We start from the raw sequence: 71,195 nt of genomic DNA on the forward strand, positions 1-71,195 counted from the left end.
GAGAAAAAGTTAACTTGTCATAAATATACATGTGATAGAGGTGAATTCTCGGGTGGGCAAGAACCTCCAAACAAACCCCAAATTCGCAGCTGACATCTGCTAATAATGTAGAAAATCTCGGGGGATTCTTTTTTTAATTTTCATTTTTTGTAAGGACAGGGTCTCGCTACGTTGCTCAGGCTGGTCTCGAACTCCTAGTCTCAAACGATCCTCCGCCTCGGCCTCCCAAAGTGCTGGGATTACAAGCGTGAGCCACCACGTCCAGCAACTCAAGCCATTTTTGCATCAATTACCAGCAAAAGTCTATTCTGAAATAGGACTCTCTCAGGCCAGAACGGAGTCAAGACGAGCCTTGGAGCTGTGCCAGCAGTAAGATCGGCCAGAAGCACTCCAGCTCCAAGGCAGAGAGCCTGAGCTTTACAGCCGCTAGGTCGGCGTAGATTCTACCACCGCATTCCCCCAGAGTCTCAGCGGTCTCTGAAGGAGAAAACTAAAACTCCCATAAGACAACGCGAGTTCAGGTGGGCGGCCACTTGCCGCGCGTGGGCGGCTCTGACCAATAACGATTGTCGTTACAGCGAACAGTTTGGCCCCGTTTGTAAAAGGCCGCGGCAGGCGAAGAGAGAAGAGGTGAGGGCGGTCGTCAGCGAAGGGCCCCGGGGCTCGCGGGGGGGGCGCAGGGCAGGTAAGGGGGTCGTGTTGAGCGAGAACCGAGGCGGTGGTGGGGCAGGGGTGTAGAGCTGGGGTTCCCAACGGAGAGCATGTCCAAGGAACGGCTGCCGGCGAGGTGATGCTTTTTCCTGGGCCTACTTGGGACCGGAAGTGAGCGCTAGCGCGGGGAGGATGCCGGGAGGCAGGTCCCAGGGGATATGTGTGTGTCGCTGAAGACCCATCCCGGAAGCCGGCCGGGAAGTGAGCGTCCCGGAGTCGGGCGGCCGCTCCATTGACTGCAGGGCCCCGGCGGCCTTCCTCCGCTGTTCCGAGGCCGTTGAGGGCTGATGTGCCCCAGCCTCCCACTTGTGGTTTGGCAAGCCATCCAGCCGACTACAAACCCACGTTTGTGAGTTACCTGCTGGCTGTGACACTTCCGTCAAATCTGAGTAACAGTTTCCTCATCTCTAAGATGGGTAACATGGTATCTACCTCACAGGATCGTGTGGGCAGTACACGAGTAAATGCATAGAAAGGATTTAACACGCAGTGTACTCAGCTAGTTTTATTATTTATCCGTGATGATCATTTGTTCTCTTCCCCTAACTGTGCCTCACAAGCATGAAACAGCATCCATCAAACATTTAGGTCTGGGTAGTGGTTGGATGGAAACCCACCGCGGGTTAACGCTTCCAACACCAGTCCCTTGACACTCTCCCGCCGAGGAGGCTGATTTGTAAACTTGCTGAGAAGAGACTACCCAGCAGATCTTTCAGGTTTCAAATCCAAGTTCTTTACAAGTTGTGTTAATTGTTTGTATATGCTTTCGATATAGAGTCTCTAGGAAGTAATACTAGTACATATTTTAAAATTCAAATACTGCCAGTGAAATGTAAGTCTCCCTCCTAACTTCTGTTTCCCAACTCCCATGTCGTTTCTTCTGAGGCAATAGACATTGTATGTATGTGTGTATGGATAGATACATAAGTGTATCTCTGGTCTTTTTTTTTTTTTTCTTTTAAAAGAGTAAAACCAAGAATAGCATATTACAAAGTGCTGCACTTTTTTCACTCCACAGTGTATCTTTTTTTTTTTTTTTTTTTTTTAAGAGACAGGGTCTCACTATGTTGCCCAGGCTGGTCTTGAACTCCTGAGCTCAGTGATCCTCCCGCCTCAGCCTCCCAAAGTGCTGGGATTACAGGCGTGAGCCACCACGCCCAGCTACTCAGGCCATTTTTTTTTTTTTTGAGACGGAGTCTCGCTGTCGCCCAGGCTGGAGTGCAGTGGCACGATCTCAGCTCACTGCAGGCTCCGCCCCCCGGGGTTCACGCCATTCTCCTGCCTCAGCCTCCCGAGTAGCTGGGACTACAGGCGCCCGCCACCTCACCCTGCTAATTTTTTGTATTTTTAGTAGAGACTGGGTTTCACTGTGTTAGCCAGGATGGTCTTGATCTCCTGACCTCATGATCCGCCCGCCTCGGCCTCCCAAAGTGCTGGGATTACAGGCGTGAGCCACCACGCCCGGCCCATTTTTTTTTTTTTTTTTTTTTTTGAGATGGAGTTTCTCTCTTGGTGCCCGGGCTGGAGTGCAATGGCACGATCTTGGCTCACCGCAACCTTTGGCTCCTGGGTTCAAGCGATCCTCCTGCCTCAGCCTCCGGAGTAGCTGGGATTACAGGCATACGCCACCACGCCCGGCTAATTTTGTATTTTTAGTAGAGACAGGGTTTCTCCATGTTGGTCAGGCTGGTCAGGAACTCCCGACCTCAGGTGATCTGCGTGCCTCGGCGTCCCAAAGTGCTGGGATTACAGGTGTGAGCCACCGTGCCCGGCCATGCCATTTTTTTTTTTTTAAACAGCTGTAAAAATATTTTATTTTCTGGAAAGTATTCCATTTTATAGGTATGCCATAATTAATTACACCAGTATCTTCTTGAGGGACATCAGGTTGTTTCTTATATTTTGCTGCTACAAAGATGCTTCATTGAGTTGCCTTATAATTTCCCTCATTTCACACATGTGGGAGTCAGTCTGTAAAATAAATTCTTAGTAGCATAATTGCTGGGTCAGAATATCAGATCAAAATATACTGATTCCAAATATGCAAGGAAGATATCAAACAAGCTCAAATTGAGGGACATTTTGTAAAATATTCGACTCTTCAAAACTGTCAAGATTAGGAAAAAGAAAGACAAACTCACGGACTCGAGGAGACTAAGGAGACATGATGACTAAATGCAATGTGGTATCTTGGATTGGATCCAGAAACAGAAAAAAGGGGCAAAGTCTAGAGTTTAGTTAATAATAATGTGGCAATGTTGATCCCTTGGTTTTGACAAATGTCCCATGTTAATATATGATGTTAACATCGGGAAACTGGGTGAGGGATGTTTGGGAACTGTGTTCTATCTGCCACTTTTCTGAAAATCTAAAATTAGTCTAAAAGGTTTATTCTTTTTTAAAAGGGAGATTGAGGCCAGGCGTGGCGGCTCATGCCTGTAATCCCAGCACTTTGGGAGGCCTAGACAGGCAGATCACTTGAGGTCAGGAGTTCGAGACCAGCCTGGCCAACATGGAGAAACCCTGTCTCAACTAAAAATACAAAAAAATTAGCCAGGCTTGGTGGTGGACGTCTGTAATCCCAGATACTCAGGAGGCTGAGGCAGGAGAATTGCTTGAACCCGGGAGGCGGAGGTTGCAGTGAGCCAAGATCACGCCACTGCACCCCAGCCTGGGCGACAGAGCAAGACTCCGTCTCAAAAAAATAAAAAAATAAAAAGGGGCATTAGTGGACAACTGGTAAAATCTGAATAAATCCTGTAGTAGAGTTAATAGTATTGTACCAATGTTAAGACCTTATTTTTGACAAATGCCCCATAGTTATGTGAGATGTTAACATTTGGGGAATCTGTGTGAAAGGTAGGTAGGAAGTCTCTGTACTGTCTTTAGCTTTCCTATAAAAGCCAAAATGTAGTCGGGGGCATGGTGGCTCATGCCTGTAATCCCAGAGCTTTGGGAGGCCGAGGTGGGTGGATCATCTGAGGTCAGGAGTTCGAGATCAGCTTGGCCAACATGGTGAAACCCCGTCTCTACTAAAAATACAAAAATTAGCCGGGCATGGTGGCACGCGCCTGTAGTCTCACTTAATTGGGAGGCTGAGGCAGGAGAATTGCTTGAACCCGGGAGGCAGAGGTTGCAGTGAGCTGAGATCACGCCACTGCACTCCAGCCTGGGTGACAAAGTAAGACTCCGTCTCAATTTAAAAAAAACTAAAATGTAATAAATGTGTTGAAATAAATTTTCTAAAATTATTCCAAAATTGAAAGCATTTTTAATAAAGAAATATGCATTTATAATGTTAAAGATACTCACAAATCGCCCGCTGGAGGGCATAATCAAAAAGTAAAAGAAAAGACTGGGCGCGGTGGCTCACGCCTGTAATCCCAGCACTTGAGAGACTGAGGCAGGCGGATCACTTGAGGTCGGGAGTTTGAGACCAGCCTGGCCAACATGGTGAAACCCTGTCTCTACTAAAAATACAAAAAAGTTAGCTGGGCATGGTAGCAGGTGCCTGTAATCCCTGCTACTCCGGAGGCTGAGGCAGGAGAATTGCTTGAACCCGGGAAGCGGAGGTTGCAGTGAGCTGAGATCGCGTCATTGCACTCCAGCCTGGGCAACAAGAGCGAAACTCCGTGTCAACAACAACAACAAAAGTAAAAGAAAAGATAAAAGAGTGGAACTCCACTGTTGATGCTACAGCTATTCCTATGCTAAAGCTACAGCACCAACAGCTGGCAAACCACCTCCTCCCTTAATGACAGAAAGTTTTTTTTCCACTTTGATGATATGTTAAATCATCATTAGCAACATAATTTTTAAATTAAATTTTTCTAAGCTCTTTCATATATATAAATTGTATATATATGTGTGTGCGTATATATATATACATATACATATATGTATGTCATATTGTAATTTTGCAGATGAAAAAACCCTGAAGCTCAGAAGTTAAAGGACTTGGTCACAGAGATCATTCATGGTAAAGAGCAAACTGATCCTTCATGTTTTGACTTTGTAACAATATTCTAAGAATCCATGTGGGACTGAATGAGAATACCTACTAAAGAAGTTCATTGAGCTGGGAAGGAATGCTGTGTGAACAGGCTAATGACTCTACATCAGTGGCTTTTAACTGGGGCAGTTTTGCCTCCGGAGGACATTTGGCATTATCTGGAGACTTTTTTTTTTTTTTTTTTTTTTTACAATTAGGGATGGGGCTTGCTACCAGGATCTAGTGGGTAGAAACCAGGGATACTGTTAAACATTCTGCAATGCATAGGATAGCCCCCACAACAAAGAATTATCCAGCCCTAAATGTCAGCAGTGCCAAGGTGGAGAAACCCTGCTATGCATCTTATTTCACAAAGCACTTGTTTTCCTTAAAAAATATATATGTGTGTGTGTGTGTGTGTGTGTGTGTGTGTGTGTGTGTGTGTGTGTATATATATATTATTTTTTATTTTTATTTTTTTTGTGACAAAGTCTCACTCTGTTGCCCAGGCTGGAGTGCAGTGGTGTGATCTGTGGTGTGATCTTGGCTCACTGCAACCTCTGCCTCCTGTGTTCAAGCAATTCTCATGCCTCAGCCTCCTGAGTAGCTGGGGTTATAGACATGTGCCACCATGCCTGCCTAATTTTTGTATTTTTAGTAGACACAGGTTTTCATCATGTTGGCTAGGCTGGTCTCGAACTCCTGGCCTCAAGTGACCCTCCCGCCTCAGCCTCCCAAAGTGCTGGCAATTACAGGTGTGAGCCACTGTGCCTAGTCTTCTTTTTAAAACTTTTTTTTTGACACGGAGTTTCACTCTTGTCACCCACGCTGGAGTGCAATGGCGTGATCTCAGCTCACTGCAACCTCTGCCTCCCAGGTTCAAGCGATTCCCCTGCCTCAGCCTCCAGAGTAGCTGGGATTACAGACGTGCACCACCACGCCCAGATAATTTTTTTTTTTTTTTGTATTATTAGTAGAGACAGGGTTTTACCATGTTGGCCAGACTAGTCTTGAACTCCTGCCCTCAGGTGTTCCACCCGCTTCGGCCTCCCAAAGTGGTGGGATTACAGGCATGAGCCACTGCGCCCAGCCCAAAACTTTTTTTTTTTTTGAGACGGAGTCTCGTTCTGTCACCCAGGCTGGAGTGCAGTGGCGTGATCTCAGTTCACTGCAAGCTCTGTCTCCTGGCTTCACGCCATTCTCCTGCATCAGCCTCCCAAGTAGCTGGGACTATAGATGCCCGCCACCACGCCTGGCTAATTTTTTATATTTTTAGTAGAGACAGGGTTTCACCATGTTAGCCAGGATGGTCTCGATCTCCTGACCTTGTGATCCACCCACCTCTGCCTCCCAAAGTGCTGGGATTACAGGCGTGAGCCACTGCGCCCGGCCTAAAACATTTTTTAAGAAGAATAGAGACCACTGGGCATGGTGGCTCACACCTGTAATCCCAGAACTTTGGGAGGCCGAGGCAGGAGGATTGCTTGAGCCCAGGAGTTCAAAGCCAGCCTGGGCAACATAGTGAGACCCCATCTCTATAAAAAATTTATAATTAGCTGAGTGTAGTGGCACATACTTGTGGTCTTAGCTATTTGAGAGTCTGAGGCAGGAGGATTGCTTGACCTTGGGAGGTCAAGGCTGCAGTGAGCCATGATCTGCACTCCATCTTTGACAACAGAGTGAGACTCTGTCTCAAAAAAAAAAAAAAAAAAAGAATAGGGCCAGGCACAGTGGTTCATGCCTGTAATCCCAGCACTTTGGGAGGCCAAGGCGGGCAGATCACTGGAGGTCAGGAGTTCAAAACCAGCCTGGCCAACATGGTGAAACCGCATCTCTACTAAAAATACAAAAATTAGCCAGAGAATTGCTTGAGCCCAGGAGGCGGAGGTTGCCGTGAGTCGAGATCACGTCACTGCACTCCATTCCGAGTGACAGAGCAAGACTGTCTCAAAACAATTTTTTTCTCTCTACATCTTCTATAGTCCACTGATTAACAAATTGGAAAGTACAAATAAGAATAGTTTCAACATGTCCACCTTTTCATTGGTGCTATGAACTAGTCCCCGACTGTAATTTTTACTGAGTAAATGAAGCTTTGTGGCTCACACCTATAATCCCAGCACTTTAAGAGGACAAGGCAGGAGAAGCGCTTGAGGCCAGGAGTTCGAGACCAGCCTGAGCAACAAAGTGAGACCCCTGTCTCTACCAAAAAATTTTTTAAAAATTAGCCAGGCATGGCAGCATGTACCTATAGTTTCAGCTACTTGGGAGGCTGAGGCAGGAATATTACTTGAGCCCAGAAGGTTGAGTCTGCAGTAAGCCGTGATCACACCACTGTACTCCAGCCTGGGTAACAGAGCAGAAAAATGCATAAAGCACTCAAAATGTAATGTATTACTATTAGGAAGGATGAGTTATTGACCAATTATGTAACATGGCTCTAGGTGTGTTCTTTTTTTTATTTTTTAAAGAGATGGGGTCGGCCGGGCGCATTGGCTCATGCCTGTAATCCCAGCACTTTGGGAGTCTGAAGCGGGCAGATCACGAGGTCAGGAGATCGAAACACAGTGAAACCCCATCTCTACTAAAAATACAAAAAATTAGCCGGGCGTGGTGGCATGTGCCTGTAGTCCCAGCTACTGGGGAGGCTGAGGCAGGAGAATCGCTTGAATCTGGGAGGTGGAGGTTACAGTGAGCTGAGATTGCGCCACTGCACTCCAGCCTGGGTGAGCAGAGTGAGACTCTGTCTCAAAAAAAAAAAAGAGATGGGGTCCTGCTCTGTCACCAAGGCTGGGGTATAATGCAGCCTTGCTCTCCTGGACTCAGTTTGCAGCCTTGCTCTCCTGGACTCAGGTGATCCTCCCACCTCTGCCTCCAACGTAGCTGGGACTACAGGTGCACACCACCATGCCCAGCTAATTTTTAAATTTTTTTTATAGAGATGAGGTCTCACTATGTTGTCCAGGCTGGTCTCAAATTCCTGGGCTCAAGTGATCCTCCACCTCAGCCTCCCAAATCTCTGGGATTACAGGAGTGAGCCACCATGCCAGACCTCTAAAGTGTTCTTGACAACCCCCTTTGTAATGACATTAGCACCTTTTTGCCTTCTTGCAATTGGAAGTACAAAACACTTAACCATTTCCATAATCATTTCTGTCAAATATTTCTCAAGTAATTGTGAAAGACTTTGATTCCTATTCTGTTTGATTTCTAAGGAAAGAATCATCCTGTCTTTGTATAACTTTGATATTTTTTCTTGTTTTACTGCAGACTATCAAGATCTCCACTTAGGGAAGTGGGAATCTTATTTGCGGAACATTGGGCAGAAGCTTTGCCATTGGCTGGTGAAGAAGGAGGAGGCAGAATGTCTGCATTGTTACACCATACAGCTCAAACTTCAGAAGACTTTGGGTTAAGCAGTTATCATTAGTCTGCAATGATCATGTTTTCACCTGATCATTAGAAACTAATGAAACACCTTTTAGGTCTTATGAATTCAGGTTACACTGTTTTCCAGATGCCTTGGCAGCTGGTACAGGTAGGATTGGGCTGGGTTTTGTGGGGAATGATGGAAGGGAAAAAACTCATCTTTCATGTCCTCTAATTCTTGCTGAAGTTAAACATCTGGGCATGTAAAGATTAGGTTAACTTCCGTTGTTATATAGACCAGAGTTAAATCTGGAGAAATGCTTTGATTATTAGGATTTAAAAAAATAGGTATGAAAGGCAGTTTCCTCCACTTTCATTTAGTTTGTGGGTTTAAATTTATGTTGTTTTGTGGTACAGTTTAAAAATAGTGGATAGCAGCCAGGCGCAGTGGCTCACACCTGTAATCCCAGCACTTTGGGAAGCTGAGGCAGGCGGATCACAAGGTCAGGAGTTCGAGGCCAGCCTGACCAACATGGTCAAACCCTGTCTCTACTAAAAATACAAAAATTAGCTGGGCGTGGTGGTGGGTGCCTATAGTCCCAGCTATTCGGGAGGTTGAGGGAGGAGAATCACTTGAACCCACGAGGCGGAGGTTGCAGTGAGCCGAGATCATGCCGCTGCACTCCAGCCTGGGCGACAGAGCAAGACTCCGTCTAAAAAAAAAAAAAAATAGTAGATAGTTTTTTTATATTTTGCTTTCTGTACTAAATATCATAAGTGATTTTAACTTTTTGTGTGTGAAGGTATACTCATACTGTTGGGTGTATTATCTTTTGTAGGGCCTGTGAAAAATGGAACCAAATTCTCTGAGGACTAAAGTCCCAGCTTTCTTATCTGATTTGGGGAAGGCCACATTGAGGGGAATCAGAAAGTGTCCCCGATGTGGCACATACAATGGAACCCGGGGACTGAGCTGTAAGAACAAGACATGTGGAACCATATTCCACTACGGTGCACGCAAGCAGCCTAGTGTTGAAGCTGTCAAAATCATTACAGGCTCTGATCTTCAGGTCTACTCAGTGCGGCAAAGAGACCGGGGCCCTGATTACCGATGCTTTGTGGAGCTCGGGGTTTCAGAGACGACAATCCAGACAGTGGATGGGACGATCATCACTCAGCTGAGCTCTGGACGGTGTTATGTCCCCTCATGCCTGAAAGCTGCCACTCAAGGCGTTGTGGAAAACCAGTGCCAGCACATCAAGCTGGCGGTGAACTGCCAGGCAGAGGCCACCCCTCTGACCCTGAAGAGCTCAGTCCTGAATGCAATGCAGGCCTCCCCAGAAACCAAACAGACCATCTGGCAGTTGGCCACGGAACCCACAGGTCCTCTGGTGCAGAGAATTACTAAAAACATCTTGGTGGTGAAATGCAAGGCAAGCCAGAAGCACAGTTTGGGGTATTTACATACATCTTTTGTGCAGAAAATCAGTGCCAAAAGCTTGCCAGAGCGCCGCTTCTTCTGCTCCTGTCAGACTCTGAAATCGCACAAGTCAAATGCCTCCAAGGATGAGACAGCCCAGAGATGCATTCATTTCTTTGCTTGCATCTGTGCCTTTGCCAGTGACGAGACACTGGCTCAGGAATTCTCAGACTTCCTAAATTTTGATTCCAGCGGTAGGTGGTATGGTTGACATGGTTATTATGTTTTTCTAAAGTTGCAATGAAAGAGTTCCACTGATGCATTTGGAGATTGTCTTAGCAACCTTCAGAAACAGTTGCTAGATAATTCAAATGAAAAGTCTTCCTTCTTTTTTTTTTTGAGACAAGGTCTCACTTTGTTGCCCAGGCTAGAGTGCAGTGGCATGATCACAGCTCACAGCAGCCTTGACCTCCCAGGCTCGAGATCCTCCCACCTCAGTCCCCGCAGATAGCTAGGACCACAGGCACATGCCACCATGCCTGGCTAATTTTTTTAATTTTTTGCAGAGATAGGGGTCTTACTTTGTTGCCCAGGCTGGTCTTAAACTCCTGGGCTGAAGCAGTCCTCCTGCCTCAACCTCCCAAAATGCTGGGATTACAGATGTGAGCCGCCACACCTGGTTGCATTCCTTCTTTCAGTCCCAGTCAGCACACTTGCATAAAGGTTGGTTGGTTAATTGAAATTAATGATCAAGAGACAGAATCTCTTGTTTTTTTTTTTTTGAGACAGAATCTTGCTCCATCACCCATGCTGGAGTGCAGTAGCACAACCTTGGCTCACTGCAACCTCTGCCTCCCGGGTTCAAGGAATACTCATGCCTCAGTCTCCCAGATAGCTGAGATTACAGGCGCCTGCCACCATGCCTGACCAATTTAGTAGAGATGGGGTTTCTCCATGTTGGCCAGGCTGGTCTCAAACTCCTGGCCTCAGGTGATCTGCCTGCCTCAGCCTCCCAAAGTGCTGGGATTACAGGCGTGAGCCACTGCACCCAGCCTAAAGGAACTTATTTATTTATTTATTTATTGAGATGGAGTCTCACTCTGTCGCCCAGGCTGGAGTGCAATGGCGCAATCTCAGCTCACTGCAATCTCCACCTCCTGGGTTCAAGTGCTTCTCCTGCCTCAGCCTCTTGGGTAGATGGGACTACAGGCATGTGCCACCATGCCTGGCTAATTTCTGTATTTTTAGTAGAGATGGGGTTTCACCATGTTGGCCAGGCTGGTCTCAAACTCCTGACCTCAGATGATCCACCTGCCTCGGCCTCCCAAAGTGCTGGGATTACAGACGTGAGCCACCGCACCCGGCCCAAGGAACTTATTTAAAAGCAAGCAATCACTCCATAATTTTGTTTTTGTTTTTGGTTTTGGTTTGTTTTTTGAGACAGGGTTTGGCTCTGTCGCCCAGGCTGGCATGCAGTGACATAATCATGGCTCATTACAGCCTTGACCCTCCTGGGCTCAAGTGATCCTCCCACTTCAGCCTCTCGAGTAGCTGGGACCACAGGCGTGCTAATTTTTTATTTTTTGTAGAGATGGGGTCTGCCTATGTTGCCCAGACTAGGACAATTTGTTTGGGGGATTTTTAAAAACAAATTAACTTTTTGCTACATAGAGGCCCATACTCATACTTACCCTTGGATAGGATTAATAATTCAGAAATCTTATATTTTTTAGGTGTTAAAGAGATTATTGTACCCCAGTTAGGTTGCCATTCAGAATCAACAATATCAGCTTGTGAGTCTACTGCCTCTAAGTCAAAGAAGAGGAGAAAGGATGAAGTATCTGGTAAGAGTCTGGTTGGTTGGTTTGGTGGTATTGTCTTTAGAGATTGTTTACTGCATTTTATGTCTTTGACTGAACCTCAGCAATTATAAGAAAATACTATATTTTATTTTATTTTTATTAAAATAAAGAGACAGGGGTCTTACCATCTTGCCCAGGCTGGCCTCTAACTCCAGGTCTTAAGTGATTCTCCCATCTTGGCCTCCCAGAGTGCTGGAATTATAGGTGTGAGCTACCACACCTGTCCAAGAAATATTATGTTTTTGTTGTTATGGGTTTTTTTCCTGAGAAAAGTTTTACTCTCCATTGCTGATTCTTTTCCAAGTTAAGCTAAAAGTTTGATCCCTTAGCCAAAAATAAGATCCAACCAAATTCTGCTTTTACTGTATATGTTTGTACATCCCTTAAACAGATTAATCTTATACCTTAATCTGCCTTAGGATAGTATTATGAAGTTTTCATCCATAGAGTGTTTAAAAAAATTTTGTGACAATGGTTATATTCCCCCCACTAATTTAGAAATATAGGTTATTGTCTTCATTTTCAGTATATGGAGAAACACACACATACACACACCCGCACACACATTTTTTTCTTTTTTTTTTTTTTTTTGAGATGGAGTCGTGCTCTGTCACCCAGGCTGGAGTGCAGTGGCGCGATCTCGGCTCACTGCAACCTCTGCCTCCTGGGTTCAAGCAATTCTCATATCAGCCTCCTGAGTAGCTGGGACTACAGGTGCACACCCAGTTAATTTTTACATTTTTAGTAGAGATGGAGTTTCACCATATTGGTCAGGCTGGTCTCGAACTCCTGACCTCAGGTGATCCACCCGCTGTGGCTTCCCAAAGTGCTGGGATTATAGGCCTGAGCCTGTAATAAATAAGGTGTGAGCCGCTGCACCCAGCCTTGTTTATTTATTTATTTATTTAGAGATGGAGTCTTGCTCTGTTGCCCGGGCTGGAGTGCACTGATGCGATCTCGGCTCACCGCAACCTCCACTGCCCAGGTTCAAGCAATTTTCCTGCCTCAGCCTCTTGAGTAGCTGGGATTACAGGCGCCCACCACCATGCCCGGCTAATTTTTGTATTTTTAGTAGAGACAGGGTTTCGCCATGTTGGCCAGGCTGGTCTTGAACTCCTGACCTCAGGTGATCCACTCGCCTCGGCCTCCCAAAGTGCTGGGATTACAGGCGTGAGCCACCATGCCCGGCCAGGTCACATTTTTAAATTCAAATGCTTAATACTAGTGTCAGTTAAGGACTCTAATAAATCAATATGAAAATGGTGAAGTATCCTAGTAGGTAAGCATCAAGAGACCTAGAGTCTAAACAAAATGAAAATATTACTTGGTCCACAGCTGTGGACCAAACTCCAAACTTACTAGTAAACAGAGAAATGCAAACATTTTAGAAATGCAAAATTAAAACAAGATACCTTTTGCTAGCAAATTAGCAAAGTTTTACGTGTTTTGTTTGTTTGTTTTTTAAGAGATGAGTTCTCACTCTGTTGCCCAAGCTGGAGTGCAGGGGCACAATCATGGCTCACTGAAGCCTGGACCTCCTAGGCTCAAGAAATCCTCCTGCCTCAGCTTCCCAAGTAGCTGGGACTACAGGCACGAGCCACCATGCCTGGCTAATTTTTTGGTTTGTTTTTTGTAGAGACAGGGTCTCACTGTGTTGACCAGGCCGGTCTCAAACTCCTGACCTCAAGTGATCCTCCTGCCTCAGCCTCCCAAAGTGTTGGAATTACAGGTGTGAGCCACCAGGCCCAGCTGGCAAAGTTTTTTAAAATGATGAGATCACAGGCAAAGGTAAAATCTAGGCTCTCTGGCATGGCTAGTGTAGTATACATTGCTATAATCATTGGTATATAGCTTGTAGTATCTGTTAAGATCCTTAAAATGGTCCTCCTGCCTATAAGGGAATATTGCTAGGGATGGATCAGGTGGTCATGCACAAGAGTTTTGGTGCTGGGAAGTTGAAGAAAGATGGAGAAACAAAGTGACATGGTCATTTGTGCATTTTAGAGAGGCAATTCTGGCAGGACTATAGAGCAGAAATTGTTGTTAAATGTTTACTTATTAGTCTTTCCCCTTTTTTTGGAAATGGAGTCTTGCTCTGGATCGTGCAATGGCGTGATCTCGGCTCACTGCAACCTCCGCCTCCTGGGTTCAAGCAATTCTCCTGCCTTAGCCTCCCGAGTAGCTGGGATTACAGGCTGCTGCTACCACACTTGGCTACTTTTTTGTTTGTTTGTTTTTTGAGATGGAGTTTGGCTCTTGTCGCCCACGCTGGAGCATGATGGCGTGATCTCAGCTCACTGCAGCCTCCACCTCCCGGGTTCAGGTGATTCTCCTGCCTCGGTCTCCAAGTAGCTGGGATTACAGGTGCTCGCCACCACACCCAGCTAATTTTTGTATTTTTAGTAGAGATGAGGTTTCACCACGGGTTGGCCAGACTGGTCTCAAACTCCTGACTTCAGGTGATCCACCCGTCTCAGCCTCCCAAAGTGCTGGGATTACAGGTGTGAGCCACCATGCCTGGCCCTACTTCTAAATAATCTTTTTTAAGGAAATAATTATTGGTATAGGAAAAACATTTTGTCTGGAGATGTTGATTTTATGATTATTTAGAATATTAAAAAATTAGAAACAACTAAGGGTTAACCACTGGGGATAGTTAAATGAACCATGGTAAAGCCACTTTACCATAGAATATCAGGCAGGCATAAAAATGATTATAGCCTGGGTGCAGTGGTGCATGCCTATAGTCCAAGCTACTCAGGAAGCTGAGGCAGGAGGATCCCTTGAGCTCAGGAGCTCAAGGCTGTAGCACACTGTGATTGGACCTGTGAATAGCTACTGCATTCCAGCCTGGGCAACACAGCAAGACCTCATCTCTAAAAAATAAAAATAAAAAAAAAGTTATAATAAAGAATTTGGGAAAATGCTCAGATCACTTGGGTAGCCAGATAAAGTATAGAATACTCAGGTAAACTTGAATTTCAGTTAACAAATAATTTTTTTTTTTTTTTTTGAGACAGAGTCTCGCTCTGTCACCCAGGCTGGAGTGCAGTGGCGCAATCTCAGCTCACTGCAAGCTCCACCTCCCGGGTTCAGGCGATTCTCCTGCCTCAGCCTCCTGAGTAGCTGAGACTACAGGCACCCGCCACCACGCCTGGCTAATTTTTTATATTTTTAGTAGAGACGGGGTTTCACCATGTTAGCCAGGATGGTCTCAATCTCCTGACTTCATGATCAGCCCACCTGGGGCTCCCAAAGTGCTGGGATTACAGAACCAATAACTTTTAGTATAAGTATCTCCATGCAATATTTGTGACATACTTTGATACTAAGAAATTATTTGTTGTTTATCTGAAATTTAAAAGAACATTTTCTTTTTGCTAAATTTGGCAACTCTGGTAAAATCACAACTACTTAAAAATCACAAAACCAGCAACATATTCACAGAGAAGAAAATGGAAGACAGTTCACTAGAAAATTCATCGTAATTGTCTGACAGGTGGGAGCAATGAGTGAATTTTTTTCTTCCTTTCATTTTTGTTTATTCACCCCATTTCCTATAAAGAGCATAAGAAAGCTACAATTTTATGTGTAAAGGCTAATGCTAACTCCTTCTAGAAACTGTGAAGCTAACCTAGAAATTAGCAAAGACTGTTTATATGTTTTAGACTCTAAAAATTAACATCAAATCAATTTATATTTAGCAGATACATTGTTAAACCTGTAATGATTTGTGGTTTAGGTGCACAGATGAACAGTTCACTACTGCCTCAAGATGCAGTGAGCAGTAATCTAAGGAAAAGTGGCCTGAAAAAGCCTGTGGTTGCTTCCTCGTTAAAAAGGCAGGGTAAGTTTCCCTTCCCTAGAATAGGCTACAGTGGTGGAAAGTCATTCTAAAGAAGCCAGAAGCAGTATAATCAAAAGAAATGTTGCACATTGTCACCCAAAGAGTCCCAGCATAAACACTAACAGAAGCACTGAGGCTGAGGTCTTTCCTGTCCCACCAGTTTCAAATCATGCTCAAAGCTAAATTATGCTGGAGGCCATTATCCTTAGCAAACTAATGCAGGAACAGAAAACCAAATACAGCATGTTCTCACTTATAAATGGGAGCTAAATGATGAGAACACATGGACACATAGAGTGGAGCAACACACACTGGGGCTTATTGGAGGGTGAAACGTGGGAGGAGGGAGGAAAGGTGGAAGAGGGTGAGAGGATCAGGAAAAATAACTAATGGATACTAGGCTTAATAACCTGGGTGATGCGGCTGGGTGTGATGGCACATGCCTGTAATCCCAGCTTTTTGGGAGGCCAAGCCAGGTGGATTACTTGAGGCCAGCAGTTTGAGGCCAGCCTGGCCAACTTGGCAAACCCCCGTCTCTACTTAAAAAAACAAACAAACAAAACATATGTATAATTAAATTTAAAAAATACCTGGGTGATGAAATAATCTTTTTAATTAAAAAAATAATTTTTTAAAAAAGCTAAATTATGTCTAAAACCATAAAGATGGAGAACAGATTAGTAGTTGCCAGGATTTAAAGAGGGGGTTGGGGCTGGGCACGGTGCTCACGCCTGTAATCCCAGCACTTTGGGAGACTGAGGCAGGCAGATCACCTGAGGTCAGGAGTTTGAGACCAGTCTCGCCAACATGGTGAAACCCTGTCTCTACTAAAAATAGAAAAAATTAGCCAGATGTGGTGGCAGACGTCTGTAATCCCAGCTACTCAAGAGGCTGAGGCAGGAGAATCACTTGAACCCGGGAGGCGGAGGTTGCAGTGAGCCAAGATCGCACCATTGTCCTCCATCCTGGGCAATAAGAGCAAGACTTAGTCTCAAAAAAAAAAAGAAAGAGGGGGTTGGGAGGGTTGTAACAGCAGCAATAAAAGAGTAGCACAGGGAGTCTTGTGACAGACTGTTTTATGTCTTGACTGTGGTGTTGGTCACACAAGTCTACACATGCCCTAAAATTGCGTGTAACTATATGCATGCATACCACACACAAGTACATAAAGCTGGTGAGATTTGAATAAGGTCACTAGATTGTAACCATGTCATTTTCCTGACTGTGATGTACTATAGTTTTACAAAATGTTACTCTTGGGTGAATCCGGATGAAGGGTATAGAAGCCTTATATTTCTTACAACTGCGTGTGAATGTACAATTATCTGAAAAAGTAATTTATGTATTTATTTTTTTTTATTTATTTATTTTTTGGAGATGGAGTCTCACTCTGTTGCCCAAGCTGGAGTACAATGACATGATCTCGGTCACTGCAACCTCCGCCTCTGGGTTCAAGCGATTCTCCTGTTTCAGCCTCCCAAGTAGCTGGAATTACAGGTGCACGCCACCATGCCCGGCTAATTTTTGTATTTTTAGTAGAGATGGGGTTTCACCATGTTGTCCAGGCTGGTCTCAAACTCCCGACCCCAAGTGATCTGCTCACCTCAGCCTCACAAAGTACTGAGATTACAGGTGTGAGCCACCACGCCTGGCCTAAATTATGTCTTTAAACAAAAAAATTCTGACATGTTTAGCAGCAGGTGTCTTGCAGGATGTGTTCATCTTATTGCTTATTACTCATGTGCAATTGGTATAGAGATTCAAAGCTGAAGGAAAAGGGCGTTTTATGTGACTGGGTGTGGTGGCTCACACCTATAATCCCAGCACTTTGGGAGGCTGAGGTGGGAGTAGTGAGACTCCATCTCTACCAAAAAAAAAAAAAAAAAAAAAAATTAGCTGGGTGTGGTGTCACATGCCTGTAGACCCAGCTACTTAGGAGGCTGAGGTGGGAAGACTGCTTGACCCTGGGATGTCGAGGCTGCAGTGAGTCATGATTGCACCACTGCACGGGTAACAGGATGAGATCTTGTCTAAAATAGAGAAAAAAATAATAATATAAAACAATACTAATTAACTAATTCATTAAGAACTTATGACCAGGCGTGGTGGTTCACGCCTGTGATCCCAGCCCTTTGGGAAGCTGAGGTGGGCGGATCACTTGAGGTCAGGAGTTCAAGACCAGCCTGGCCAACATGGTGAAACCCTGTCTCTACTAAAAAGTATAAAAAACGTAGCTGAGTGTGGTGGCGTGTGCCTGTAATCCCAGCTACTTGGGAGGCTGAGGCAGGAGAATCGCTTAAACCTGAGAGGCAAAGGTTGCAGTGAGCCGAGATCATGCTACTAGACTCCAGCCTGAGCAACAGAGTGAGACTCCGTCTCAAAAAAAAAAAAAAAAAAGAACTTATGCATTCTAGGCATATAAGTGTTTAAGGAAAGTCACAAAGTAAGCAGATCAACGGTATCAAATAAGTTTTTTTATTATTTATATACATATATTTTTTCAAGACAGAGTCTTGCTTTGTCACCCAGGCTGGAGTGCTATGGCGCAATCTCAGCTCACTGCAACCTTTGCCTCCCAGGTTCATCTCGTGCCTCAGCCTCCCTAGTAGCTGGGATCACAAGCATTTGCCACTATGCCCTTCTAATTTTTCTATTTTTGGTAGAGATGGGGTTTTGCTGTGTTGGCCAGGCTGCTCTCGAACTCCTGGCCTCAAGTGATCTGCCACCTTAGCCTCCCAAAGTGCTGGGATTATAGCTGATTTTTAATAATTTTTTGTCACTTCCTTTGGTGCAAAGAAAAAGGAAGATAGCTTCAATCTAAATTATCACTGTATGCCTTTACCTCTGATAATCTTAGTTTTAAATGAATAGTCATTGAGGCATTATCTCTACAAAAGGTGATACTGTACTTCAGACATGTGAAGTTATTTTGTTGGTGGTGGTATTTTTTTGTTGTGTTTTTCTTTGACACAAGGTCTTGCTCTGTCACTCAGGCTGGAGTGCAGTGGCGATGATACAGCTCACTGCAGCCTCCTGGGCTCAAGTTATCCTCCCACCTCAGCCTCCCAAGTAGCTGGGACTACAGGCATATGCCACCACACTTGGTTATTTATTTGTATTTTTAGTAGAGACGGAGTTTCGTCATGTTGCCCAATCTGGTCTCAAACTCCTGGGCTCAAGAGATCCACCCACCTCGGCCTCCCAAAGTGCTAGGATTACAGGCATGAGCCACTGTGCCCGGAATAAAGATATTTTAAGAGAAGAAATAGAATGATAGATCTGTGGAAGGCTCTTGAATTTGGAGATCATCCAGATGCATATCTTCATCTTAGAGGAGAGGAACTTGAGATAGATATGGACCCTGGTCACTCAGTGGGTGGGGATCCTAGGTCCCATAGCCTTTTTTTTTTTTTTTGAAACAGAGTCTCACTCTGTCGCCCAGGCTGGAGTACAGTGGCACAATCTCAGCTCACTGCAACCTCCGCCTCCTGGGCTGAAGCGATTCTCCTGCCTCAGCCTCCCGAGTAGCTGAGATTACAGGCGCACACCACTACACCTGGCTAATTTTTTGTATTTTTAGTAGAGACGGGGTTTCACCATGTTGGCCAGGCTGGTCTCGAACTCCTGACCTCAGGTGATCCACCCGCCTTGGCCTCCCAAAGTGCTGGGATTACAGGTGTGAGCCACTGCACCCAGCTTCCCATAGCCTTTTGACTCCTAACTCTAAACTCTGGCTCCATTAAATTCCATCACTCGTTACTGTTTTTTCCAGTTATTTACTCCAGGGCTGCAAGATTTCACTCTTTCACTTATATTTAAAAGTGAATTTGGCCGGGTGCGGTGGCTCATGCCTGTAATGCCAGCACTTTGGGAGGCCGAGGTGGTTGGATCACGAGGTCAGGAGTTCAAGACCAGCCTGACCAAGATGTTAAAACCCCATCTCTACTAAAAATACAAAAATTAGCCAGGCACAGTAGCAGGCGCCTGTAATCCCAGCTACTCAGGAGGCTGAGGCAGGAGAATCGCTTGAACCCGGGAGGCAGGGGTTGCAGTGAGCCGAGATCATGCCACTGCACTCTAGCCTGGGCAACAGAGCAAGACTCGGTCTCAAAAAAAAGTGAATTCATTCATTTTACATTTCTGAATACAAGGTTTTAGATTTTAAGTCTAAAGATATTATCATTGCAGCCCACAGTGCGTGCATCACTCAGTCATCTATTTGTGCTCAACCTTGGCATGAAACAATATGTTCATTATTGAGAGGGTCTGGGGCATATGGATACATATTCATCAGGAATAAAACTAATTTATAAACCTCTAAAACAGCCATTATTTTTATTTATTTACTTATTTATTTTTACTTGAGGTGGGGTCTCACTCTACACCCAGCCTGGAGTGCAGAGGCGTGATCTCGGCTCACTGCAGCCTCTGCCTCCTGAGCTCAAGCAATCCTCTCACTTCAGCCTCCTGAGTAGTTGGGACCACAGTCATGCACCACCATGCCTGGTTAATTTTTTTTTTTTGAGATGGAGTCTCTCTCTGTCACCCAGGCTGGAGTGCAGTGGCACAATCTCTGCTCACTGCAAGCTCCGCCTCCCAGGTTCATGCCATTCTCCTGCCTCAGCCTCCTGAGTAGCTGGGACTACAGGTGCCTGCCACTTTGCCTGGCTAATTTTTTGTATTTTTAGTAGAGACGGGGTTTCACTGTATTAGCCAGGATGGTCTCGATCTCCTGACCTCGTGATCCGCCCACCTCGGCCTCCCAAAGTGCTGGGATTACAGGTGTGAGCCACCGCGCCTGGACTTGCCTGGTAATTTTTTGTATTTTTGGTGGAGACAGGGTTTCGCCATGTTACCCAGGCTGGTCTCAAACTTCAGAGCTCAAGTGATCCTCCTGCCTCAGCCTCTCAAAGTGCTGGGATTACAGGTGTGAGCCACCAAGCCCAGCCTAAAACAGTCATTATATAGGACCATTCTTTCATATGCAGTTTAGTGTTGCTTCTCATTTTGTATTTTCTTTTTCTTTTTTGAGACAGTGTCTCACTCTTGCCCAGGCTGGAGTGCTGTGGCACGATCTCAGTTCACTGCAACCTCCACCTCCCAGGTTCAAGCAATTCTCCCACCTCAGCCTCCAGAGTAGCTGTGATTACAGGCGCATGACACCACACCCAGCTAATTTTTGTATTTTTAGTAGAGACGGGCGTTTCACCATGTTGGCCATGCTGGTCTTGAATTCCTGACCTCAGGTGGCTCACGCCTGTAATCCAGCACTTTGGGAGGCCAAGGCGTGCAGATCACTTGAGGCCAGGAGTTTGAGACCAGCCTGGGCAACATGGCAAAAACCCTGTCTCTATTAAAAAGAAAACAAAATTGGCTGGGCATGGTGACGCATCTGTAGTCCCAGCTACTCAGGAGGGTGAGGCATGAGAATCGCTTAAACCTGGGAGGCGGAGGTTGCAGTGAGCTGAGATCATGCCACTTCACCCCAGCCAGGGCGACAGAGTGAGACTCTGAAAAAAAAAAAAAAAAAAAATCCCAGAATATCTTATTTTATTTAGTTTATTTGCTTTCTTTGAAGTTCAGCTTCAAGTTTTTTTTTTTTTCTGGACAAACTTATTAACACTTCTCCCGGGACTTCAGGAGGCTGAGGCAGGTGGATTGCTTGAGCCTAGGAGTTCGAAGCCAACTGGGCAACATGACAAAGTCTTGTCAATAAATAAAAAACAGGCCGGGCGCGGTGGCTCACGCCTGTAATCCCTACACTTTGGGAGGCTGAGGCGGGTGGATCACCTGAGGTCAGGAGTTGGAGACCAGCCTGGCCAACATGATGAAACCCCATCTCTACTAAAAATACAACAATTAGCCAGGTGTGGTGGCGGTTGCCTGTAATCCCAGCTACTCAGGAGGCTGAGGCAGGAGAATCGCTTGAACGCAGGAGGCAGAGATTGCAGTGAGCTGAGATTGTGCACTGCACTCCAGCCTGGGCAACAAGGGTGAACCTCTGTCTCAAAAAAAATAAAATAAAAATAAAAAAATTCTTAACTTTTTCAAACTTCAATTAGCTGTTTATTTTGTAAGAAAAGTTACTAAAGGAGTGTGTATGTGTGGTTTTTTTTTTCCCTAGCCTGTGGTCAGCTGTTAGATGAGGCACAAGTGACTTTATCCTTCCAAGACTGGCTGGCCAGTGTCACAGAACGCATCCATCAAACCATGCACTATCAGTTTGATGGTAAGTATTGTTCATCTAACTGGGCTCTTGCTGAAAGTAGGAGAAATTAAGGTAATTGTGCTGTAATTCTCCTCTGATAGGAAAAGTAATCGGACTTCAGTCCAGAGAGCACTGGGCCACAAGAAAGTAGAAATCTAATTGAAAGAAAAGAACAATCACATAGTTAAAATTCAGGAACAGCAAAATTATTATAATTTAGAGACAGAAGACAAAAACCATAGCAAATAATAAGTAAAGGCAGATAGTCTGATTGCTTGCATAAGTTCGTGTGCACGTGTGTGTGTGTGCATGTGTGTGTGTGTGTGTGTTTGGTGAGGGAGATACTGAAGCTTTATGAGACTATTCTAACTCTCAAACTTAAAGCAAGGGGAAAAAAAGATTAGAGAAAATCTAAGCCTGCACAACATAGTGAACCCCATCTCTACAAAAAATAGAGCCACTACACTCCAGCCAGGGTAACAAAGTGAGACCCTGTATGGAAAAAAGAAAAATTGAAAATCTAAACACATGAGACTAAGATAGTTATATAGAATTACTAAACATACTGGCCGGGCACAGTGGCTCTCACCTGTAATCCGACACTTTGGGAGGTCGAGGCGGGCGGATCACTTGAGGTCAGGAGTTCAAGACCAGCCTGGCCAACATGGTGAAACCCCGTCTCTACTAAAAATACAAAACAATTAGCCAGGCATTATAGTGGGTGCCTGTAGTCCCAACTACCTGGGAGGCTGAGGTGGGAGAATTGCTTGAACCCGGGAGGTGGAGGTTGCAGTGAGCCAAGATTGCACCATTGCAATCCAGCCTGGGCAACAGGGCGAGACTCCATCTAAAAAAAAAAGGACATAAACATGCTGAGGAAGATTGGAGAACACAGGCTGGATTTGGGTGTTATTTGTTATAGTATCATGGAATGTCAGCAGTTTCAGATCTAGCCAGTCTCTACTTGTTGCCTTAAAAGTATCCTATTAGCAGCGCGCGGTGGCTCACGCCTGTAATCTCAGCACTTTGGGAGGCTGAGGCGGGCGGATCACGAGGTCAGGAGATCCAGACCATCCTGGCTAACACAGTGAAACCCCGTCTCTACTAAAAATACAAAAAAATTAGCCAGGCATGGTGGCGGGCGCCTGTAGTCCCAGCTACTCGGGAGGCTGAGGCAGGAGAATGGTGTGAACCCAGGAGGTGGAGCTTGCAGTGAGCCGAGATTGCACCACTGCACTCCAGCCTGGGTGACAAAGTGAGACTCCATCTCAAAAAAAAAAAAAAAGTATCCTATTAGCTGGGCATGGTGGCGCAGGCCTGTAGTCGCAACTACTCAGGAGGCTGAGGTAGGTGAATCACTTGTTGCCCAGGCTGGAGTGCAGTGGCGTGATCTTGGCTCACTGTAATCTCCACCTCCCGGGTTCAAGCGATTCTCCTGCCTCAGCCTCCCAAGTAGCTGGGATTACAGGCATGCACCACCATCCCTGGCCAATTTTTTGTATTTTTAGTAGAGATGGGGTTTCGCCATGTTAACCAGGCTGGTCTTGAACTCCTGACCTCAGGTGATCCACCTACCTCAGCCTCCCAAAGTGCTGGGATTACAGGCGTGAACCACCGTGCCCAGCCCAGAAAACAGAATATTGATAATACTATAAGCTAAACACTTGTAGTCCTCTTCCATCCCATCCCATTCTCTCTTCCATCCCATTCCTGTACCACCCTCTACTCCATCTTACCATCTCCATTACTACCACCTTTGTCCAAGTTTCCATCAGCTCGCTCCTGGACTATGAGTATGTGTGTTTTATGAAGCCTTCTTGAAGTTAATTATTTTTTATTTTTTGAGACAGTCTTGCTCTGTCACACAGGCTGGAGTGCAGTGACACAATCTCAGCTCACTACAACCTCCACCTCCCAGGCTCAAGAGATTCTAGTGTTTCAGCCTCCTGAGTAGCTGGGATTATAGGCATGCATCACCACTCCTGGCTAATTTTTGTATTTTTAGTAGAGACAGGGTTTCACCATGTTGGCCAGGCTGGTCTCGAACTTCTGACCTCAAGTGATCCGCCCGCCTAGGCCTCCCAAAGTGTTGGAATTACAGGTGTGAGCCACCGCACCTGGTCTGGACAGAATTTTTAAGAAAGACTCTGAACTCACTTGACCCCCTCCCCTTAACTCTCTTTTTGTTGACCTAATGTCTGACAAGTTTCTTTTCTTTTTTTTTTTGAGACAGAGTCTCACTCTGTCACCCAGGCTGGAGTGCAGTGGCGTGATCTTGGCTCACTGCAACCTCCACCTCCCAGGTTCAGGCGATTCTCCTGCCTCAGCCTCCCAAGTAGCTGGGACTACAGGCGCATGCCACCATGCCCGGCTAATTTTTTGTATTTTTAGTAGAGATGGGGTTTCACCATGTTAGCCAAGATGGTCTTAATTTCCTGACCTGGTGATCCACCCGCCTCATCCTCCCAAAGGGCTGGGATTACAGGTGTGAGCCACCGTGCCTGGCCACAAGTTTCTTTAAGATATTTGTTAAGTACTTTCAAGTATTTTACCTGCCTTGAGGTCATATTCAGAGAGAAAGACAGATGCTTGCTGGGTAAGCAGTGTCCTAACTTGTAGTCCCTCAGCATTCATTCATAGTCCCTCAGCATTCACCATCAGGTGAGAGAGCATGTCATTAGTTTGCTTAGACATGAATGCAAATAGCAAGAACCTGGGGTTAGCGAGCAAAAGGGAATCAAGTGGAGGCAGCCATCTCGGCTTCATTGTTCTCATCCCATCTTACTTCGCATACCCTTTAGGGGGGAAAGTCTGTGCTGTGTTGGTCTTTTTAAAATTGCAGATTTGAAATGTTATACTTGGTGGATGACAAGGGTCTACTGTGTTGGTTTGTTTTTTCATTTTCTTTTTTCTTTTTTTTCAGTGCAGTCTCGCTCTATTGTCCAAGCTAGAGTGCAGTGGCATGATCTCAGCTCACTGCAACCTCTGCCTCCTGGGTTCAAGCGATTCTCCTGCCTCAGCTTCCTAAGTAGCTGGAATTACAGGCATGCACCACCATGCCCAGCTAATTTTTTTTTTTTTTTTTTTTTAGTAGAGATGGAGTTTCACCATGTTGGCCAAGCTGGTCTCGAACTCCTGACCTCAGGTAATCCACCCACCTCGGCCTCCCAAAGTGCTGGGATTACAGGTGTGAGTCACCAAGCCTGGCCTCCCTTTTCTTTTTTTTTCCTTTTTGAGGGAGGGTCTCACTCTGTTTCCCAGGCTGGAGTGCAGTGGCGTGATCATGGCTTACTGCAGCCTCAACCTCTTCGACTCGGTTGGTCCTCCCACCTCAGCCTCCCAAGTAGCTGGGATAGCAGGTGCATGCCACCACACCTGGCTAATTTAAAAAAAATTTTGGCCAGGCACGGTAGCTCACGCCTGTAATCCCAGCACTTTGGGAAGCCAAGGTGAGTGGATCACGAGGTCAGGAGTTTGAGACCAGCCTGGCCAACATGGTGAAACCCCATCTCTACTAAAAATAAAAAAATTAGCCAGGCGTGGTGGCGCACGCCTGTAGTCACAGCTACTCAGGAGGCTGAGGCAGGAGGATTGCTTGAACCTGGGAGGCAGAGGTTGCACTCCAGCCTCGGAAACAGAGTGAGACTCTATCTCAAAAAAAAATTATTTTTTTTGTAGACACTGGGTCTTTCTTTGTTGCCCAGACTACACTGTGTTTTTTATGTTTGCAAGGAATCAACAGTAGGACTAGTGACAGTTCTTGGCCCAGAAAGGTCAAAGCCTTCTTTTTGCCTCTGTGTAAGGAAATCTCAGTGGTATTTTTAGTTATTAAGTCCCTTGATTCCTTTTCTTCCACCTCTCCCTTTACATCAGAAAGTCCACTGAGTTTCTTTAAATGAGTTGTTTCTTCTTGTTTCCCATAGGCAAACCAGAACCATTGGTGTTCCACATTCCTCAGTCATTTTTTGATGCCCTGCAACAGAGAATATCTATAGGAAGTGCAAAAAAACGGCTCCCCAATTCCACCACAGGTACAGGATTTCCCTTTGGTATAGTGATGGATGTCTTGAACATAGAGAATTATGTTTGGAAAAAATCTGTGTGGAATACTCACCATGAGTATTCAGAGTGAGGACTTCTACTCACATGTCTGGAGCACAAAGCCTTCAATGATCAACATATCAATTATCTACATCAACTGATTTGTCACATTTCTGCCAAAACCTTTTATATATTTGCCTCTAGAATTTCTTTTTAAAAGTCCTGAGAATCTATAAGGAAATAATAGTACTGTATTAGAAATTAGGTGACAAATAAAAGAAAATGTTATTTTTTGGTAATCTAATTTTGTCCTTTTTTCACGTTGAAGCTTTTGTTCGGAAAGATGCCTTGCCACTGGGAACCTTTTCCAAGTATACTTGGCATATCACTAATATCCTGCAAGTTAAACAAATCTTAGATACCCCAGAGGTGAGAGTTTATTTCTATAACAGTGGGAGGGTTGTGAAGGGAAGAGAGGGAGGCAAGTACAGGGAGTGTATTTGCACTGGTTCCTTGAGTTACAGACACCAGAGTTTCTTTTTTTCATGCTAAGAGATTATTCAGAAATATCCCTGGCTTTATAGTTCTGACTCCAATTTTAATGTGTGTTCCCTATGGCTTGAAAAAAGTATCTTAAATTGGAATATACTTTTCCTTTGCCTTTGGGATTAAAAAAACAAAAAAACATAATTTTTCTTATAAATTAAATAATGATCCCATAATACTTATGATGAGTCCTAGATTTGACTGGCAGGCAGCTAGAAAGTATATAAATAATTTGAGATGATATAATATTTGTGAAGTCAGTGGCACCAGCACAGTTAAACCCTCCTGCCCAAACTACAGCTTTGTTCTCATTAGAGAAATGACCCTTTTTATTTTATTTTATTTTTGGGATGGAGTCTTGCTCTGTCACCCAGGCTGGAGTGCAGTGGCGCAATCTTGGCTTACTGCAACCTCTGCCTCCCGGGTTCAAGCAATTCCCTTGCCTCAGCCCCCCGGCTAGCTGGGATTACAGGCACGTGCCGCCACCATACCCGGCTAATTTTTGTATTTTTAGTAGAGACAGGGTTTGACCATGTAGGCCAGGCTAGTCTCGAATTCCTGACCTCATGATCCTCCCAAACTGCTGGGATTACAGGCATGAGCCACTGTGCCCGCCTGAGAAATTACCCTTTAAAAAAAATTTTTTTTGGTCTTTTTGGTTCGTATTTTGTTTTTTTTGGGACAGGGTCTTACTCTGTTGCCTAGTCTGGAGTACAGTGGTGCAGTCACAGCTCACTCTACCTCCACCTCTTGGGATCAAGTGATCCTCCCACCTCAGCCTCCTGAGTAGCTTGGACTACAGGCACATGCCACCATGCCCAGCTAATTTTTGTAGAGATGGGGTTTCCCCATGTTGCCCAGGCTGTTCTCAAATTCCTGGACTCGAGCAATCTGTCTGCTGCAGTCTCCCAAAGTGCTGGGATTACAGGCATGAGCCACCAGGCCCACTCTATTAATTAAAAAAAAAAAAAAAAAAAATTTAAGATAGGGTCTTGCTATGTTGCCCAGGCTGGTCTCAAATTCCTGGGTTCAAGCAGTCCTCCCATCTTGGCCTCCCAAAGTACTGTGATTACAGGTGTAATCTGCCACATCCAGCCACACTAGACATTTTATGTTTTTATTTTATTTTTTTTTGGAGACAGAGTCTCTTGCTCTGTTGCCCAGGCTGCAGTGCAGCGGCACAATCTCGGCTCACTGTAACTTCCACCTCCCAGGTTCAAGCAGTTCTCATGCCTCAGCCTCCTGAGTAGCTGGGACTACAGGCACGCACCACCACGCCTGGCTAATTTTTGTATTTTTAGTAGAGGCAGGGTTTTGCCATGTTGGCCAGGCTGGTCTCAAACTCCTGATCTCAAGTGATCAGCCCGACTTGGCTTCCCAAAGTGCATGGATTACAGGCATGAGCCCCTGTGCCCGTCTTACACATTTTAAAATGTTTTTCGGGCCGGGTGCGGGGGCTCACACCTGTAATCCCAGCACTTTGGGTGGCCGAGGCGGGCGGATCACGAGGTCAGGAGATCGAGACCATCCTGGCTAACACAGTGAAACCCCGTCTCTACTAAAAATACAAAAAAATTAGCCGGGCATAGTGGCAGGCGCCTGTAGTCCCAGCTACTCGGGAGGCTGAGTCAGAAGAATGGTGTGAACCCAGGAGGCGGAGCTTGCAGTGAGCCGAGATTGCACCACTGCACTCTAGCCTGGGCGACAGAGCAAGACGCTGTCTCAAAAAAAAAAAAAAAAAAAAAAAATATGTTTTTCAGGTAGATCCTGAAAATTTGAGATGGAGTTTTTTTTCCTACAGTAATAGAATTATGTAGAAAATTCAGCATAGACTGGGCACGGTGGCTCACACCTGTAATCCCAGCACTTCGGGAGGCTAAGGCAGGCGGATCACCTGAGGTCAGGCATTTGACACCAGCCTGGCCAACATGGTGAAACCCTGTCACAACTAAAAATACAAAAATTACCCATAATCCCAGCTACTCGGGAGGCTGAGGCAGGAGAATCGCTTGAACCCAGGAGGCGGAGGTTGCAGTGAGCTGAGGTCGCGCCATTGCATTCCAGCCTGGGGGACAAGATCAAGACTTCGTCTCAAAAAAAGTAGAAAATTCAGCATAATGTGATTTGATACATTAAGAGTAGCTTAATTGCAAGGCATTCTTCTGTTCAGGAAAAAAAAAATAAGTTGTTTGGTAGCTACAGAATTTACATGTGAGGCAGGCATGGTGGCTATAATACCAGCGATTTAGAAGCCTGAGATGAAGGATTGCTTGAGGCCAGGAGTTCAAGACCAGTCTAGGCAACACAGCGAGGCCCCTACTATTTTTTTTTGTTTGAGACAGAGTCTCACTCTGTTGTCTAGGCTAGAATGCAGTGGCGCAATCTTGGCTCACTGCAGCCTCTGCCTCCCAGGTTCAAGCAATTCTCCCACCTCAGCCTCCCGAGTAGCTGGGATTACAAGCGCACCACCCTGCCAGGCTAATTTTTGTATTTGTAGTAGAGACAGGGTTTCACCATGTTGACCAGGCTGGTCCCAAGCTCCTGACCTCAGGTGATCCACCTTCCTCGGCTTCCCAAAGTGCTGGGATTACAGGCGTGAGCCACTGCGCCCGGCCAGCAAAGGCCCCTACTCTTAAAAAAAAAGCAAGCAAGCAAGCAAAAGAGGCTGGTGAGGTGGCTCATGCCTGTAGTCCCAGCACTTTGGGAGGCCAAGGTGGGCGGATCACCTGAGGTCAGGAGTTTGAGACCAGCTTGGCCAACATGGTGAAAACCCGTCTCTACTAAAATACAAAAATTAGCCGGGCATGGTGGCTTGCTCCTGTAATCCCAGCTACTCGGGAGGCTGAGGCAGGAGAATCACTTGAACCCGGGAGGCGGAGGTTGCAGTGAACCAAGATCGTGCCACTGCATTCCAGCCTGGGTGACAGAGCTAGACTCCATCTCCAAAAAAAAAAGAAAAAAAAGAAAAAGTGAGGCCTGGTGGTGTGTACCTATAGTCCCAACCACTAAGGAAGCTGAAGCAAGAGGATCACTTGAGCCTGGGAGTTGGAGGCTGCAGTGAGCCATGATTGTGCCACTGTATTCCAGCAGGGGCAACCAAGTGAGACCTTGACTCTTTTTTTTTTTTTTTTTGACACGGACTTTCGCTCTTGTGGCCCAGTCTGGAGTGCAATCGTGTGATCTTGGCTCACCTCAACCTCCACCTCCCAGGTTCAAGCGATTCTCCTGCCTCAGCCTCCCGAGTAGCTGGGATTACAGGCGTCCGCCACCACACCTGGCTAATTTTGTATTTTTAGTAGAGATGAGGTTTCTCCATGTTGGTCAGGCTGGTTTCAAACTCCCGACCGCAGGTGATCCACCTACCTCAGCCTCCCAAAGTTCTGGGATTACAGGCGTGAGCCACCACTCCTAGTGACCTTGCCTCTTAAAAAAAAAAATACATGTGAACCCTAGAAAAGGGCTGTGTTGGCATTAAAGACACTTGAGGAACTCTGCACGTCACAGAGGCAGCTTTTAGCCTGGAATGGATGACATTTAGGGAGACACTGAAGCAACCCAGGGTGCAGGCATGTGGGAGAAGAGAGCTAACCATCATGGAGCTTCTCACTGTCGGGCGTTACTTACCTCCGTCACCTCATTTGACCTCTCAGCCATGCCCTGGCATTAACTGCATTTTGCCCATGAGAAAACAGGCTCTGAGAAGTTTGTAATTTGCTCTGGGTCACCACAGCATCCAGTTCCAGTTCTGCTTGGCTCAGTCCCAATGACAGTATGAAGCATCCTCACAGGATGTGAGGTGAGCTGTAGGTGCTATGAACAAAGGAATTTAAGAGAAGAATGCTGCTAGCAGAGCAGTACAGGAAGAAATAAAACTGATTTTAGAGCAGGTCTGTGCCAGCAGCAGTCATGTACCCATGAAGATGTTAGAGGTTCAATTGGTATATAGTTTGGCTGGGGTGGAAATTTAAGATTTTAGAGAAAAAAGGAAAGCCATGAATGATGTAAGGGAGAAAAGGCAGATTTGTTGACAGGATTTTCTTGAAAAACAGGGAAGTTGTAATTCATTTGAATATACTTAACAAGAAGGAAGGAATAATAAAAGATTTGTTGTCATCCAGGTATTTGTCTATTTTGAAAGTTTTCTCTCTCACCTTTTTTTGGTATTGCCTTGGTGTCCAGATGCCCTTGGAAATCACCCGTAGCTTTATCCAAAACCGAGATGGGACTTATGAACTATTTAAATGCCCTAAAGTGGAAGTAGAAAGCATAGCAGAAACCTACGGTCGTATAGAAAAACAACCAGTGCTGCGACCCTTGGAACTAAAAACTTTTCTTAAAGTTGGTAAGTGAACTTCAAAAGTGCATCTTCCTTTGAGTGTCAGCTGGTGAACAGTACAGTACACTGTCCAAAGCTTTGGATCTTGACCTTAAACAAAGAAGACACATTCATTCACCTTGTAAAGGCAATCATGGGATAAGGTATTTTGTTTCATTTGAACCAGTGTTTCCAAAAATAAAATTACAGGCCAGGTGCTGTGGCTCACACCTATAATCCCAGCACTTTGGGAGGCCAAGACAGGTGGATTGCTTGACGTTAGGAGTTTTGAGACCAGCCTGGCCAACATGGTGAAACCCCGTCTCTACTACAAAAATACAAAACTTACCCAGGCGTAGTGGCGCGTGCCTGTAGTCCCAGCTACTCGAGAGGCTGAGGCACAAGAATCGCTTGAACCCAGGAGGCAGAGGTTGCAGTGAGCCGAGATCTCACCACTGCACTCCAGCCTGGGCGACAGAGTGAGACTCAGCCTCAAAAAAAAAAAAAAAAAAAAAAAAGACTTGCTGAATGAATAAATGCATGCCAGCCATAGTTTTAACTAATTTAGCTTTGTGATCTATGTGGTGGCCCCCCTTTGTTTCTTCAGTTTTGTATTTAGTCTTCCAGAAGAAATTTAGAATTTATAATTATTCTGTAAAATTCTTGTGAATATTATATTTTTTGCTGCTCTTGTGAATGAAATATCTATCCTGATTCTAACTTGTTATTGCCAGTTATGGAAATCTCTTAGTTTTAGTATACTTAATATTAAATTGGTACCCTTGATGAAGTCCCAGTAGTGATAATAGTAAATGAAGGCTGGGCACAGTGGCTCATGCCTGTAATCCCAGAGCTTTGGGGGCTGAGGCAGCAGGATCACTTGAGGCCAAGAATTCAAGACCAGCCTGGGCAATATAGCAAGACCCCCACTTTACTAAAAGAACAAAAATTGGCCGGGCATGGTGGCTCACGCCTGTAATCCCAGCACTTTGGGAGGCCGAGGCGGGCAGATCACAAGGTCAGGAGATCGAGACCATCCTGGCTAACACAGTGAAACCCCGTCTCTACTAAAAAATACAAAAAATTAGCCAGGCATGGTGGCGGGTGCCTGTAATCCCAGCTACTTGGGAGGCTGAGGCAGGAGAATGGCATGAACCTGGGAGGCAGAGCTTGCAGTGAGCCGAGATCGCGCCACTGCACTCCAGCCTGGGCGACAGAGCAAGACTCCGTCTCAAAAAAAAAAAAAAAAAAACCCCAAAAACTTCATGATGATCAATAAATCTGATATCCCAATCACCACTGAATTTATAAACCTCATTCGGCCTTCTGATTATCAAAGCTGAACAGACTGCTCCAATTCCGGACACTTTTTTTGCAATTAGGAACACCCATTAGAGTCAGGTGGAATTGTACTAATACTCCTTTTTTCTCTTTAGGCAACACTTCCCCAGATCAAAAGGAGCCAACACCTTTCATCATCGAGTGGATCCCAGATATCCTTCCCCAATCTAAGATTGGCGAGCTGCGGATCAAGTTTGAGTATGGCCACCACCGGAATGGGCATGTGGCGGAGTACCAAGACCAGCGGCCCCCCTTGGACCAGCCCTTGGAACTGGCCCCTCTGACCACTATTACTTTCCCTTAAGGCAAAACAAGAGAATAATCTTTTGCTGCTTAATTTGCACATCCCCACCCCTTGACAACTTTAAATGCTAGTTAGGCACTTAGATGGCCCTGTTCCTTGGTGAACTGCTCTTAGCTAAGATGAAAATTCTCAGTGCTTTCAAGTGGATTCTGTTGAAGAAAATTTCTTGTAAATAGCCTTTTTGGTGCTGCTGTGTACAGTCTTCATTATGCATTGGGCAGTATTTCTGGCTAGAGTTTTAAAAGGAACAGAAAGAAAACCAGCTTATTTTCCTTCTTACAGACTCATCTTTAGCATTTATTTCAACCTTTTGCTAATTCTCTGAGAAATCTGCAGCACTCAGCCATACACCAACAGTGTTGGAAAGTTAACACCCTGGTTAGGGCAGAATGTTAAAGACCATCTTGGCAGAGTTCCAGCCATGCTCTTTATTTCTGTTCTCAAATAAAGCACAGTGTCACTAGTTTTTCCAAATTATATCTCATGGTCGCCTGTTTATAAAATTATAAATGTTGGTGGGGGAGGTGGGATTTAACTGATAGTGATACAGGTCAATAGTGATTCAGGAAAGAGATCCAGGTGTCAAGGGAATATTGCTATTTAAAACTAATGCTTGTAATAGCTCGTTCACTTCATACTTGTATCTTTATATATTCTCCAAACAGTAAAATTCAATTGCTGTTTCTGATTGAATGATCACAGAATAGAGATATGGAAAGACCCAGAAGTATAAGCCTATCTTTAAGGAGGAAAGAAGGGAATGAACATTTCTTGCATGCCTACTATGTGCCAGGTACTTTCTTTGTTTTTGTTTGTTTTTTGAGATGGAGTCTCACTGTGTCACCAGGCTGGAGTGTAGTGGCACGATCTCGGCTCACTGCAACCTCCGCCTCCCAGGTTCAAGCGATTCTCCTGCCTCTCAGCCTCCCAAGTAGCTGAGACTACAGGCACCTGCCACTATGCCCAGCTAATTTGTGTGTGTGTGTGTATTTTTAGTAGAGACGGGGTTTCACTATGTTGGCCAGGCTGGTCTTGAACTCCTGACCTCATGATCTGCCCACCTCGACCTCCCAAAGTGCTGGGATTACAGGCGTGAGCCACCACACTCGGCCATACCAGGTACTTTGAATTGCAAGTGACAGAAAGCCAGTTAACCAGCTTGGGCAAAATAGGCATGAATGACTGGCTCGTGGACACTAAAGTAGAGCTAGACAACCACACTGTGCTGGAGCTGATGTGGCTGGGCCTCAGGACCTGTGGAGCTAGGGTCCATCTGACCCATTTCTGCCTCTCTCTGGGGCTTCATTTGATCTCAGCACAGAGCAGCTCCTCCTAGTAGGAATTCTGGCTCCTGAAGTACCTGAATGTATGGCTTCCTCACTGGAGCAGGACTGACTGCTCCACCTTCTGATCCAAAAGGCAGAACCCCTCCCACCCCCCAAAAAGGCACTGATTGGCCTAACAGAGGGGGAGACATTTTTGGTAAGAGAGGTGCTATGCCCCTAAAAGAAGGAATAATCACATTGTGTTGTCTACCCTCTGTGATTGAGAGGCTGGTTTGTGTCAGCAACTAAGTGCGTCAGACAATAGGGGAAATTGTTGAGAATCCAGGGAGGTGCACAGAGACCTAGAACTTGAATTGGGCTTCAAAGGAGAGGAAGGGTTTGGATAGGTGTGGAGAAGATAAAACTAGATGAGGCACTAGATTACATGCTCACGCCTGTAATCCCAGCACTTTGGGAGTCTGAGGTGGGCAGATCACAAGGTCAAGAGATTGAGACCATCCTGGCCAACATGGTGAAACCCCCGTCTCTGCTAAAAATACAAAAATTAGCTAGGCGTGTTGGCACGTGCCTGTAGTCCCAGCTACTCAGGAGGCTGAGGCAGGAGAATCGCTTGAACCTGGGAGGCAGAGGTTGCAGTGAGCCAAGATCGCACCACTGCACTCCACCCTGGCCACAGGGCGAGACTCTCAAAAAAAAACAAACAAAAACAAGATAAGGCAGAGGCTTGCCTGAAGAGCAGGAACACCCCAGGAAAGACCGTGGTTGGCCATTCTGAGAAATCCTTCAACCTGAGAACTTGGAGAACATCAGTCACAGCTTTTTGACAAAACACACCTGTGGGTGACAGGCAGATGCCTGGTCTAGTAATACCTGACTGACTCAGAAGAACCACAGGGGCCAGAAAACACATGGGTGGAGCAAATCATCCACCCAAAGAGGACTCTACTCAAGCAGTCAGATCTTCCCCCCAGCACCACTCCAGGACACTATCACAGCCCATCACAATCTGGAATGGAGTTCAGAGTCACCCCTTTTTTTCTAACTTGACACCCCCTCTACCAAGTCAAGCACGGGCCTAGGAGGACCAGCAGAACTGCTGCACCCACTCCCAGCCTCCAGACACCTCTGGGACAACATCAGTGTTGATCTCATTTCGGGCCTGCCCCACTCTCTTCCAGAGTGGTCCTGGATACTCCCACAACAGCAGTCCTCAAACCCCGCATCCACCTATCCACCTACCTCCCCACCCATACACATTCCCACATGTACTGTCCATTGCACCCCTCCTCCATCAGTCAATGGGATCTCTAAGGACTGCCCAGCTGCTGCCTCTCCAAGCTAAGCCACCATTTGTATTCTGGAGAGAACAGCTTAAAACCCTCCATACCCATACGGCCTCCTGTCTACCACACAGACTGATCATTCTCAGACTGAGTGTATCAGTAGGTCTGAGAGGGATGCCTACTTAACTCTTCCTCCTCAAGGCAACATGGCTGGGGCCCCTGACATCATGGTCATCATGAGAACAACAACTTGCTACTCCTCCACCCAGAACACTTTGGTTCTAATCTACTATGGCCCTGCCTCTACCAGTATTACTGTTGTCGAAACAGATTGCTTATATATATAAAAAACATTGCATATATATATACAAATTTTTTTTTTTTGAGATGGAGTCCCACTCTGTCACCTAGGCTGGAGTGCAGTAGTGCAATCTTGGCTCACTACAACCTCCGCCTCCCAGGTTCAAGCTATTCTCTTGCCTCAGCCTCCTGAGTAGCTGGCATTACAGGCGTGCACCACCATGCCCGACTAATTTTTTTGTATTTTTAGTAGAGACGGGGTTTCACCATGTTGGCCAGGCTGGTCTTGAACTCCTGACCTCAGGTGATCTGCCTGCCTCGACCTCCCAAAGTGTGCTGGGATTACAGGCGTGAGTCACGGCGCCCAGCCAGATTGCTAATATTTAGAAGCTACTTGGGGACCTCCAAACTCTAACTCCGAGAACTATCCACTCAAGAGATCTGTAGGCCTGCCACCTGACTTTCAAGGTACCAGATGTCATCAGCCCTGTGGCTTTGTGGGCCCACTAATTCCCAATCACCTAAATTCACCCCATCTTTCAGTGACTGCTGTCCTGGGTTGGTGCCAATGCCCTGCCCTTCCCTCCAGCCCACATGTGCATACACAAGCACACACCATACATACTCCAGTCCTCATCCAACAGACACCATTCTGTCAGAACCTCAGCCAGCTCCTCCTATCCTTGGTTCTCCCGTCCGAAAACGCCCAGAATATGCCCTCAGCTAGAAGAACCCAGAGAAATCTCACTATACCCTGCTGGAGGGGATGGGCAGGGGCTGCTCTCCCCAAGCTCTGTGAATTATAATAACTAGACCCTCTAAGTCACAGACAACACAAAAAAGCCAGCCACAGGGGGGCAGCCCTTGTGTCTATTAGTGAATTTTCTCAAGAGATCTGCTTACCTGCTTCACCTATTTCTTCTTCCTTTATCTCCCAGATTCTGATTTCCTGGTTTCCTCTGTGGCAGATCATATTTTCTGACACTCGTAGGAATTTTTTTTTTTTTTTTTGAGACGCAGTTTCACTTTTGCTGCCCAGGCTGGAGTGCAACGGCATGATCTCGGCTCACCACAACCTCCACCTGCCGGGTTCAAGCAATTCTCCTGCCTCAGCCTCGCCAGCAGCTGGGATTACAGGCATGCGCCACCCATGCCCGGCTAATTGTGTATTTTTAGTAGAGATGGGGTTTCTCCCTGTTGGTCAGCCTGGTCTCGAACTCCCGACCTCAGGTGATCCACCCGCTTCGGCCTCCCAAAGCGCGGGGATTGCAGACGTAAGCCACCGCGCCCAGCCTTGATTTTTTTTTTTTTAATCCTCCTTACCGACCTTGCTCCCTGCCTGCCTGTCTTCCCATCATCCAGTTCTGCAAGCGCCCTTCGCATCTACCATCCCACCTGCTGTACCAAGGGAGCAGGACGACTTATTTTATTTACAACAGCACTTCTCAAACTTTAATGTGCACAGGAATCACCCAGGGACCTAGTTAAAATACATATTCTGATGTAGAAGCTTTATTTTTTAAATTTTTTGAGACAGAGTTTCACTCTTGTTGCCCAAGCTGGAGTGCAATGCAACAGTTTTGGCTCAGTGCAACCTCTGCCTCCCGGGTTCAAGCGATTCTCCTGTCTCAGCCTCCCAAGTAGCTGGGATTACAGGCGCCCGCCACCATGCCCGGCTAATTTTTGTATTTTTAGTAGAGACGGGGCCAACATGTTGGCCACGGTGGTCTCAAACTCCTGACCTCAGGTGATCCACCCACCTTGGCCTCCCAAAGTGCTGGGATTACATGCATGAGGCATCGCATGCGGCCTGATTCAGAAGCTTTAGAGTGTGGTCCAAGATTCTGCATTTCCATCAAGCTTCCAAGTGATGCAGAAAGTGCTGGACAGCAGGGATGCTGCTGGCCTGCAGACTGCACTTGGAGTAGCAGGTCTAATGCCTGATACAGTCCTGTAACGTCCCTCCCACCTTTCACTGTCACTCATGGGGAGGGCAGTGCTGGAGATGGGTGGCACTTAACAACTAATGGCCAGGGCCATGTACCAGTGTGAGCTTTGTGCCACTCTCTCACCAAATTGCTCCAACTGGTGGGGCACTAACCTTGTTCCTTAGAACTAGTTCCCCACTCAGCAGTTCCAGAACTACAAAGTGGGTTCTGTAGCTCTGTGAATTCCCTGCACAACTTTTCACTGTCTTTCCCACTCCCACCATCTTGCAGGTTCACAGTTGAGAGCCTGGGTTTGAAACCCCAGTCTGCCACTTTCTTATGCGCGGCCTTGGACATGACTCTGAGCCCGTTTCCTCCGGATGATGTGAACAGTGATTAGATACCATGGGTGAATCGCTCATTTTGTCCATTGTCTGAACTTTTCCTCTTCTATCTCTTCCTCTAAATTAGCCTTGAAGCTGAAAGGTGCTTTTTGTCCCTTCTTAGGAATCTTTGTAGTTAATACCACTGTATACAGTCAGACCACAATTTTGTTTCATGAAAAAGACTGGAAGTAAACATAATGAAAGCTTAAAGATGCTTGGGGGTGCTAAGAATCATTTTCTACCTATCTTTTCCCTTTTCCCCCCAAGTTTTCTATAACAATATTAACTTGATAAGTTTTAAAACTGTCAAAGTAAAAGAAATGGCATGAAATCAAGCTTCCACCCTCTCCACTGAGAGCAGGAGAAGAGAAAGACAAACGCGCCGACCGCGCCTGGCTGGAGCTGGTCACGCGGCAGCCGCCCCCACGCCTCCGCCAGATGACGTAAGTCACGTTCTCCTCTCGCCCGCGCCGCCGCTTCCGGGGGTCTCGGAGGCTTTGCTTCCACCAGGCGGCGCCGCAGGACGCTCAGTTTGCCAATGCCTCCTGCGCAGCCGCCCTGGCGCACCGGACACGTCACCACCTTCGCGTCTTTTCTGGAGAGCGCGGGAATGCGAGCGCCGGAAGGTGGTGACGTCACCGGGGTTCCCCGCGTGGCTCGCAGGGGCGGGGCCAGGTACGTGGCGCGCTGCGGCCCGCCCGGGGATCGGTAGGGGAAGGATAACGGAGAGGGGGAGAGGACGGAGGGGGAGGGGAAAACAGCGGGACGGGGAGGGGCGAGGTGGGTGGTGCCGATGCCTGGTCTAGCCGGGGCTGACCGGGCCGCGCCCACCTCGTGACCCACCGTGTTGCTGCGCTGCGGGAAAGGTGCTGACTAGGCGGGCGCGCGAGCTCGGCGGGGAGGGGTGCGGCTGGTCGGCGGCTGGCCAGTCCCCGACTTCCCGGCACCCTGGGCGACCGCTCCCTCGTGCGAGCGGGACCACGCCTGGACCGGGGCCCGCAGGTTTTCCAGGGCAGCGGGGGGGGGACTTGGGGCACGTGGGGTTGGGCCGCACCCCGACCTCGAGACGGCGCGGCGCTGCGGGCAAAGAGCCGTCGCGCCCGGAGCCAGGCCCCGCCCTACCTGGGATCCCGTCGCCCTCCCGTTCTCGGGCCTACACCCGCCCCAGCTGGGATCCCGTCGCCCTCCCGCCCCCGGGCCTACACCCGCCCGGGGCAGCTCCGGCCAGGTCGGGGAGGAGGAGGGCGCGCGCCGGGTGGGCCGCCCCTGCCCGCGACTGGCCGCCTGGAGCCCGCGGCTCAGGCTCTCCCAGCCGCGGTTTTCCCCCTTGTACAGCGGGATCCGCTTCGCACACTTAATCTCTGCCTAGCACATGCTGGGTGTTGTGTCCAAATACATTAACTCCTTTTCCCCGGTCTGGAAGAGCCGGTCTGGAAGGGCACTAACGCCTGGGTAGTCCTTCAAACAAAAGGCTTTGTGTGTCTCGCCTACTGGCTGTTAATAGAAGTTTCCCTTTTCTAAGTGTGAGCTCCGCACTTGAGAGTGGCTTTGGTTAGGAAAAGGTGGCAAAGGGCCCATCCCTGAACAGATGAGTTGAGCCTGGGACCTGATCAGAATTGAGGGGAGGAGTGTTACCAGAATTTTCTCTGTGCCCCGCACTTGCATAAATGCTTATGGCTAGGACCCCTGTCTAGGGCACACATTACCTTGGGGCGCCCTTCGCTTCTTTCTCCTCTTGCTGCCCCTTCCCGGAATCTGTCACCTCATGACATGGCTATGGTCAAGTCATCGTTTCTGGGATGGCCTGACCCTTGGGGACACGCCAGCCTCCAGGAGCTTATGTGAGGCTGGTCTACCGGAGTAGACAGTGTAAGGCCCTTTCCTGGAAGGAGGAACATGAATGTGTTCTGAAGTGCTTGTGTCATGTGTCACGGGTTGTGCTAGGCTTTTCACATGAGTGATCTCATTTGATTCCCACAGCGGTCCTGTGAGCTAGGGGGAATCATCATCCCTTTATGTAGTTGAGGAAACTGGTTCCGCCGGTTTAAATAACTCACCTCACATTTCACAGCAGGGATGTGATGGTTGTAGGGCTTTGGCAAGAAAGCGTCAGTACCTAGTTAGACCTCTAAGGTGTGAGACGCTCAGGGCCATCCTGGGGGGTATGGGTGAAAGCATGTAACACCGTGGGTTTCCCCCCTCTGTCACCCCATTCTCTTGGCCACCCCTGCCATTTATATCAAGGCATAACCAGGTTAGGTGACAGATGGATAGTGTTTGAGGCAGAAGAAGCCCCAAAGGGCAAAGACAGGGCAATTCCTTCCACCCCTCATCCCTCACACACTTTGCCTTGGTCATGGATGGGTTAATGGAAGGACTCCTGTGTATCAGACTTGGGCCTTTTTTAGCACCATCTGGCAGGTCACCTCTCCTCACACTTGCTGCTTCTACAAAATATTGTTCACTTGCCAGTCAGCAGTGCAAAAGGCAGAAGTGTGGTGCGTGTGTGATTTGGATTCAGTGGACCCCAGAGACAATTGTGTTGTCTGCATTATGTTGCAACTGACAGCCCATGGAGACTGCTGTGTTGTATGTGGAACCACAAAAGACGAGAAAGGCAACAAAAGCAGAAGTCCCCTCTCCTTTTAAAATTATCTTGTCGCCAGGCACGGTGTCTAACGCCTGTAATCCCAGCACTTTGGGAGGCCGAGGCAGACGGATCACGAGGTCAAGATCGAGACCATCCTGGCCGACATGGTGAAAACCCGTCTCTACTGAAAATACAAAAATCAGCTGGACGTGGTGGCGCATGCCTGTAGTCCCAGCTACTCAGGAGGCTGAGGCAGGAGAATCGCTTGAACCCGGGAGGCAGAGGTTGCAGTGAGCCTAGATTGCGCCACTGCACTGCAGCCTGGCAACAGAGCGAGACTCTGTCTCCAAAAAAAAAAAAAAAACTTGCCTACAGCATTGGATAGAGAAATTCCCAGGAGAAGGCAAACAAATAAGGGCGCAGGCGTTTGTCCTTCAAAACTGAGGCGGGCAGATCATGAGGTCAGGAGCCAAGACCACACCATTGCTCTCCATTCTGGGCGACAGAGTGAGACTCCGTCTGAAATAAAACAAACAAAAAATCCCCAGGTCTTTGTAGGTAGACGCTTTTTGGCTTTGAACAAGGCAGGTAGCTTCAGTGTTTTCAGATCAAGAGAGTGGATGTAGGTTGAAGTGGGCAAATCACTTGAGGTCAGAAGTTTGAGACCAGCGTAGCTAACATGGTGAAACCCTGTCTTTACTGAAAATAAAAACATTAGCTGGGTGTGGTGGCACACACTTGTAATCCCAGCTACTCCGGAGGCTGAGGTGGGACGATGGAAGATTGCTTGAACCGGAAGGCGGGGGTTGCAGTGAGCCAAGATCACACCACTGCACTCCAGCCTGAGCAACAGAGCGGCAGTCCATCTCAGGAAAAAAAAAAAAAAAAAAAAGAGTGGATGAGCCTGATTGACCCAGGGACACGTTTTGTTTGTTTGTTGTTTTGTTTTGTTTTAGATCAAGGACCCTCTCTGTTGCCCAGGCTAAGTGCAGTGGCACAATTATAGCTCAGTTAACCTCAAACTCCTGGGGTCAAACCACCCTCCCACCTCAGCTTCCTGAGTAGCTAGGACCACAGCAAGCACATGCCACGACGCCCGGCTAATTTTAAAAATTTTTTGTAGAGATGGGGTCTCAATACGCTACCCATCCTGGTCTGGAATTCTTGGCCTTGAGTGATCCTCTCGCCTCAGCCTCCCAAAGCAGTAGGATTACAGGCATGAGCCACAGCACCTGGCCCAGGGACACTTTAAATGGGGAGTGAGGCCAGGGGAGGTGGCTTATGCCTGTAATCCTAGCAATTTGGGAGGCTGAGGTGGGAGGATCCCTTGAACCCAGGAGTTCCAGACCAGCCTGGGCAACACGGTGAAACCCCATCGCTATACAAACAAACAAAAAACACTAGCCAGCGTTGTGATGCATGCTTGTAGTCCTAGCTACCTGGGAGGCTGAGGGTAGGACGAAAGCTTGAGCCGTGGAGATTCAGGCTGCAGTGAGCTGTGATCACACTCCAGCCTGGGCGACGGAGAGAGACCCTCTCTCTTAAAAAAAAAAAAAAAAAATGTGGGCGGAGTGAGTTTTTCTATTTCTTTCTGTGCTGACAAAGCGGCCCTTTTTGTCACAACATACTTATTGAAACCTGCTGGCCAGGCGGGGTGGCTCACGCCTGTAATCCCAGCACTTTGGGAGGCCGAGGCAGGTGGACCACCTGAAGTCAGGAGTACAAGACCAGCCTCAACATGGAGAAACCCCATCTCTACTAAAAATACACAATTAAGGCTGGGCGCGGTGGCTCACGCCTGTAATCCCAGCACTTTGGGAGGCGGAGGCGGGCAGATCATGAGGTCAGGAGTTCTAGACCAGCCTGACCAACATGGTGAAACCCCGTCTCTACTAATAATGCAAAAGTGAGCTGGGCATGGAGGCACGCGCCTGTAATCCCAGCTATTCGGGAGGCTGGGGCAGGAAAATCACTTGAACCCGGGAGGCGGAGGTTGCAGTGAGCTGAGATTGCGCCACTGCACTACAGCCTGGGCGACAGGGCAAGACTCCGTCTCAAAAAAAAAAAAAAAACAAAACAAAATTAGCCGGGCATGGTGGTGCATGCCTGTAATCCCAGCTACTCGGGAGGCTGCGGCAGGAGAATTGCTTGAACCTGGGAGGCAGAGGTTGCGGTGAGCCGAGATTGTGCCATTGCACTCCAGCCTGGGCAACAAGAGCAAAACTGCATCTCAAAAAAAAAAAAAAAAAGAAAAAAGAAACCTGCAAGGCATGGGCCCTCGGGAGCTTATAGTCTAATAGGAGAGGGGCTGGAAAGTGGTTGTAATTTAGGTGAAGTTTAATCAATTGGGTTATAAACCAGTTTGGCAAACTTAACAGGAGGGGTTTGGCCGTCCTTGAAAGTACCTGTACTTCCAAGTACAGCCCTGGCAGGACCCAGGGCTAGTGGGAGAACAGGTGAGCTCCGTGAGTTCCTTGGTCAGGCTGCTGCTCCTGTTGCAGGAAAGAGGATCTTCTGCCTTAAAAGTGAGACCTGACTTTAGGTTGGTTACTTCTGTTCTAAGTCTGCATTTTACTAAGCAATCCTTAGCCCATGTGAACATCGGCCAGTCAGGCCAATTCAGGCATTGCAGTCCATTTTGAATGTCTGTCATTCCTCAGTGTGAGTAAATTGGCATTTGATTTATATGTCCCTCAACATTGTGTGAACTCTCTAGGTGTTTGAGAGATGAGTCCCCTTGTACTGGGCCAGCATGAAAGTGTAAGTCCCACATCTGGGTCCTTGTTTAAATTCCACGAGGTAAGAAGTGAGGAGCTGCTGGAAAGAGGGGAAGGGGTTGGTACAGGAAGCCAGCTTTGCTCACATTCAGGAGAATTATATTATCTACACAAGGCAGAAAGTGCTAAATTGTAGATGAATGATACATGCACTGGATGCTGTGAGTTCAGAAGAAGGTGAGATCACTGTGGGAGGTTAAGGGATGGTGCCACAGAGGAGGCGAGTAGGACTTGCAAAATGTTTGTGCTATCAGTAGATGGAGATGCAGGAGATGGAGAGGAACTACCCACTGTTTTGGTGGTTTGCCTCCGCAGCTTACACAGAACATACAGTCATCTGATCTCTTAGGGATTGAGCTAATGGAAAGACATTGTGGCAGGAGAGGGAAGTGGTAGGCCTCAGAGACAAGGAAGGAAAAATCAACTATTTATTCACCAATTTATTTGTTCAACCTTTATTGAGTATTTTTTATGTGCCAGGCACTGAGCTGGGCCTGGGAATACAGCAATATACAAAACAAACAAAAGCCCTGCCCTCAAAAAGTTTACATTCTTTTTTTTTTAATTTAATTTTATTATTATTATACTTTAAGTTTTAGGGTACATGTGCACAATGTGCAGGTTAGTTACATATGTATACATGTGCCATGCTGGTGTGCTGCACCCATTAACTCGTCATTTAGCATTACGTATATCTCCTAAAGCTATCCCTCCCCCCAACCCCACAACAGTCCCCAGAGTGTGATGTTCCCCTTCCTGGGTCCATGTGTTCTCATTGTTCCATTCCCACCTATGAGTGAGAATATGCAGTGTTTGGTTTTTTGTTCTTGCGATAGTTTACTGAGAATGAAGATTTCCAGTTTCATCCATGTCCCTACAAAGGACATGAACTCATCATTTTTTATGGCTGCATAGTATTCCATGGTGTATATGTGCCACATTTTCTTAATCCAGTCTATCATTGTTGGACATTTGGGTTGGTTCCAAGTCTTTGCTATTGTGAATAGTGCCACAATAAACATACGTCGCCCAGGCTGGAGTGCAGTGGCGCAATCTCGGCTCACTGCAACCTACAGGCATGCACCACCATGCCTGGCTAATTTTTTTTGTATTTTTAGTAGAGATGGGGTTTCACCATGTTGGCCAGAGGCTGTTCTCGAACTCCTGACCTCAAGTGATCTGCCAGCCTCGGCCTCCAAAAGTGCTGGGATTACAGGTGTGAGCCACCATGTCTGGCCAAAAGTTTACATTCCAGTGAGGAAAGAGAGAGAGACAAACAATGAATGAATGATGAACAAATGAATAAGCTATCTAGTATGTCGATAGTGACAAGTGCTACGGAGAAAATTAAAATAAGGGGGCCAAGCGCGGTGGCTCACGCCTGTAATCCCAGCACTTTGGGAGGCCGAGGCTGGCAGATCACGAGGTCAGGAGATCGAGACCATCTTTGCCAACATGGTGAAACCCCGTCTCCACTAAAATACAAAAAATTAGCTGGGGGTAGTGATGCATGCCTGTAATCCCAGCAACTTGGGAGGCTGAGGCAGGGGAATTGCTTGAACCCGGGCGGCGGAGGTTGTAGTGAGTTGATATCGTGCCACCGCACTCCAGCCTGGTGACAGAGCAAGAGTCTGTCTCAAAAATAAAAAAATAAAAAAAAAAATAAAACAAGGGGTGGGAGGCAGGAGGAAGTACAGAGGTTTTCCTCTAAATTTTAAATAAATTTTGTGGAAGTGAATGATATAAAGGTAAAAGGGGGCCGGACGCGATGGCTCACGCCTGTAATTCCAGCACTTTGGAAGGCTGAGGCGGGTGGATCACCTTAGGTCAGGAGTTCGAGACCAGTCTGGCCAACATGGTGAAACCCCGTCTCTACTAAAAATACAAAACTTAGCCAGGCGTGGTGGCGGGTGCTTGTAATCCGAGCTACTCAGTAGGCTGAGGCAGGAGAATCGTTTGAACCCAGGAGGCGGAGGTTGCAGTGAGCCAAGATCATGCCATTGCACTCCAGCCTGGGCAACAAGAACGAAACTCCATCTCAAAAAAAAAAAAAAAAAGGTAAAAGGGACACAAAATCTTTGTGATCATTTTCTGTGAGTTAGGGTAGCTAACTGACCAGGTTGTGTCCCAGGAGATAAGGCGTGTTCGTGAATATGACTCACTCCCTGGGGAAAAATAAGCCAAGATCTCCAAAGGAGAAAGCCAGAAAAGCCAGTTGCAATGATAGATGCAAATGGAATTTTACCCTAGACCCCAAATATAAACACTATATAGTTCTAAGAAAATAACAGTGTTGATGTGGTGAGATGTGATAGATCTAAGTACAGAAGAGGAAGGAGCTGAAGACTCACTTTCTCAGCTCCTTTTCCTGCCCAGGGGGTGGAGGCTGGGCAGGGGGGAGGGGAGGAAGCCAGGTCATGAGATGGGTGTGGCTGTGGAATCTGTGGAGCCCACATGTGTTTCCTCAGGAGATTCCCTGTTCACAGATACAGGCATGAGCCTGGAGGGACTGCAAGTTGTGGTCTCAGGCTGACCGCCTAGCTCTCCACGGCACTATTTTTTGAACCAAGAGTTTCAGAGCTATAAAGTTTATCATGCCAGAGATGAAATCGGAACACACAAAAAATTGGCATTCCGAAGACATTTTGATGGTTTATGAGAATTATGGGATAGAATAGCAGAAGGAAATAAAAGTTTGTGGTTGAGGGCAGGGTGCAGTGGCTCACGCCTGTAATCCCAGCACTTTGGGAGGCCGCGGTGGGTGGATCATGAGGTCAGGAGATTGAGACCATCCTGGCTAACATGGTGAAACCCCATCTCTACTAAAAACACAAAAAAATTAGCTGGGTGTGGTGGCGGGCACCTGTAGTCCCAGCTGCTTGGGAGGCTGAGGCAGGAGGATGGTGTGAAGCCGGGAGGCGGAGCTTGCAGTGAGCCGAGACCGCGCCACTGCTCTCCAGCCTGGGGGACAGCGCGAGACTCTGTCTCAAAAAAAAAAAAAAAGTTTGTAGTTGAGGAGTAAAGATCGAATATGGGATAGTAGGAATACTAGTGTTAACAGATAGTATCCATTGTAACCTGGCTAAGAGAGACAGCAGGCTCCCAAGAATTTGCAGTGGCCAGGCGCAGTGGCCTACACCTGTTACTCCAGCACTTTGGAAGGCCGAAGCTGGAGGATTGGTTGAGCCTAGGAGTTCGAGAATAGTCTGGGTAACATAGTAAGACCTTGTCTCTACAAAAAATACAAAAATTAGCTGGGCATGGTGGTGCACGCCAGTAGTACCAGTTACTTGGAATAACAGTACCTGTTATTCCAACACTTTGGAAGGCCAAAGCTGGAGGATTGGTTGAGCCTAGGAGTTTGAGACTAGGCTGAGTAACATAAGACCCTGTCTGTACAAAATATACAAAAATTAGCTGGGCATGGTGGCACACACCAGTAGTACCAGTTACTTGGGAGGCTGAGGAGGGAGGATTGCTTGAGCTCAGGAGGTTGAGACTGCAGTGAGCCATGATTGCACCACTGGACTCCAGCCTCAGTGACAGAGCAAGACCCTGTCTCAAAAAAAAAAAAAAAAAAAAAAGTCCAGATGTGGTGGCTCATTTCTGTAATCCCAGCACTTTGGGAGGCGAGGCAGGCAGATCATTTGAGGTCAGGAGTTCGAGACGAGGCTGACCAACATGGTAAAACCCCATGTCTACTAAAAATATTTTTAAAATTAGCCAGGCGTGGTGGCTCATGCCTGTAGTCCCAGCTGCTTGGGAGGCTGAGGCAGATGAATTGCTTGAACCCAGGAGGCGGAAGTTGCAGTGAGCCTAGATCACTACTGCATTCCAGCCTGGGCAACCGAGAGACTCTGTCTAAAAAAAAAAAGTGCTCTATAGATGTCTATTGAATGAGTGAATGAATGCATTAATGAATGGATGGGTGGTCTCTCTGATCCTGAGCTTGCCATGACAAGCCTGGAGAACAGACATCTAGCCTATACCCTCCTTTTAATGGATTCCCCTTCATTGTAGGGTTCCCCCAAGGAGACAGCTACTGTTCAAAGTGTAGCCTCATACTGTTCTGCTGAGGTGATCTGCTTACACCTTACACTGTTCAATGGCAGATGGTGAGGCGTGCAGGGCCTATGGGCACTGGGGAATTCAAAGGCAATCTTCAGTCACCAGCAAAATAGGGCCTACTACTTATGCGGTAATGCTTGTATACTGAGTTTGTCACATCCTTATGACAAATTTGGACCAAGGATGTTGGTCTGAGACAAGACCCAGTCTGCCCAGAAACTGCATGGGGACTTCCCCAGCCCAGATTCCTTGAGTCATTTCATGCCCCCATGTTCCTGCGATCCTCTTTGCCTGGCAGAAAAACTACTGGTCGTCAATGGGAATGGGTGATTTTCTACTTGCTTTTGAGCTCTATTTCATAAGCTGACAGTTTTCTGAGATTCCCAAGGACATAATGTAGCAGTTTCCCATCTGCGGGTTATCTTATATTTTTAAGTGACAGACCTGTGTTTCAAGCCAGGATGTCCTGACAGGAAAGTTGAGTAATATATTGCTCTTTCTTCCTGCTGGTGTGTTTTGGGTGGATATGTGGGAGCCACAAATGTGCGGTAGCTTCTTGCTGCTTCCAACAGTCTGTGGTGTTCATTATCTTCTGGTTGGGGTTTTCCTTTGAGAATAAGCCAGCAAAGAATGAATGTCGAGGTATGGTTCCTGGTGACGCTGTGCGTGTGTAATGGGGATTGAGCACGCTGCCTTCACGGAATCCTCTGCTCCGTGTGCCCAGTGAATTGAACAACGCTCAAGGGAAGACATGTTCTGGCCCAGCATTCTCTGGGGAGTATATGGTATGGTTCTAGGCACCTGAATCTCTGCCAAGCTCAGTGTCTCTCAAAATGACTTGCTTTTAGACTCACATTTGATTTTGCAAAATCTTTCACCGAACACACCTGGCAGACATCTCAAATTTCCTGCACATTAGCCAAGGAATTCTAGCTAATGAAAGCTGAAAGGTATGACACTGTTATGACAAAATTAACACCCTGAAAGGCTAATTAATCTTATATGGATTACATTACCTAGAGTTTGAACTTTGGCCATTATCTTTGCAGTATAAAAGCTATTTCCCCAAAACCTTAAAAAAGAGAGAAAAGAAAGCCATTCCCATAAATCATATTTCCGACACATAGCTCACCATGAAAATGTCCACCACACAGTGATATAACTGATACCTTGCAAATGGCTTTTTAAAAACAAAACAAATTAGGCCAGGCACTGATGACCTGGCTTGATGACCCGAAGGTATCCTAACATGGCTGTTACAGATTTCAGGGCAGGGGCTGAGTCTCGGTGTTTGTTTCTGACCCTAGCACAGGGCCTCAGACAGTGATGGATACATATTAGGTGTCGATTAACAGTCAATACTGAATGGAAATTTACTGGTGCTCACTGCACCGCTAGACTCCACACACAAATAGACCTACCCCGTGGGATTCTTCACAAGAGCAAATATTTTATGAGAGCTGTTACTCTGAGTTGATTGGATGGACAAAGTGAAACCACAGAATTGGGCTTTAAAACCAAATAGATTTACTCTGCTAAATTTTACAACTAGGATCTTCTGCTCTGGGTGGAGAGTTGGACAAAATAACTTCGAATTTGAGGTTTGTAGGTTGTATGAAAATACAGGTTTTTTGTTTTGTTTTGTTTTTTAAAGACAGATGAACCCAGCAGGCAAGCTGGCAGGAAGTCTGACTGCAGTACTTGCCTGAGAGGATGACACAGGCCAAATGAGAAAAGGAAAACAACAAGGCAGCCAGAGCTAGTAAAGCACTTTGCAGAGTAGCTGCAGAGCTTTCCAGGATTTTCTGGAAAAAGGAAGAAAAGGAGAGTAAAGGGCAGGAAGAGGATTGGTTAACAACTGGATTCAGAAATGCCGATGAGTGGATTTGCCTATTGGTTTTGTTTTTCTAAGTCAGGGATAAGGAAAGAGGGTACACTTGGCCTGACGCTGCCTGCTGGCAGGGCTCCCTTCCCCAGGCTGTGCTGAAGCCATCCTTAGAGCTGCCAGGGTGTCCCGAGGCCTGCTGCCCTGTGCAACTCACTGGAAAAGGGGACAGACTGCCCTCCAAAGATGTCTAAGGCACATGGTACGGTGGAAGGAAGGGACAGCAGTTTTGTTGAATTTCATGTTGCTTAAAAAATGTTTATATGCATTTGCTTTTTTGAACAGGTAATTTATTTATATGTTCAAAACTAAAAAAAAAATGAAAAGATGTACATCTCTCCTGTCCTGTCCCCCAAATGCCCCGTTCCCCCACCCTAAATAGATAACCCTGTTATAAGGTTTTTGTTTATCCTTCTAATGTTGTTTTTCTACACATACAAGCTAAAACAAATCTATACCCTTCCTTACTCCATTTTAACATATATAGTGCCAGTCTGTACACGTTCTACATGTTTGTTGGGTTTTTCCCCCGCTTTAACACCCTATCTTGGTGACATTTCCTTATCGGTATATGAGAGTATCCTCATTTTTATCTATCTTTGTGGCTGCAGAGTATTACATTGTATGGACTACTATAATTTAACTGGTTCCCATCAAGGGGTGTTTAGATTGTTTCCAGTCTTTTGGCATTACAAATGAAAGCATGGACTTTAGAGACGTGCTTTCAAACCCCAGTCCCGATGCCTACTAGATGATTGACAATGGGTCTTAATTGCCTCCTCTGTAAAGAGGAATTTTTTGTTTGTTTGTTTGAGACAGAGTTTTGCTCTTGTTGCCCAGGGTGGAGTGCAATGGCGCGATCTCAGCTCACTGCAACCCCCGCCTCCTGGGTTCAAGCGATTCTCCAGCCTCAGTCTCCCAAGTGGCTGGGATTACAGGCATGTGCCACCATGCCCGGCTAATTTTGTATTTTTAGTAGAGATGGGGTTTTGCCATGTTGGTCAGGCTGGTCTCGAACTGCTGACCTCAGATGATCCACCCGCCTCGGCCTCCCAAAGTGTTGGGATTACAGGCATGAGCCACTGCACACGGCCAGGAATTATTTTATGTTTATTTCACCTGTCCCTTAACATTGCTGTGAAAGACTCATATAATATACAAAGAACTTGAGAAATCCTAGGTGCTCAGTGAAAACAATATACCTTGCAATGAAGCATATTCAAATTTATTCTTGAAAAAAAGAATACTGATCAGGACCCCTGGCTCATGCCTGTAATCCCCACGCTTTGGGAGGCCAAGGTCTCAAGAAGGACTGCTTGAGACCAGGAATTCAAGACCAGACTGAGCAACAGAACAAGACCCTACCTCTTCAAAAGTAAAAATAAAAAAATTAGCCAGGCATGGTGGCACATGCCTATAATCCCAGCTACTTGGGAGGCTGAAGCAGGAGGATCTCTTGAGCCCACTACTGCACTCCAGCCTGGGTGAAAGAGCAAGACCCTGACTCTAAAAAAAAAAAGTGCTTGATTATTTTTTGAGACAGTCTTGCTCTGTCACCCAGGCTGGAGTGCAGTGATGCAATCTCGGCTCTCTGCAAACTCCGCCTCCGAGGTTCAAGCAATTCTCCTGCCTCAGCCTCCCGAGTAGCTGGGATTACAGGTGTGCAACACCATGCCCAGCTAATTTTTGTATTTTTAGTAGAGAAGGGGTTTCACCATGTTAGCCAGGATGGTCTCAATCTCTTGACCTTGTGATCCGCCTGCCTTGGCCTCCCAAAGTGCTGGGATTACAGGCATGAGCCACCACGCCCAGCCTGCTTGCTCCTTTCAAATCTGTTGATAAACTGAAACCTCCTGAATTGAGATAATCCTGGGACCTCACTGTCTTGAACAAGCTCAGTTCTCTCCACTCTTCCTTACAGATGATTTCTCATAGGACCAAATTTTGTCATCCTTGTTGTCCGCATCTCAATATTCTCCAGGTTATGGCTATCTCTATCCCTCTTGCCCTCCAAAATGAGACCACACACTTGTAATCCCAACACTTTGGGAAGCCAAGGCAGGCAGACTGCTGGAGCCCAGAAGTTGGACACCAGCCTGGGCAATGAAGTGAGACCCCTTCTCTACCAAAAAAAAAAAAAAAAAAAAGAAAAGAAAAGAAATTTTTAAAAAAGGGGAGACAATTCTCCAGAGAACCATTGCAGATGTCCCAGAAAGGTGATGCTCCCAAGTGCACAGGGACAGAAAGTAGAATGGTGGTTGCCAGGAGCTGGGTAGAGGGGAATGAGGGAAGAGTTGTTTCATGGGTACAGAGTTTCAGTTTAGGATGATGGAAGAGTTCTAGAGATGGATGATGGTGGTGAGTGCACAACCACATGACTATATTTAGTGCCACTAAACTGTACACTTAAAAAATTGGTTAAAATAGGGCCGGACGTGGTGGCTCACGCCTGTAATCCCGGCACTTTGAGAGGCCGAGGCAGGTGGATCACGAGGTCAGGAGATCGAGACCATCCTGGCTAACATGGTGAAACCCCGTCTCTACTAAAAATACAAAAAATTAGCCGGGCATAGTGGCGGGTGCCTGTAGTCCCAGCTACTTGGGAGGCTGAGGCAGGAGAATGGTGTGAACTCGGGAGGTGGAGCTTGCAGTGAGCCGAGATGGCACCACTGCACTCTAGCCTGGGCGACTGTGTGAGACTCTGTGTCAAAAAAAAAAAAAAAAAAAAAAAAAAAGCTTTCCCAAACTGGAAAATGCATGCTGTCTTGCGGTAGGGTCCTGGGCATCTGTGAGGGCCTGCACTGACCTCTGAAGTATCTCCATGTCCAAGGGAGTGCAACAATAAATAGCAAATAAAAACATCATGACAGGTTGAGAGAGAGACTGTAGAAAAAATGAAAGAGCTTTTTTCGTCCTTTTATGAGAAAGGGGCCCATATTTTCATTTTCCCCTGGGCCTCAAAAATTATGTAGCCAATCCTGCTGGCAGATAAAACATTCCTGAAGGAGGTAGCCAGAAGTCTAAGAATATTCTGGGGGTATTGTTGCTTAAGTATGTCAGCCCTGTCCAAATGTAGAATAATGCTGGGGGCTATTTCAAGCCACGTGAAATGTCAACACCTGTGGTAAAGGACTATTAGCAAAGCTAATGTGCAGAGTCTGCACACATGACAAGAAAAAAGTCAACTTGCTAGGAGGGGTTTGTTGGCTGTTTAGCTTTATCTGGACAAGGGAAAAAGTGGGTAGAAAAGGCTCTGTGGCTAGTTCCTCCTTGAAGCAAGAACTCAGCTTATTTCTCCGGATAGTCTGTGGTCAGCTCTAACAATGGAAACTTCAGGAAATCTTTATTTAAAAAGAGAAGGGATCTCCCCACACCTTGTTCAATATTAGGTGCCACCAAATTCTGGCTGTTGATCTGTTACTCAACAACAAAAAAACAGTGTCTTTTGTTTATTTTTATGTCTGATTCCAAGGAGAGTTGAACTTATTTAAAGTGGGTCTTGCTTTAAAAAAAAATCACTTCAGATGTTTGTTTCTTTTGAATTTTCCGTTGGTATTCATTTTCTTATTTATTTGCAAGCACTTCCTACATAGCAAGAATAACAACATTTTGTTTTCATATGTGTTGCAAATAGGTTTTCCCGGTTTGCCTATTGTTTTTTAACCTTGCCCATTTGGAATAGCTTCAAGCCACATCATCTGATGGGAACGGAGGTCACCCTAACAGTGATACTGCAATGTCACTAATTCAATAACCACCGAATTTACTGCTAATAATCGCCAACATTTACTGAACATGCACCATATGCTTCATGTGCCATTAATCCACAAAATTACCCTGTAAAGTAGGTACTATTTTTAGTTTCATTTTATAGATGAAGAAACAGAAATAGGAGAGGCTAAGTAATGTGCCTACTTACACAGCCTAGTAAGGGATGGAATGTGGGGCTTGAACCCAGCCCTGACTCCTAAGTCCATTTTCCAACCCTGCACTGTCCAATACAGTGGCCGCAGGTAGCTATAGAGCACTTCAAATGTAGCCAGCCTGATTTCAGAGACCAAGTGTAAAAAAAAGAATGTCAGATATCTCATTATTAAAAAATTTTTTTTTCAACAGGGTCTTGCTTTGTCGCCCAGGCTAGAGTGCAGTAGTGTGAACACAGCTCACTGCAGCCTCAACTTCCTGGGCTCAAACGATCCTCCCACCTCAGCCTTCTGAGTAGCTGGAATCACAGGTGTGTGCCACCATGCCCAGCCTCTCATTATTAATTTAAAAATTGGCCAGGTGTGATGGCTTACGCCTGTAATCCCAGCACTTTGGGAGGCTGAGGCAGGCAGATCACCTGAGGTCAAGAGTTTGAGACCATCCTGATCAACAAGGTGAAACTCTGTCTCTACTAAAAATACAAAAATTAGCCAGGCACGATGGCATGCCTGTAATCCCAGCCACCCGGAAGGCTGAGGCAGGAGAATCGCTTGAACCCAGGAGGTTGCAGTGAGCCAAGATCGCACCACTGCACGCCAGCCTGGGCAACAGAGCAAGACTCCATCTCAAAAAAAAAAAAAAAAAAAAAAGTGGCTACTGAAAAATTGTTAACATGATTCCGTTTATATTTCTATTGACAGCATCTTCTATCCACTTTCCTACATAATCATCCTTCACTTGGGTGAAGACAGTCTGTGTGATCACCTGAGTCTTCTCTTCTCTAGTTATATCAAAAGGCTTGTGCCTTTTAAATCTGTTGATAAACTGAAACCTCCTTGCTTCCTGGTTTTCTTACATGAATTGAGATCATCCCAGGACCTCACTGTCTTGAACAAGCTCAGTTCTCTCCACTCTTCCTCACAGATGATTTCTCATAGGACCAAATTTTGTCATCCTTGTTGTCCACATCTCAATATTCTCCAGGTTATGGCTATCTCTATCCCTCTTGCCCTCCAAAATGAGACCACAGGCGGGGCACAGTGGCTCATGCTTGTAATCCCAACACTTTGGGAAGCCAAGGCAGGCAGATTGCTTGAGCCCAGAAGTTGGATACCAGCCTGGGCAATGAAGTGAGACCCCTTCTCTATCAAAAAAAAAAAAAGAAAGAAAGAAAAGAAAAGAAATTTTTAAAAAAGGGGAGACAATCCTCCAGAGAACCATTGCAGATGTCCCAGAAAGGTGATGCTCCCAAGTGCACAGGGACAGAAAGTAGAATGGTGGTTGCCAGGAGCTGGGTAGAGGGGAATGAGGGAGTTGTTTCATGGGTACAGAGTTTCAGTTTAGGATGATGGAATAGTTCTAGAGATGGATGATGGTGGTGAGTGCACAACCATGTGACTATATTTAGTGCCACTAAACTGTACACTTAAAAATTTGATTAAAATAATAAGCTTTATGTCGTGTACATATTACCACAAATACAATAAAAGAAATGAAGTTCTCATACGTGCTGCAGCAGGGATGATGAAACTTGAAAAGATTATGCTAAGCAGCCGGGCATGGTGGCTCACACGCCTGTAATTACAGCACTTTGGGAGGCTGTGGCAGGAGGATCGTTTGAGCTAAGGAGCTGGAAACCAGCGTGGGCAACATGGCGAAACCTCGTCTCTACCAAAAATACAAAAATTAGCTAGGCAGTGGTGGCGGCGCACCTGTAGTCCCAGCTATTTGGGAGGCTGAGGTGGAGGTTGCAGTGAGCTGAGCGCCACTGTGCCCCAGCCTGGGCGACACAAGGAGACCCTGTCTCAAAGAATAAAAAATAAAAAACATTATGCTAAGCAAAATAAGCCTGACACAGAAGGACGAATATTATATGATTCCACTTACACAAAATACCTAGAACAGGTAAATTCATTAGACAATTAGAGAAAGTGTTATCAGAGGAGGTTGGGGGGATGCTGAGGGGAGGGGAAAAGAAAAAAGAAAATCAAGGGATGGGAAGCAAATGGCTGCGGGGTAGAATGGGAGTGGGCTGCCGCTTGGGTGTGTGGGCGTCAGGGGGAGACGGGACAGGAGATTCAGGCCCTGCGCGCAGGCGCCCCTGCGCGCAGGCGCCCCTGCGCTCCCGCCGGACGCAGCTGTCTTTGTCTGGGGCGGCGGCAGCGTGGCAGGAGCGAGGGGCGCCCCGACCCGTCCCCTCCGCCCTCCACTACCCCTGCCGGCTCCAGCCCGTCCGTGTCTCACCCTCTTTGTTTAACAAAGAGCGGAGAGACTATAAATGCCCCTGAGCAGCTTGGCTGCGAGCAGGGCCCTTGGGGCGTCCCACCGGCGTCATCCTAGCCGCGTGAGCGCCGAGCTTGGGCACGGGGGGGAGGGGGGGGGTGGCGGGGGTTGGCGTGCTTGTACACTTGATCCATTTTCTCTGTAAGTACTAAGGATTCCCCTGCCGCCCTCTTCCTCATTTTCCACCATCCCAATTTACACAAGCTTTAGTATTTACTTCCGTAATTTCCCCATGCCCATGTAACATCACACACACACACACACACACACACACACACACACACACGTTTGCTTTTGTTTTCCAAGATGGCATCTTCTAGTAGGCAAGCAGCTTCTCTTTGTCTTGCTTTTCTAGTACACCGTGGAACCCCAAATCCCAGCTGGGATTCACTCTTCTCTAATGGCTGAACATTCATCCGGGGCATGAAGGCAGCTCAGTTCATTTCATCATTCCTTTGTTTCCTCTGTTTTGCCACCAGAAACTGCCGCGATGAATGTCAGTCCCCAGAGCCGGAATCGTTCCCGGTTTTCTCTACTTGAATCTGAGAACTATGTCCCTCCAGCCCTGCGAGCGCTTTGCCAGGGTGACGGGGGGAAATGTCCCCGCATCAGTGCCTGCTTTCCCAGATGGGACCCTCCAGCAGTCCCCTCCACTGCCCTTGCTTCCTCCACTGCCCTTGCTTCCTCCTAACCACTTCCCCCCAGCGACCGCGGAAGGCGCTTCCTCCCCGGCAGCCCGAGCCCCAAGCTCTTCCAGCGCCCCAGCTCTCCCCGCCCCCTTCCTGACCTTGTTTCATATGACCCCTCCCCCGCATATACTCAATTTCATCTTCCCAAGGCGCCCACTCTCCACATCCTGAGGAAAAAAAGAGCCGGCTGCTGTCCTATGTTATTGTCATACTTCTTTCCTCCCGTGCACTACACAACTTGAACAACTTTTTTTTTTTCTTTTTTTGAGAAAAGGTTTCGCACTGTCGCCCAGGCTGGAGTACAGTGGCACGATGATGGCTCACTGCAGCCTCGCCCTCTCTGGGCACAGGTGATCCTTCTGCCTCAGCTTCCTAAGAAGCTGGTACTACAGGCGCGTGCCACCACTATTGGCTAATTTTAATTTTTTATTTAACCACAGGGTCTCGCTATGTTGCCCAGGCTGGTCTCGAACCCCTAGGCTCAAGGGATCCTCCCACCTCAGCCTCCCAAAGCGCTGAGATTACAGGCGTGAGCCACCGCGCCCCGCGGTAAATACTACTCCAAGGAAATGGCACCTGAGTTTGAGGAGATTAATAGGGTTTACTGCAGGGAAGGAGCATTGGCCCTGGTGGCCAGAGGCAGGAGTACGAACCTGACCCTGCCCTTTCCCTGCCTGGTTCTGCCTTCAGCAAATTGTTCCACACATCTCTGGTTTCCTCCCCACATGATCCCAAGGCCCTGCTGGCTCTAGCCTCTGTGAGGCTAGAATTACAATTCCATTCCTCCCCAGCCACACCCCATCTCTTGCTCCCTGTGCTGGCGCTTTCCCCAATCAGCCACACTTTCCTTTCCCATTCACTGAGCCTGTGGAAAGCCCTCTCTTATTCTGAATATCTAGATCCTATTCACCTTTGAAGACCCGACTTGGCCACGTTTCTTCCCAAAGCCTACTGCATGCCCTCTGTGGGAGGAACTGCTCTGTCCTTGCAAAGCCACTGTCTGTAGTACTTTCTCTGTATCTTACCAGTGGCATCGCCCACTTTGCCTGGGGTGCTGTTCCATACTTGCCCTTCTTCCAATGCCATCTATGTGTCTGGCAAGACCTCAGCATAGCACTTTGCCCACCGTAAAGGATATGGTTTCAGGAGTCCCAAGACCTGGGTCCACGTCCCAGCTCTGACACTAAATGTGTTACCTTGAACATGTCACATAGCCTTTCTGAGTCTTAATTTCCCCAAATGTAAAATGGAAATAGTAACTTATTTCATAGTGTTGCTGTGTTGATTAGATGAGACATTATATAAGAAAATGCTTTGTGAACTGTAAAGCTATTTACAGACATAAATAATAATAGTAAAGATAGATATTATTCAGATGCTGGCAAGAGGGATATCCTTTCCAAAACACAATTAAAAAAAAAAAGAAAGAAAAGAAGGCATGGTGGCTCATCTCTATAATCCCAACACTTAGCACTTAGGGAGGTTGAGGCGAGAGGATCGCTTGAGCCCAGGAGTTCAAAACCAGCCTGGGCAACATAGCAAGACAGTCGTCTCTACAAAAATAAGAAAATTAGCCTGGCATGGTGGCATGTGCCATTAATCCTAGCTATTTGGGAGCCTGAGCCCAGGAATTTGAGGTTACAGTGAATTATGATCATCCCACTGCACTGCAGCCTGAGTTGCAGAGCGTCTCTTAAAAAAAAACCAAAAATGTGGGAAAACTGGAAAATGAAAAAGACTTCTTGGTTGCCATCTCAAAATTTGGGGACTAATTCCTAATTATTCCTTTTAGATCAATTACCAGGTGATGTTAAATATACTGTAATATAAAAGCTAGAAATAATCTAACTTTTGAACAGTTGGAGGGTGATGAAGTTATGGGTAATGGGAATAATATGTTATCATCAAAGTTAAATTTCTGAAGAATATTTAATGACATGGGAAACCAGTCATAATATAACATGAAAGCTAAAAAAGCAAGGTACTAAATAGTGTTGGTGGAGAGGAGGTGTAAGAAGAGACTTTTCTCACCACCCTTCACAGCTTTCTGTTTGGCCCCTGAGTGGGGTGTCTGATGCCAGAGAACTTGGGACATATTCTACGGCCTTAGTCTTACACAAATAGCTCACTCCCTGCCTCCCAAGAGACAGGGATTCAGAACAGGTGAACCAGGAGCCTAGAGCCTCAGGGGAGACCAAGGACTGTCCCAGATCCAGGCCCTGATTCTGTGGCCCAATGGCCTGACAATCTAAGGTCCTCTCTCTACCACTTCTTCCAGCTGGACTGTGGACCTCAAACATAACCTCTCACTTCCTGCTTTGACACTGTTTCCAGAGTGGGTTTATAGGAAAGACCTCCTCCAAAAAAGCAGGCTCCAAGTACCAACACTAGAGAACTAAGCTCTAGCTAGGTGCAGTGGCTCACGCCTAATCCCAGCACTTTGGGAGGCCGAGGAGGGCAGATCACTTGAGGTCAGGAATTCAAGAGCAGCCTGGCCAACATGGCAAATCCCTGTCTCTACCTTTAAAAATACAAAAATTAGCCGAGCGTGCTGGTGTGTGCCTGTAATCCCAGCTACTCAGGAGGCTGAGGCATGAGAATTGCTTGAACCCAGGAGGCAGAGGTTGTAGTGAGCTGAGATCGCACCACTACACTCCAGCCCAGGCAAGGCAACAGAGCAAGACTCCACCTCAAAAAAAAAAAAAAGAGAGAGAGAGAGAACTAAGTTCCAAAAAGAGGGGCCATGTGGGCCACAGGAGAGGGCAAAAATGAGCTGTCACTGGTGGTTGGGGAAGTGCAAGGGGCTCCAGAGAGAAAGTAACATTTATGCTGGTCATGGGATGGTATTTGGCAAGTGGAGATATGATCATTAAAAGAAAGTTGTATTGTTATTATCTTACATTTCATAGTTCAGGATGGGGGAGGGGAGATGTTTTGTTTAAAATACCCTTTCTCCTCTTTTTTTTTTTTTTGAGATGGAGTCTCACACTGTCGCCCAGGCTGGAGTGCAGTGGCCCGATCTTGGCTCACTGCAAGCTCTGCCTCCCGGGTTCAACCATTCTCCTGCCTCAGTCTCCCAAGTAGCTGGGACTACAGGTGCCCGCCACCACGCTCGGCTAACTTTTTTTGTATTTTTAGTAGAGATGTGGTTTCACCATGTTAGCCAGGATGGTTTCCATCTCCTGACCTCGTGATCCACCCACCTCGGCCTCCCAAACTGCTGGGATTACAGGCATGAGCCACCACACCCGGCCCCCTTTCTCCTCTTATTAAAACTTTTATTGTAGAAAATGTGGAAAATAAAGATAAGAATATTTAAAAATAAAGAAAGATAAGAATAAAAGTTTCCAGGCCAGGTGCAGTGGCTCACACCTGTAATCCTAGCACTTTGGGAGTCCGAGGCAGGCGGATCACCTGAGGTCGGGAGTTCGAGACCAGCCTGACCAAAATGGAGAAACCCCGTCTCTACTAAAAATACAAAATTAGCCAGGTGTTGTGGCGCACGCCTGTAATCCCAGCTACTCAGGAGGCTGAGGCAGGAGAATCACTTGAACCTGGGAGGCAGAGGTTGCGGTGAGCTGAGATCGCGCCGTTGTACTCCAGCCTGGGCGACAGAGCGAGACTCCGCCTCAAACAAAAAAAAGGAATAAAAGTTTCCTATGACTTCACCATCTAGAGCAGTGGTTCTTAACCCTGGCTGCACATTAGTGTCTCCTGGGGAGTGTTTAGGAAATACCATGAACTTTCTCCACCAATAACTTGAAGGGAAAAAAAAGAAAAGAAATACCATGAACCATCTGCAGAGAATCTGGTTCACGTGGGGCAAGGTGGGCCCCATGTTCTCTCTCTCTCTCTTTTTTTTTTTTGAGACGGAGTCTTGCTCTGTTGACCAGGCTGGAGTGCAATGGTGCAATCTTGGCTTGCTGCAACCTCTGCCTCACAGGTTCAAGTGATTCTCCTGCCTCAGTCTCCCGAGTAGCTGGGATTACAGATGTGCACCACCACGCCCAGCTAATTTTTGTATTTTTAGTAGAGATGGGCTTTCACCATGTCAAACTCCTGACCCCAAGTGATCCACCCACCTTGGCCTCCCAAAGTGCTGGGATTACAGGCATGAGCCACCATGCCCGGCCTGTTCTCTTCCTTACACACACACACACACACACACACACACACACACACACACACACACACACACACACACACACACACACACACACGCAATCTCACCCCATCCATCAGCAAATTCTATCAGTCTACCTTCAAAATAGATCCAAGATCTGAACACATCTCACTGTTTCCTCTGCCATCATCCTGGTCCAAGTCACCACCTCCTAGCTGGATTATTGCAGTAACCTCCTAACTGGTGTCCAACTTCTGTCTTTAGCCCCCAAACCTGTCCCCTAAGCCTGTCTTCCACATTGCACTCTCTAGAGTGATCCTTTAAAAACCTAAGTCAGGGCCGGGCTCAGTGGCTTATGCCTGTAACCCTAGCACTTTGGGAGGCCAAGGCAAATGGATCACTTGAGGTCAGGAGTTCAAGACCAGCCTGGCCAACATGGTGAATCCCCGTCTCTACTAAAAATATAAAAATTAGCTGGGCGTGGTGGTACACGCATGTAATCCCAGCTACTAGGGAGGCTGAGGCAGGAAAATCGCTTGTGCTCGGGAGTGGGAGGTTTCAGCAAGCTGAGATTGCGCCACTGCACTCCAGCCTTGGCGACAAAGCAAGACTCCATCTCAAAAATAAATAAATAAATAAAAATAAAAACCTAAGTCAGGACATGTCCCTTCCCTACTCAAAATCCTCCCCACGGCTCCCCATCTCAGAGTAAATGATAAATCCTTAGAATGGCCACAAGGTCCTACATGACCCAACCTGGGCTGCTTTGCTGCCCTCATCTCCTGCCAGTGTCACCTGTGCTCACCATACTCCAGCCACACTGGCCTCCTTGCTGTGCTTAAAACACAGCAAGCATGTGCTGCCTCAAGGCCTTTGCACTGGCTGTTCCCTCTGCCTAGCCTCCCTTGGTAGTTCTCACCATTTCTTCAGGTCTCTGCTAAATCTCAACTCATCAGAGAGGCCTTCCCTGCCTACCCTAAATAAACCCGCAAAGTCCCTCATAGTCCCTAGACCCTCATGTCTGCTGTACTCTTCTCCAGGGCACTTTTTACGAACACACCTATGATGTCTTTTGTTAATCCCAGGCCTCAGACTTAGAGTCTTGCAAAGTATCTCTTGAAAATAGCTCCTCAGCTTCCATCTCAAACCGTCTCTGCTGAGGTTCAACAGTCCTATTGTCTGCATCGCACCGCCTCCAAGCCTGTGTTCTCCAAACTCCTCCCTCCTTCTGCCTTCCTCAGTCAGCTCAGGAAAATGAACTCGTAGAGTAGTGATCAGGCTTTCAGCCCCCAGAATGGCCCAAACTCAAGCCCCATGTTGGGGCTTTGCTAGTTAACTTATTAATTGATTAATTATATTTTGTAAACAAGATCATAACATTCCTATTGTTGGACAGCCAGGGTTTTTTTTTTTTTTTTTCTCAAGTTCTTTACTATTGTTAACAACCTTGAACACACCCATGATTGTTTCCTTGAGATAAATTATTTGAAGAGGGACTATTAAGACAAAGGGTACAATTTTCAAGGCTTCTGGTGTGTATTGCCAATTTTTCTCCCAGTTTATCTAATCATACTACCACTGACAATATGTGGCGCCTTTTACAGTGTCACATCCTTGACAAAACTGGGTATTTAAAAACATCGGGAGTGGAAAAAAATTAGATCCTGTCTTAATTGACATTATTGGTGAAGTTGAACATCTTTTTATTTTTATTTATTTATTTTTTTTTGAGACTGAGTCTCACTCTGTTGCACAAGCTAGAGTGCAGTGGTGCATTCTCGGCTCACTGCAACCTCTGCCTCCTGGGTTCAAGTGATTCTTGTGCCTCCGCCTCCCAAGTAGCTGAGCCTACAGGCATGCGCCACCACGCTCAGCTAACTTTTGTATTTTTAGTAGAGACGGGGTTTCACATGTTGGCCAGGCTGGTCTAGAACTCCTGACCTCAGGTGATCCACCCACCTCGGCCTCCCAAAATCTGGGATTACAAGCTTGAGCCACCGCACCCGGCGAACATCTTTTTATCTATTTCCCTTTTTCTCATGATTTGCCTCTGTCCCTTTTCTTCTGTTGGGATATCAGACTTTTTTCACTTCTTGATTTATAATCATTATTTTAATAGTAAGAATTTGACACTTTGACATGTGGATGCAGATGTTTTTTCAGTTTTACACGTTTCAATTCTGTTGTATGTTTTAACATAGACAATTTAGAAATATTTTACAAAATCTAGTTTCAAAATCTTTTTCCTTGCAGCTTTTGGTTTTGGTTTTATGTTTCTGGGTGGCAAGTTTTAAATAGGCCTCATAATATTCCCTGACATCTGAGATCCCATATTAAGTGGAGAGGGTTATAAATCTCAGACAGTCCAGTTCTCAATCCACTTAGCCAGTGCCTTTCAAACTTTTTTTTTTAAACTAAGACTTGTGGTAAAAGATACATTTTTACGTAGCTAACCATTATACATAAATATATTTATTTTTGAAAATTATTTTAAAACGTTTTATGAAACATTATTTACCATAACTACATGTGATATAGTCTGATATTTCCTGCTTGACTAATTTTATCTTTTTGTTTTTTTTAAGTGTTGGTCTTGACCTAGTAAATTGCTTTAACAACCCATCAGTGGATTCTTGACTCAGGGTTTGAAAAACAGGTCAGGACTATGAAGAGGCTGATTTTTCTCTCTGCCCAAATCATACCTCCTTCCATGCCACTTTCACTTATTTCCCACTCCAGAGGGGTGATGGAGAGGCCAGACAATCATAAATCCATAGAGGAACACTGAAGACTTGTGTAGGAGCACTCAGGCTGAACTAAGCTCTGATTGACATCTAACAGGCAAGGGCAAAAACTCTGGTTTTGAATTTCAAGCCTGAGGTTTAGAATAAAGTTCCTTCTAGTTCCATGGTCCTGAAATCCTCACCCTAACTATACTCACTTTAGTGTAGTCCTAGAAAACTCCTCTTGTCCACTGTGTAATCCTGGACTTGGCAACAAATGGTCACTAGGATCTGCTCCAGCTCAGCTGTTCTTGCAATTAGAGCCCAAGACAAGGGTGACATTACTTTCTTGGGCATAGAAACTAATCTGATGCATTCTTTGTACGTACTTTTACACTGGCATGGAGAAGCCAGCCCCACTGTGCAAGGGTGGAGAATCTTTAGGTAACTTACTCTGAAAAAAGGGCTGATGACATAAAGTGAATAAAGAAGTGATGAATCCATGAGAAAGTCCTCATAAGAAACATCTGTCTAGGATTTGGGATCAGAAGACCTAAATTCAAGTCCCCATTCTGTCTGGAATTTCCCAACATTGTGTGTTCTGGGTCACGTCAAAACTCTGTGCCTCATCTTTCTCATCCATAAATGGTTATAATAATAGCAGCTTTCTCAGGATTGTAGAGTAATGCAATTGAAATAGCAGTAAGGTGCTAAGCAGTGGTAGTTGCTGCTGTTGATTTATATACAGGCCTTCCTGAGTTTGAAAGGCTGTTAAACCACTGGCCAGTTAATTTGGCGAGTGATTTGTGCCTATAGATTAACTCCAGTTAGAGTTAATGGTTCTAATATCCTTAAGAGCATTTTAGAGTTTAGGCCAGGCACCTCTAGTTATTGCTTGTTAGGGCTGACTGTGCATGGGCAGGTTTCCATGCCGTGAGCCCCAAAGCACAGCTAAACCGAGTCAAATGCATGGCACACATTTTTCTTTTCTTTCTTCTGAAAGAGCCTTCAGGGGTTTCTGGAGAGCGAGCACAGCCTGCCTTCCAGGCACCTCTGAGCTTTCTTGGTTGTGTGCCTTTCATTTTCATTTGTCCTGAGCGGCCCTTGCACCCACTAAGCCCCCAAGGGTGCCTTTGGAAGACAAGCTCCAGCAACCTTGGTGTAGTTAAGATGAGTTTTAACACTGAGGGATACAGCGAGGCCAAAATTGTGGATATGCTGCCCAGGTTTGCAGCCCCTGATAATGCTGAAACCTTGAAGGGAGCAAACTGTGAAGCTGAGGCTGAACTGATAGCTCCAAATGTTGCCATGGAGGCTTCTCGGGTGACAGGCTACTTCTGTTCCCTTTTTCCTCCCCGCAGAAAATTTTCTGCTGGGGACTTACCTGAGGGGACTGCCTGACCCACAGGAATTTCCCTCCTCTGGGAAGAGCCAACACCTAGGATGCACCCCAGTGGTCATGTCTAGGGTTTGGGACTCTGTCTCCCTGGGCAGAGCTGACTGATAGGGCTGTGGGCACCTAACCCAGGCAGGCAAACCAGATTCTCTCTTCTGGGAATTTGAAACCTGAACAGAATCTCTGAGCCTGGCAAGCTTGGAGCAGTGTCACATGAACGCTCATGTTTTAGAATGAAGGTCCCTCAGCTGCCGCGGTCCCCGCCTGTCTAGGGCTGTTTGTTAGCACTTCCTTTAGTCCCTGGAGCCACCCTAGGCTCCTTCCAATAATGTCCTGTTTCCATTAGGTAGTCAGAGTTGCTTTGGGAGGACTCAAAACAAAACCAAGCCAAACAAGAAAGCCATTATAAGGAATGGAGCACTGGAAACAGCATGGACTTGGTGTTTTTTTTTTTTAAACTCTTCCCACACCCAAGGTAGTTTTGAATCTTAGTTTTCAACTGGCCAGCTGTATATATAAATTTACACAAGTAACTTTTTCTTTCTTTTTTTTTTTGTTGAAATGGAGTTTTGCTCTTGTTGCCAGGCTGGAGTGCAATGGTGGGATCTTGGCTCACTGCAACCTCCGCCTCCCAGGTTCAAGTGATTCTCTTGCCTCAGCCTCCTGAGTATCTGGGATTACAGGCATGCGCCACCACGTCTGGCTAATTTTGTATTTTTAGTAGAGACAGGGTTTCTCCATGTTGGTCAGGCTGGTCTTGAACTCCTTACCTCAGGTGATCCGCCGCCTTTGGCCTCCCAGAATGCTGGGATTACAGGCGTGAGCCACGGCACCCGGCCACAAGTTACTTTTTCTAAGCTTTAATTTCCTTGACTATAAAATGGTAACCACTGGGTGCAGTGGCTCACTCTTGTAATCCCAGCACTTTGGGAGGCTAAGGCAGGAGGATTGCTTGCGGCCAGGAATTCGAGATCAGCCTAGGCAACATAGTGTGACCCCTCCCCCACACGCCAGCCAAAAAAATTAGCTGGGCATGGTGGTACACACCTAGGGTCCTAGCTACTTGGGAGGCTGAAGTGGGAGGATCGCTTGATGCCAGAAGGTTAAGGCTATGGTGAGCTATAATTGTGCCACTACACTCCAGCCTGGGCCCCAGAGGTCTACCCTGTCTTGTCTTTTTTTTTTTTTTTGAGATGGAGTCTCACTCTGTCACCCACGCTGGAGTGCAGTGGCGCAATCTCGGCTCACTGCAATCTCCGCCTCCCGGGTTCAAGTGATTCTCCGGCCTCAGCCTCCCGAGTGGCTGGGATTACAGGCACGTGCTACCACACCCAACTAATTTTTGTATTTTTAGTAGAGACGGGGTTTCACCATGTTGGAAAAGATGGTCTCGATCTCCTGAGCTTGTGGTCCGCCCACCTTGGCCTCCCAAAGTGCTGGGATTACAGGAGTGAGCCACCGCACCCAGCGAGACCCTGTCTTTATAAAACAAAAACAAAAACGTAAACGCTTTCTTTACAGTTTTAAAAACTGGGATCATCTACTTCATAAAATTGGTTCTTTGATTAGTCTAGTGGTATTTCTTGTGGTCCCACAGAGGCATTTTTGCTCATTTCCTAGCCCTCAGTATGACAGATGGCTGAGGCTTCTGGGCATTGGTGATATCAGGGTACTTTAAATTTCACTACATTTAACATTTGTTAAACCAGGAATCCTTTCTTTCTCCATCTTCTCTAGGAATCAAAGGTTTCAATACTTCTCCTAGTTGAGATTTTTGTTTGTTGTATCTCTTTAAAAGCCCCCTCTACAGAAGGGCCAGGGGCATGGTGGTAGCAACTACACATCCAGGAAAGTCTTGAGTTTTTTGTTTGTTTGTTTGTTTGTTTGAGACAGGGTCTCACTCTGTCGCCCTGGCTGGGGTGCAGTGGCATGAACGCTGCTCACTGCAGCCTCAGCCTCCTGGGTTCAAGCGATCTTCCTGCCTCAGCCTCCTGAGTAGCTGGGACCACAGGCATGCACCACCATGGCTAACTAATTGTAAGATTTTTTTGCTGTGTTGCCCAGGCTGGTCTGGAATTCTTGGCCTCAAGTGATCTTCCTGTCTTGGCTTCCCAAAATGCTGGGATTATAGGCGTGAGCCATCATACCTGGCAGTCTTGTTTTTTTTCAATTGTAGTGAAATACACATAACATAAAGTTTACCATCTCAGCCATGTAAGTGTACATGGCATTAAGTACATTCGCATTGTTGTGTAACCATAGGATGATCTTGTTTTAAAGCGATTTTAAATATTTAAATTGCATTGTATTTTAATTTTTCTGCTGTATGCAAAATTGTCATATGAATAAAAAACTTTTAAACCCTTTGTCAGACCACCTGTCTCTGTTTTTCAAACTGCAAAAACAGTATGAACTAGGTCAAGTCCTAAGCAGTTTTGAGCTCTGCCCTGGGGAACAGTACTCAGAAGTTAGTGCTGGAAGAGAATTTAGGAGTTGTCCAGTCCATGGGCCTTCCTTGATTTACATGATTGCCCATTTAGTTGGTTATTCAGCCATCAAACCTTTACTGAGCCTCTGTGCCAGGAACTGGAAAGGGTACTGGGGGAAGAACACAGCCGGGGTGGCCAAGCCACTGTCCTTCCCAGTGGAGCTCATGGCTGTCCAGAGGCAGATACGGACTCAGGACAATAGGGGAAGGGGCTCAGTGAGCTGGAGAGTATGAGATGAGATTAAAAATGTAACCTGGGACCAGATTTTAGAGGCTTCAAATGTCATGGAGAAAAGTTTAGATTTTCTTTTATTTTTTGCTACAGGTAATGGAGGCAGTGGGGTGGGAGTGGAGGTGGAGTCATGTGCATTTTAGAGTCAGTGCTGGCAGCATTGTAGATAGAGGGTGGGCTGGAGGGGTGCAAAATCAAGCTCTGTGAGAAACCTGTTGTACTCAGTAGCTTGGAAACATTAAATGTCTTTTAAAATCACACAGTGACAGAGCCAGGCTGACTGCCCAGCCCCAGGTTCTTTCTAAGCAAATGCAATAGGATGAATTTTTTCAAAACTTTGCAATACCGGATTTTGCCAGTATTTCCTTCTAAAGAAGGCCCTCTCCCACCCAGTCCATGTTCTTTCCCTCATTCCATTGCTAGTTTCCCCAAAACCTCCCTGGGGGAAGGCCTCTCCTCAAGATTATACTACTAGGAATGAAACTTGCTAGAAAAATGTGAAGCATTCCTGAACACCACCTCCACACCAGCAGCAGGCTTTGCAATGCTATCTTTGTGCCTTCCAGATAAAGAGATCGAAGTTTCTCCAGGATCTGATTCCCCAGGCTGATTTACATGAGAAGGGGTGTGAGTGGGGAGGAGGGATAGGCATGATCTGCAGAGAGGATGCAGATGGAAATTTCTGTTCCAAAGGTGAAGTCTCTCATGGCTGACAGCACTGGATCTTCATTAACAAGGAAACTAGCCCTGCTCTCTGGCTGTGGGATCAGACACAAAATCTAAGAAACAGTTCGACTTCAATCTAGAATCCTGCAGTGTCTAAGCTGGAAGGGTCCTTAGACCTATCTAGGCCAACCGACCCATTTTATGAAAGGGGAAATTGAGCTCCAGGAAGTGGGAGATCAGACCTGGAGACAAGTGCTCTTGGCTTTATGCCAAGTGTCCTTTCCATAGCCTCCAGCTGCTCTCATCCAATAGTACATGTGTATGTGTGCTTAGATTTATAAATAAGTAAAACTTGAGAGATAAATAAAACAACAGAAAGTGCCCTTAAGTGGCTGCATTTTTTAAAAGGTGCCACACTGGGTGCCGTGGCGCATGCCTGTGGTCCCTGCTACTCCGGAGGCTGAGGCAAGAGAATCCCTTGAGGCCAGGAGTTTGAGGTTGTAGTGTGTTATGATCACGTCTGTGAACAGTCACTGCGCCCCAGCCTGAGCAACATAGCGAGACCCCTTCTTTAGAAAGAATTATTATTATTTTTTTGGGGGGATGGAGTTTTGCTCTTGTTGCTCAGGCTGGAGTGCAATGGCATGATCTCGGCAACCTCCGCCTCCACGGTTCAAGCAATTCTCCTGCCTCAGCCTCCCAAGTAGCTGGGATTACTGGCATGTGCCACCATGCCTGGCTAATTTTGTATTTTTAGTAGAGACAGGGTTTTTCCATGTTGGTCAGGCTGGTCTTGAACTCCCAACCTCAGGTGATCCGCCCACCTTGGCCTCCCAAAGTGCTGGGATTACAGGCGTGAGCCATCGTGCCCCTCCCATTTCCCGTATCTCTTACTCTACCACCATGTCATAAACGTTTGGCCATCTTTGTAAAAAAAAAACAAACAAACAAAAAAGGAAGACTAGGAAAGAGAGCAGACAGATTGCTATATCTTTCTATCAGGTTGAAAAAACATTTAAGGCTGGTGGGGTAGCTACGCAGGAGGCTAAAGCGGGAGGATCACTTGGGCCCAGGAATTAGAGGCTGCAGTGAGTTGGGATCCTGTCAATGCATTCCAGCCTGGGTGATAGAGTTGTGTTTTTTTTGTTTTGTTTTGTTTTGTTTGAGAAATAGTCTCGCTCTGTTGCCCAGACTGGAGTGCAGTGGCGGGATCTTGGCTCACTGCAACCATTGCCTCCCAGGTTCAAGTGATTCTCCTGCCTCAGCCTCCCGAGTAGCTGGGATTAAAGGTGTGTGCCACTATGCCCAGCTAATTTTTGTATTTTTAGTAGAGACGGGGTTTTGCCATGTTGTCCAGGCTGGTCTTGAACTCCTGACCTCAAGTGATCTGCCTTCCTCAGCCTCTCAAAGTGTGCTGGGATTACAGGCATGAGCCACTGCGCCCAGCCGACCCTGTGTCTTAAAAAATAAAATAAAATAAAATACAAGTAAAATGTAAGTGTTTCTGAGGATGGATTTTTAACTTGAATGTTTTCAGCCCAGCACCTTATATTGGCAGCCTGTATTGTATCAGGACATATGTCTGTGGTGCCCCCCAATTAGACCCTAAGGTCTTTGCCATCAGGGAGGAAGTTTGGCCTAATGGCTAACAGGGAGTTCTGAAGCTAACAGACGGGGGTTCTGACCTAGGGCAAGTTACGAAATCAGTGCAAAGTACCTGGCAAGTAGTCAACCTTATAAAAACTGGAGCTGCTGTTATTTTTATATATGGCTTTGTATTTCATGTTTCCTTGGGCAAAGTGTTGTCCAATAAAAGTTCATTGGTTGATGGGCTTAGTGAAGCACTATCCAATAGAAATATAAAAGCCATATATATAATTTCAAATTTTCTAGCGGCCATATTATAAAAATAAAATGAAACAAGGGAAATTAATTTTAATAGTACAGTTCCTTTAACTCCATATCCAAATACACTTCAATATGTAGTCAGGTTTTTTTTTTTTTTTTTTTGAGATGGAGTCTCACTCTGTCACCAGGCTGGGTGCAGTGGCATGATCTTGGGTCATCACAACCTCTGCCTCCCGGGTTCAAGCAATTCTTCTGCCTCAGCCTCCCCAGTAGTTGGGACTACAGGCGTGCATCACCATGCCCAGCTAATTTTTGCATTTTTAGTAGAGACGGGGTTTCACCATTTTGGCCAAGATGGTCTCGATCTCTTGACCTCATGATCCACCTGCCTTAGCCTCCCAAAGTGCTGGGATTACAGGTGTGAGCCACCATGCAGGTCATAGTCAGTATTTTTTTTTTTTTTTTCTCGAGACGGAGTCTCACTCGTCACCCAGGATGGAGTGCAGTACCGCGATCTCGGCTCATTGCAAGCTCCACCTCCCAGGTTCGCGCCGTTCTCCTGCCTCAGCCTCCCAAATAGCTGGGACTACAGGCGCCTGCCGCCACGCCCGGCTAATTTTTTGTATTTTTAGTAGAGACAGGGTTTCACCATGTTAGCCAGGATGGTCTCGATCTCCTGACCTCATGATCCGCCCACCTCGGCCTCCCAAAGTGCTGGGATTACAGGCATGAGCCACTGCGCCCAGCTCGTAGTCAGTATTTTTAAAGTATTAATAAATTATTGAGTTTGGCCAGGTATGGTGGTTTATTAATCCCAGCACTTTGGGAGGCCAAGGCAGGAGGATCAGTTTAGCCCAGGAGCTCGAGACCAGCCTGGACATAATAGCAAGAACCTATCTCTACAAAAAAGTAAAAGGTTAGCTTGGCATGGTGGTGAGTGCCTGTAGTCCCAGCTGCTCAGGAGGCTGAGGCAGGAGGAACACTTGAGCCCAGAGGTTTGAGGCTGCAGTAAGCCGTGAAAACAAAACAAAACAAACAAAAAATACACACACACACACACACACACACACACACACACACAGATATATGCATGGAGAGAGAGTTGTTTTTTGTTTTTTGTTTTTTTTTGAGACGGAATCTCTATGTCTCTCAGGCTGGAGTGCAGTGGCGTGATCTCAGCTCACTGCAACCTCTGCCTCCCAGGTTCAAGCAATTCTCCTGCCTCAGCCTCCCGAGTGGCTGGGAGTACAGGTGCCCGCAACCATTCCCAGCTAATTTTTGTAATTTTATTAGAGACGGGGTTTTGCCATGTTGGCCAGGCTGGTCTCAAACTCCTGACTGCAGGTGATCTGCCCACCTTGGCTTCCCAAAGTGCTGGGATTACAGGTGTGAACCACTGTGCCCGGCCTATATTGAGCTGTTTTAAACTCTTTCCCACCCCTGTACTAAGTCTAAAATCCAGCATATGTTTTACATCTTTATTCAGACTAGCCATATTCCAAGTATTCAACTGCCGCATGTGACAAGTGGCCGCTGTGTTGGACAGGACAGGTTAAATGTTTCCTTCATGTCCCAAAACCTGCATGTTGTCCCAAAACCTGCCCTGTCTCCTGCTGAGGAACCCTCCTGACAGCAGCACATGCTCTGCTTAGACCTTCTCTTCCAGCTTGAGCCCATCTGGAAAAAGCCAATGTTTTTTAACTTACTATATCCCATCCTTGTGCAAACATTGCCATGCCTTTGCAAGATCCATTGGCTTCAACTTCGCTTTGACCTGCCTGCTTACACCAGATTTATGACCATAGGAAGAAAGTTACATTTTCTGGGTTTTTTTTTTTTTTTTTTTTTTTTTGAGAGGGAGTCTGGCTCTGTCGCCAGGCTGGAGTACAGTGGCACGATCTCGGCTCACTGCAACCTCCGCCTCCTGGGTTCAAGTGATTCTCCTGCCTCAGCCTCCTGAGTAGCTGGGACTATAGGCTCGGGCCACCACACCCAGTTACTTTTTTTTTTTTTTTTTTTTTGAGATGGAGTCTCACTCTGTCGCCAGGCTGGAGTGAGGTGGCGCAGTCTCGGCTCACTGCAACCTCCACCTCCTGGGTTCAAGCAATTCTCCTGCCTCAGCCTCCTGAGTAGCTGAGACCACAGGCACGTGCCACCACACCCGGCTAATTTTTTGTATTTTTAGTAGAGACGGGGTTTCACCATATTAGCCAGGATGGTTTCGATCTCCTGAGCTCATGATCTGCCCGCCTCGGCCTCCCAAAGTGCTGGGATTACAGGCGTGAGCCATCACGCCCTGCCTATTTTTGTATTTTTAGTAGAAACAGGGTTTCACCATGTGGGCCAGGATGGTCTCGATCTCTTG

General features: G+C 46.6%; 1 protein-coding gene across 18 annotated transcripts; it reads left to right on the forward strand.

Annotated features, from left to right (window-relative positions):
* Positions 1-403: 403 nt before the first annotated feature.
* C12H2orf42 (chromosome 12 C2orf42 homolog) lies at positions 404-32,429 on the forward strand. 18 transcript variants are annotated; one of them, XM_054475470.2, is made up of 12 exons: positions 627-685; positions 1,272-1,427; positions 4,635-4,690; positions 7,973-8,240; positions 8,911-9,745; positions 11,225-11,335; positions 15,096-15,200; positions 21,325-21,429; positions 25,332-25,439; positions 25,778-25,878; positions 30,175-30,337; positions 31,747-32,429. In XM_054475470.2, exons 5-12 carry the CDS (start codon positions 8,923-8,925, stop codon positions 31,953-31,955), a joined length of 1,725 nt encoding a protein of 574 aa, XP_054331445.1. In that variant the 5' UTR covers positions 627-685; positions 1,272-1,427; positions 4,635-4,690; positions 7,973-8,240; positions 8,911-8,922; the 3' UTR covers positions 31,956-32,429. The 18 variants fall into 18 exon arrangements, with proteins under 18 accessions (XP_054331446.1, XP_063504675.1, XP_054331441.1 ...); XM_054475471.2 differs by lacking the exon at positions 1,272-1,427 and having other exon boundaries at positions 404-630; XM_054475466.2 differs by lacking the exon at positions 1,272-1,427 and having other exon boundaries at positions 523-685.
* The last annotated feature ends 38,766 nt before the right edge of the window (positions 32,430-71,195 follow it).

The sequence above is a fragment of the Pongo pygmaeus genome, chromosome 12 (genome assembly GCF_028885625.2).
Source record: "Pongo pygmaeus isolate AG05252 chromosome 12, NHGRI_mPonPyg2-v2.0_pri, whole genome shotgun sequence".
In the NCBI taxonomy this organism is placed as follows: domain Eukaryota; kingdom Metazoa; phylum Chordata; class Mammalia; order Primates; family Hominidae; genus Pongo; species Pongo pygmaeus.

Coding starts and splice junctions, on each gene's coding strand:
- C12H2orf42 (XM_054475471.2), top strand. CDS start 8,923: ATGGAACCAAATTCTCTGAGGACTAAAGTCCCAGCTTTCTTATCTGAT. Junction 11,336..15,095: donor GAGAAAGGATGAAGTATCTG/GTAAGAGTCTGG, acceptor TTTGTGGTTTAG/GTGCACAGATGAACAGTTCA. Junction 25,879..30,174: donor AAATCTTAGATACCCCAGAG/GTGAGAGTTTAT, acceptor CTTGGTGTCCAG/ATGCCCTTGGAAATCACCCG.